The sequence below is a fragment of the Carassius auratus genome, unplaced genomic scaffold (genome assembly GCF_003368295.1).
Source record: "Carassius auratus strain Wakin unplaced genomic scaffold, ASM336829v1 scaf_tig00017722, whole genome shotgun sequence".
Taxonomy (NCBI): domain Eukaryota; kingdom Metazoa; phylum Chordata; class Actinopteri; order Cypriniformes; family Cyprinidae; genus Carassius; species Carassius auratus.
This window is the reverse complement of record NW_020524809.1, coordinates 1-64,059: the sequence shown is the minus strand read 5'-3', so window position 1 is coordinate 64,059 and position 64,059 is coordinate 1. Positions and strand designations below refer to the sequence as shown.

The 64,059-nt window shown below is 34.3% G+C and overlaps 5 protein-coding genes, 1 long non-coding RNA gene and 2 pseudogenes across 8 annotated transcripts; 3 read left to right on the top strand and 5 right to left on the bottom strand.

The window, feature by feature from the left end:
* Positions 1–174: 174 nt before the first annotated feature.
* On the bottom strand, positions 175–5,135 carry LOC113075842 (vacuolar protein sorting-associated protein 4B-like; annotated as a pseudogene).
* Positions 5,136–5,687: 552 nt separating this feature from the next.
* On the bottom strand, positions 5,688–13,723 carry LOC113075841 (ankyrin repeat domain-containing protein 29). Its single transcript, XM_026248501.1, has 10 exons — positions 13,399–13,723; positions 12,212–12,322; positions 12,031–12,129; positions 10,666–10,764; positions 10,494–10,592; positions 9,553–9,651; positions 9,348–9,446; positions 9,055–9,150; positions 8,876–8,974; positions 5,688–6,422 (listed from the first exon to the last, which is right to left on the bottom strand). The coding sequence occupies exons 1-10, from the start codon at positions 13,408–13,410 to the stop codon at positions 6,339–6,341; spliced, it is 897 nt and encodes a 298-aa protein (XP_026104286.1). The 5' UTR covers positions 13,411–13,723; the 3' UTR covers positions 5,688–6,338.
* Positions 13,724–14,998: 1,275 nt separating this feature from the next.
* On the top strand, positions 14,999–18,395 carry LOC113075839 (cathepsin L1-like). Its single transcript, XM_026248500.1, has 8 exons — positions 14,999–15,079; positions 15,679–15,836; positions 16,739–16,861; positions 17,016–17,180; positions 17,306–17,527; positions 17,614–17,782; positions 17,911–18,016; positions 18,264–18,395. The coding sequence occupies exons 1-8, from the start codon at positions 15,073–15,075 to the stop codon at positions 18,361–18,363; spliced, it is 1,050 nt and encodes a 349-aa protein (XP_026104285.1). The 5' UTR covers positions 14,999–15,072; the 3' UTR covers positions 18,364–18,395.
* On the bottom strand, positions 15,027–20,592 carry LOC113075840 (uncharacterized). The gene is made up of 3 exons (XR_003281043.1): positions 20,447–20,592; positions 20,306–20,358; positions 15,027–15,114 (listed from the first exon to the last, which is right to left on the bottom strand). It is a non-coding gene; the product is annotated as an uncharacterized LOC113075840 (long non-coding RNA).
* A 738-nt stretch (positions 20,593–21,330) lies between these two features.
* On the top strand, positions 21,331–34,532 carry LOC113075837 (tetratricopeptide repeat protein 39C-like). Its single transcript, XM_026248499.1, has 15 exons — positions 21,331–21,691; positions 21,788–21,970; positions 24,272–24,320; positions 26,721–26,849; positions 26,945–27,059; positions 27,987–28,353; positions 29,648–29,816; positions 30,660–30,753; positions 30,916–31,023; positions 31,106–31,215; positions 31,867–31,990; positions 32,070–32,167; positions 32,379–32,483; positions 33,640–33,678; positions 33,760–34,532. The coding sequence occupies exons 2-15, from the start codon at positions 21,831–21,833 to the stop codon at positions 33,847–33,849; spliced, it is 1,737 nt and encodes a 578-aa protein (XP_026104284.1). The 5' UTR covers positions 21,331–21,691; positions 21,788–21,830; the 3' UTR covers positions 33,850–34,532.
* A 1,470-nt stretch (positions 34,533–36,002) lies between these two features.
* LOC113075836 (oxysterol-binding protein-related protein 1-like) lies at positions 36,003–57,416 on the bottom strand. Of its 3 annotated transcripts, XM_026248497.1 has the most exons (29): positions 57,126–57,416; positions 55,521–55,646; positions 55,350–55,435; positions 55,159–55,233; positions 53,851–53,962; positions 53,670–53,755; positions 53,435–53,579; positions 53,102–53,169; positions 52,911–52,955; positions 52,759–52,832; positions 52,071–52,134; positions 51,879–51,980; positions 51,687–51,809; positions 49,807–49,888; positions 49,591–49,697; positions 49,242–49,404; positions 47,674–47,866; positions 46,109–46,184; positions 45,858–45,992; positions 45,547–45,644; positions 44,898–45,080; positions 44,707–44,814; positions 44,531–44,620; positions 44,311–44,437; positions 44,107–44,214; positions 43,379–43,502; positions 43,165–43,255; positions 37,674–37,694; positions 36,003–36,977 (listed from the first exon to the last, which is right to left on the bottom strand). In XM_026248497.1, exons 2-29 carry the CDS (start codon positions 55,642–55,644, stop codon positions 36,875–36,877), a joined length of 2,913 nt encoding a protein of 970 aa, XP_026104282.1. In that variant the 5' UTR covers positions 55,645–55,646; positions 57,126–57,416; the 3' UTR covers positions 36,003–36,874. The 3 variants fall into 3 exon arrangements, 2 of the variants coding, with proteins under 2 accessions (XP_026104282.1, XP_026104283.1); XM_026248498.1 differs by lacking the exon at positions 37,674–37,694 and having other exon boundaries at positions 57,126–57,415; XR_003281042.1 differs by lacking the exon at positions 37,674–37,694 and having other exon boundaries at positions 36,920–36,977; positions 44,048–44,214.
* A 160-nt stretch (positions 57,417–57,576) lies between these two features.
* LOC113075838 (tRNA:m(4)X modification enzyme TRM13 homolog) lies at positions 57,577–60,719 on the top strand (annotated as a pseudogene).
* A 17-nt stretch (positions 60,720–60,736) lies between these two features.
* LOC113075835 (leucine-rich repeat-containing protein 39-like) lies at positions 60,737–64,053 on the bottom strand. The gene is made up of 9 exons (XM_026248494.1): positions 63,908–64,053; positions 63,309–63,406; positions 63,222–63,229; positions 62,061–62,217; positions 61,839–61,975; positions 61,593–61,738; positions 61,339–61,491; positions 61,016–61,158; positions 60,737–60,863 (listed from the first exon to the last, which is right to left on the bottom strand). Exons 1-9 carry the CDS (start codon positions 64,033–64,035, stop codon positions 60,793–60,795), a joined length of 1,041 nt encoding a protein of 346 aa, XP_026104279.1. The 5' UTR covers positions 64,036–64,053; the 3' UTR covers positions 60,737–60,792.
* Positions 64,054–64,059: the final 6 nt, after the last annotated feature.

The window sequence follows — 64,059 nt, the reverse complement described above, 5'->3', positions numbered from 1 at the left end:
AACACTGCAAATTACATAAATAAAACGTAGTGTTTTAATACACCAGTGGACACAGTTTTGGTAAGTGTAAACTGAAAACGTTGCATTAGTGTTTGTTTGTCCGTTTGCGTTTTCTATCTAGAACCTTATGTGTACAATACAAGACATGAAGCAACAAAAAGGAGAATCACGCAATTTAGAGGTAGTTTATATATTTAATTTACAGGAGAGAAACAGAGTAGAACAAAATAAACACTTTAGAGATGACAAAGAAAGCTCTTTATACCCAAAACAAGTATTCACATATTTCATATATTTCACAGCTCACTGGTTGTCTTTGATTTCGAGAGTTAAGGTTAATGCTAGTGATTTTAAGTCTTATTTGGCACTAAGTAACCAGCCATTAAGGCACAAGTGACCAACATAAATACAAATACTAAAAAAAAAAAAAAAAAGTCCAAGTAAAAATATCATGACCCATTTGCAATAAACCTTTTAAAAATAAGAGGATTTTTTGTTATAATATTTTTCAAATGGCTGTTAGTGCTGATTGGTTGTGTTCAGGATAATATGAAGGCTCACAAAAATGTGACACCCCCCAAAAAAATCTCAGGATTAAAGACTGACCAAAAATATGTAGACGGAGCTTTGTAAACTTGATGAAAAAATATAAATAAATGCCACATGAATCCGGCAAAAATTCATCCCTCTTGACCAAAATCCTCAGTGAACTTCTGAAGCTTCACCAGATCCTCCTCGTTCACGGTGGGCTTGGTTTTCTCGAGTGACTTCAACATGTCCTCCTGAGACACAGACAGAAGGTCAAAACAAGCTCTGGCGACTTCAGCTTTTGTTTCCCGCACTAGCTGCAACTTACCAAGCTGACTATCGGCTCCAGGAGTTTAATCGCTCGCTACATCCACCCAGGTCATCTGGATCGCGCTTGTGTCGTTTGGAGAGCAGGGCGTTAACAGGTCATCAACCACAACATCCTGGTTGTTCCATGCATTTCCCCTGACCTGAAAAACAGACATGAGAGCACGATTTAAACGCTTCTCTAGGTGTACAAACCTATGGAAGCTTGTTTCCACCATGCAATAAAAAAAGAAATGTAATTCTGTACCTTTTTGAAGTGGGTCGCGGACTGAACTTTGCGAATGGGCTGCATGAGGGCGTCACGAACGACGATGCTGATGTCGGCACCTGAGTAGCCGTCGGTCTTCTTCCCGAGAGTTATGAAGTCAGCTTCATCGAGGCTATTGGGAGTGGAGCCGAGATGCAGCTTGAACATGGAGCAGCGAGCGTGCTGCTCAGGAAGAGGGATGTAGATGCGCTTTTCAAACCTATAACCATGAGACAATAATAAACCGATGCATTTAAAGACATTTAAAGCCATGAGAATTTTTCTGGATTTGCATGACGCACCTTCTCCTGATGGCAGAATCCAGTGTCCAGGGGATGTTTGTCGCTCCAAGGACCAGAATTCCTTCATTATCGCTTCCTACGCCTGCGAGAATGAGAAAATTACGTTCAGAATCAATAATATTATAAATATTTAAAACAGTGAAGAAAACTAATGGTAAATAGAATATTAAATAAAAATAAAGGACTTCAATATAATATTATTTATAACATTATTAAATTATTATAATATTACATAAATCTATGTAGAAAGTAGTGTCAAAAGTAATATAAATATTATCTGGAAATTATTATAAATTTATGAATAGCATATAGATTGGGAAAATTAAGGTATAATCAATATTTTAATTCATGAACATAAAAATGCTATGAACAATTTTTTTTTTTTACAAAATGTAGTGTATATATATATATATATATATATATATATATATATTTAAATATGTTCAAAATATGTTTAAATAAATATGTGATAATATGAATATTATCAAAATTCAACAAATATTTTAAATGTGATTTTTTTTTTTTGACTGCCAAAAAATCGAAATAAGTCAAAATAAATTATTAAAATATTCTGTAAAATCTGTAAAAGAATATTATTCATTTTTCATTCACAGTAATTGTACAACATGAATAACAATAAATGTTGGTCTTAAAAAAAAGCAATGAAAAAACGTCAATAAAAAACAAATTACGTATATTATAATATATATATATATATATATATATATATGTGACGGAATTTTATTTATTGACATTATATAGGCTTCAGCAACACAATAGAGGATAAGTGGTTTGGAGAAAGGATAGACGGATGGATCATATTATTATAATATTATATATCAAATAAATTAATAATTTATAAACAATATAAACAAAATATCTAACATTTCTGAACAATTAAAACTAAATGGAAAATTGAACCTACGTAAGAATCTTTTTTTTCAAAACTATTAAAACCCTGCCAAATGAGACCCAGACTAAACAAGAAATTTGCTGTTGCGATAAAGCTATCGCCAGCTTTGCGTTTACCTTGCATCTGAACCAGAAACTCTGTCTTGATCCTGCGGGCCGCTTCGCTCTCGTTCTCGCTTCTCGAGCCGCACATGGAGTCGATCTCGTCAATGAAGATGATTGAAGGCTTGTGCTCTCGAGCCAGACTGAACAGATTCTTCACTAACCTAACAGACAATAACAGAATTAGTTCCAACAAAACATGCTGAGAACAATGAAACATCTGAAACTTCTAAATGTATTTCCCTCTTTACATTTGAAGAGCACTTACTTCTCGCTCTCTCCCAGCCACTTGGACACCAGGTCTGAAGAAGAGATGGAGAAGAACGTGGAGTTGTTGGCCTCGGTAGCCACTGCTTTAGCCAGGTAGGACTTTCCTGTTCCTGGAGGACCAAAGAGCAGAATCCCTCTCCACGGAGTGCGTTTCCCTGTCGATAACAATGAGCTTCAGCACACTTCAGAAAAACATTTTCAGGCATTTGAATTCATGAAACCCATCATACCGGTGAAAAGATGAGGGAATTTAATTGGCAGGATGACCGCTTCCTTAAGGGCCTCTTTGGCTCCTTCCAAACCAGCAACATCGTCCCACTTTATATTGGGTTTTTCCATAACAATAGCACCTGGAAAGCATGCAAATCCATGTTTTTTTCTTTTGTAGATACTTAAAAAAAAAGTGTGTTTTTAACCCAAAATGTTGTACCTTGGAGTTGATTTTGGAATTTCTTCTTCTCCGCATCGCCATCATCACTATCAGTCCTGTACAAGATGAAATGTAACATTTTATTTACTCTGTGTAACAGGAAGTGGATTAGCCGATCGAGTAGGAAGTAGATCCTCTCACCCTTTTTCATCAGACTGGGGAACTTTGACAGGTTTGGAGGGCGGCGCGCTCTCTTTCTTCTTCAGGTACTGCTTGAGCTGTTCCGCTCGGTCCAGATAGTCGACACACTTCAGTCTGATGCTCTGCTTGGCCTTTTCCCCCTGAGCTTCATCTGCACCATTAAGCATCAGAATAATAATCAACACATGCCATCATTAGGTCATGGATGTTTTTGCTCAAATAATTGCGTTTTTTAAATAAGCACTAAATAAATGTAAGACATGAAAGACAGTAGTATACAAATATAAATAAAAATGTAAACCTATTAAATAATCTACCTAATAAAAATAATTTAAATATTATTTTACACTTAAATAGTATTATAAATAAACTCTAATTATCTGCAGCATAAAAATATCTAAACATTAAATTGTGCTTTTATTTGTTCATGGATTATTTTTCCCATAAAAATAAATTATAATCATCTGCACCACAAAACATTAAAAAGTGCCACTATTAGTTTATATATATATATATATATATATATATATATATATATATATATATATATATATAGGCAGGATTTTTTAAAAACATATTCAATATTCAATACATAAAAACATAATAACAATCCATCTGTTTATCCATGTTAAAAAAATTGAATAAAGCACAATCCTTTATATTAAATATATACATATATCAAAATAATACAATGAATTAATTAATACAATTATATATATATATATATATATATATATATATATATATATATATATATATATATATATATATATATATAAAATATGTTGTAATATTAAAACAAGATATGTTTTATGAAATTCTATTAATAATATTTTATATTGATGTACTAATAATTTATAATTATAGATAATAAACATAAAAATAAAATATAAATATATTTAAAAGTGCCGTAAAATGTAAGTGAGGTTTATAAACAGTGGCTTTTGGCTTCTTACACTTCACCACATGAAGGAAATACTGGATTGCATGCTGATAGAGGCGCAGGGCTTCCTCGTAGTTTTTGGCCTTGTCCTCTTCAGAGGCTCTGCTTGCCAAATCAATGGCTTTCTATTGAGCACAGGTAAAGAAGAGACATTTAAAAAGGGAAAAGAAACAGCATTTTTTTTTCTTGCTAAGTCTAATTTAATATTGTACAATATTTCACATTTTGGGAATAACATAAATAAAAATAATTGGAAATAAAATGATTCTGCACACAAAAATGAAACAATCAAATGTAATACTGTCTGTCCATATAGATCACTTGATCAGGTTAAAATGTTTCAAACCTGAAATCCAAATTAAATCTGTGTAGGACTGTCTGTTTTGTAGAAGATTATGTTATAGTGTGGTGTAATGTACGGATAACTGGTTAGACCAGTTTAAGGACAGGCTGATGAATACATACAGGGGTTAAAAAAAAAACTTTACAATGTACCAAATAAGTTAAGAAGCACTTTCTTACATTTATGTATGTATCAAAAAAATGTAACAAGCCTCGTAAATATTACGAACATTTGAATGTTTACCGGTTATACGATTCATATATTAAAAACCACAACAATATAAGTACATTTTAAACTGTATGTTGTCAAAGCATACGTTTAAATACAGCAGAAAAGGTACAGCAAAACATAAATAATACGCATTTTACATTTAATACATAAAAAGGTAATTTTTATGGCAGTCATACCCTCGTAAAGTCTCTTACCTGTAAGTTGACATTCGTCATTGTTGACCAGTGTTTTGAAGGTGAACTTATAATGTGTTACTGCTGGAACAATTCAAATGTATACATTTTTTTTTAAATGAATGCGTAGCAGAATCTCGATGTGTGTCGGTAAATCTGTGTATCTCCTGCACTTCCGCGTTTAGTGTTTACAGTGACGTCACGAGTGACGATCGATGAGCCACACCTTTACCACGCGTAGGACACGCCCACTGCAATTTTAACTGAAGCAATTCGAGTTTACTGAAACAAATAATGTAAAATATGGTGACAGTAATGTATGAAATAAAAGAAAAATAAAAGTGGAATATTTGTAAGTGATAATAATGAAATACAGAATACAATAAAATATGAATTCACGTTTTAATAAATATATTTAAAAATATTTAACTCCCTCATAAAAAGCTGCATTTTCGACTACATTTATTATTTGGAAAAATAAACCGTTTAACACACTTCATACACAGACAAAATGCTAGATAAAATGTTATAAATTAAATATAAAGTCCAAAATGCATGTCAGTTAGAAACAAATATGGCAAGAAAAAAACACATCAAAAAGCAAAGAGGTACTGTTTATAAATAAATAAATTTTAGTATAATAAAATTTTGTTCAAGCAATAAATTCAAATCAAATTTTAAAAAATCATCTAATGATTTTCATAATCATTAATTAAATGAAAGACATTTAAAAAGCAGCATTTTTGTGCACATTTATTGTTTTATATACACAGTTTAACACTCTTCATTCACAAACAAAATGCTAATATTGAAACTTTTCTAAAGAAAATAAAGTGTACATTACATTTAAGACGAAAATAAATATGGCAAGAAAAACTACTAGAGCCAAGAGTAGTGTTTTATCGAATTAGTATTGAGTTTTTTTTTTTTTTTTGGTTGTGAAGTTTTCCTTTCTTTGTTGTTGTAGTCGTATGGCATAAACACTGATTCATCATCTCTTTTGATGAAAACATGCTATAAAATTAAAATATATTTGCAGGCTACAAGACACTACTAAAATAATATAAATAAAATAAAAATAATTTATTAATTTTATAAACTCATTTTTAAGCATTTAATTTGTTTAAACAAAATGCATAATCTGCTTCTTACAAAACATACAAATTTAATAAATGCTTATGCTAATGACATTACATCATGTTACAACATTATGCAATTCTGCTTTTCAGTGCATTTGTGTTGTTGCAAGCAAGCACCATTATAACATCGGCTGTATGAGACAGGAAAGCTGTTACAGGATTTCTCCTCTCTCAGGAGGATGTAGTGCATTTGTTTTTCAACAACTTAAAAACTAAGACAGCAGAGAGCTAAGAGCGAACCCAATAGATATCAACTCTCTCCGTTCAGCGCGGCCAGACGCAGGACTCGCAGGATGCGCTCGTTCTTCGTCAGATCCTCCGGCAGTTCATTGTTCTGCAAAAGTGTCAGATGAAACCATATTCTCATGTGCTTTTATGATTTGATTCGATTAGATAGAGCATTTATCATATTTTGAGCTATTTGTCTGCAATACATTCAGTATACAGAAACGCTCACATGACCAGTAGATGGCAGAGCTAGATATGAACAATAAAACACTGAGAGGGACATCAAGCAACTATTTTTTGGTCAACATGTAAACTACAAATTTTAGACAAAACATTTAAATTGTATATACCTATAATAAAAGGATCTTTCCTATGGTAATTGCATGGACAAATTCCACAAATATTGTGTGTTTAATATATATTTATACACGCACACATAAAATAATTTAAATAAAAATTTAATAAATAAATATTTTTGCAAGTTGTCCATGTAAATTAATATTAGTGCAAATATATATATATATATATATATATATATATATATATATATATATATTAGTGCTGTCAAAATTAGCGCGTTAACGCATTCGATTAATTTGAAATATTTAACGCGTTAAAAAAAAATAACGCAATTAACGCGGTTGCAGTTTTTTTTTATTTCCAGTTGTGGCCTTGTGTGTTCAACGTGCAAAGAAATATGGATAAGACCAAGGAAGGACTTTTAGACGGAAAGTTTCAGTATAAACTCTGCCGGATTACTCTTCAGTCTGCCACAAGAAACATTACTCTTCATTCAGTCTGCCACAAGAAACAGCAACATTAAAATCATGAACTCAAATGTCATTGTTTAAAAAAAAAAAAAAAAAACAATGACTGTAACAGTGCGTAAATCAGATCTTTCTGAAACGCTAACGTTAATAAGCTTAAACGAAATAACGAAATAATTGTGTAGCGGAGTATTTTTTGTGCACAGTGCCGCGAACTGTCAATCACTCCTGTACGCGTGCATCACTGTCCTCCTCGCAGCTGCAGCAACTTGCGCTCTCTCTCTTCATCAAGCTTTAAAACAAAAAGGGGACAAAAGATCATATTGTCTTTGTGCATAGGCTATGGATTAATTAGATAAATGAATATCTAAATTTGTGCCTTGCAGTCTACGGTATTTTTTTAGAACAAAAAAGATGCTGCAGCCAATGAACAGCCAGCGGGGGCTGCAGGACGACTCAACCTCCGCAGACAGTTTTTAATGTTTATCAGACAATAAATACTCAAGATTTTGCTTTAGTATAACTCACAACGAGTTTCACACACCTTCTCCGGCCACGTTGAGTTGTTGACACTTAACAGTGGGAAAAGCGACACATGCGCTATTCACTTGTATAACTTAAGGGTGAATGGGTAATGTAGTTTCTGCTCTGGGTGGGATGAATTAGGAAGCTTGCATTGTGAAGGGCGCTCTGAAAATCGGCAGTGCAGGTAAAAGATTAAAACCTCTATTAAAACAGATGTCCAAATGAGCGTACCGGTACGCTACAAGCACGTTCTGGGCGCACGGAGAGGTGGCGGTACGCTCAAGAGCTATATTTGAAAGTGGCGGTACTGAGTACCGGTGCATACCTGCCCACTTAAAGCACTGGCAATGACTATACTTTGGAATTTTTTTTGCAGTCCACTTAGAATTCAACATGGAAATCATTTTTGTTTTTTATTGGCATTGATTGTTTTGAAATTCAAATGGTACTTACATGCCTGTGTTTTTATTTCTGTAATAAATATGGCTTTCAAGCCAACAGTTAATTTGGAGGATATTGATGGTTTATTGCAGGTATGTTGTTTACATGAGAAAATCTGTGTTACAAGTTAAACAAAAATTCCAATAAACAATCATATTTTGAATTTAAATAGTTTCTTTGTCTTGAGTTTACATTAATTATTTACATTTTACATTTACATATCCAAAAAGTTTCAGTCTTTTAATTGCGATTAATCGCGATTAATCGCGATTAATTTAAAAAAATTGTGCGATTAATTAGTTAATTTTTTTTAATCGATTGACAGCACTAATATATATATATATATATATATATATATATATATATATATATATATACACACACACACACACATACAATTTATATTAATGTATATTGAATAATATTTAAACAATTTAATACTACTAATACTAGTAATGCTACTAATAATGCAAAAATAAAACAATTAATTAAATATAAAACATAATAATAAATTATAATAATTTATATATCATTATTTCATATGGAGAAAATATTGTGGATAATAAAATAAATTACACAAATAAGAAAAAAATAAATAATAATAATAATAATTAAAAAAAAAAAAAAAATATATATATATATATATATATATATATATATATATATATATATATATAAATAAATAAATGAAATAATAATTTAATAATTGTGTATATTATTATATTATAGTGTATATTATTATATATTATTAAAAAATACAATTAAATAAAAGATCTATATTTGAGTGGTGTGGATTGGTATGTTATAATCCATGTCTCAAATTTACCTTGTTGGCTAGAGCTGGATCAGCATTCGCCTTCAGCAAAAGCTCAACTGTTTTTGGATCCCCACCCATGACAGCGGCATGAAGAGCTGTGGAACCATTCTAGATTGCATGGCAAAACACACACCATCACAATCAAACCACTTGTTGGACTGTTTGGACATCAGACGATGCTGTCATACCTTGAGAAGGCAGAGTGAAGGGGAGAACTTCAGGAGCTCCTCGATGACGTTACAGTGGCCTTTATGTGCCGCCTTGAACAGAGCCGTGGAGCCGTCCTTCAGCCAGAAACATGAGAGACTCACGCACCCAGATCACACAATAAATGAGGCACTGGCAAACACTTCATGCATTTCTAATAAGCTTCTTTTCTACCTGGCTGAAGTGATAATAAAATGAAATAAAGTAAAATAAAATATCTTGGCAGAAATAGGAACCTTTTAGAAAAAAAACAACTTAAATTTCTTAAGCGTACTTTTCTATCTGCATCACGGTCTGCTCCTCGTAGCAGCAGAACTTTCACCACCTCACTATGTCCCATCTGGGCCGCCATCCAGAGCGGAGCTGTGCCATCCTTACCCCACCCAAAAACAGAAAACACAATCAACATGAAGAACAAATATACATGCTAGCAAACCAAAACCAAACCACAAGGCATAAGCCACGATTATAGAGCAGACCTCTCGGGGTTGGTTGACTTTAGCCCCGGATGACAAAAGCTGCCGGATTACGGTCACATGACCCTCTTGGGATGCCAAAAATAAGGCTGTTGCACCGTCCTGAAAAAGAGGAGATGATCAAAGGACAGATGAAAATGCTATTTAGAGAATAAAAGAATGTGAGCTTTCATACATAAAATACAATTATATCAAATTTTTCAATTTGATTAAATTAAAATAAATGTAAAATTTATGTAATTTATAATTCTAAACAATTGATAAATATAATAAAAACCGAATTAAATAAAATACAAATCAGACAAAATAAAATACAAACAAAAAAAATAAATATTACTTTACACTGAAATAATATTACATTATATAAAAAATAAAATAAATGAATAAATGTAAAAAAAATTAATTAAAAAAATAAATACACTTAAAAATAACATGAGATTAAATTAACATTACATTAAAAAAATATATTAATAAATATAATTAATAGAAGAAAATCGAATAAAAAATAAAATGAATGGAAAAATGATACATTTAAATAAATATTAGATTAGATTTAAAGATTATAAGCAAAATTAAACATTACGTTAAAAATAACAGTGAAAATAATAAAACATTAATAAACACACAAATAAATATTAGATTAGATTACAGTAACATAATATTCAATCAAAATTAAATTCAAAATAAATAAATGTAACATTAGACTAAAATAACATTAAATAAAAAATAAATTCAATGACATTATTGGCAAATTCTTCAAATAATATTTCCATCAGATTCTTTGAAAATGTTTGGTGTCTCCCAAGGATATGTTTTATTTTAAACTGTGTCTCAGAGTCTAAACACTGAATCAGCAGAAACCTTAGAGGATCTGGCACAAGCATGCATCAGGCTTTCAGAGAGAGAGAGAGAGAGCAGCGGCCTGGCCTCAGGTGTTGACTAACATTGAGCTGGTCGTGGACACTGGCGCCGTTCTTCAGGAGGGTCTCCACCACTTTGGAGTGACCATACTGACAGGCCGCGGAGAGCGCCGTGCCCCCGTCCTGGAGAACACAGACCAGTCAGTTCTCAATCATCACAGTTATTCACAGCATTCTTCAATAAAACATGCCGCACCTTTGTCCGAAACTCTGTGGATGCTCCAAATTCAAACAGGAGCTTGACTATTTCATTATGGCCCTGCTGCGAAGCGAAGAAGAGCGCGGTGGAACCAGTCTGGAGGAAGAGTGACATCATCATCAGCACATTTATGAACACAAACACACTTCAGCTCTTACACAGCCATATGAGGAGTAATATTAGCACCTACTACTGCACTATTAACAACCTGTCACTCTAGCTATATATTTAGCTCAGACAGAAATAGCTTTCACTGCTGCTTATTGCCTGGCTGATTTCAGCAGAAATGCTAGTGAGATAAAATAATATACAAAACAAACAGACAGATAGATATAGATATAACATCAGATTAAAATAATGCATTAAATTAAAAATAATAATAAATCAAATAATACAGTAAAATAAATAATAGAACAAAATAAACTAACAAATAAATAAATGTCGAATGAATTTACATTTGATTAAAATAACGTTACCTTAAATGAAAATAAATAAATAAATATATATATATAATTAAATTATACAATAATAAATAAAATAAAATCATTTAATTAGATTAAAGACATTTTACATTAAATAAAACAAATAAATGAAAACTTATTCAAAATAAATGCATAAATGTAGTATGAATGCTTAAATATAAATAACCAAATTAAATATAATAAATAATATATTTTATAATCATTTCAAAATAATACATAAATGTATAAATACAACATTTAAAATAAATATATTTTATTATAAATATCATACAAATCTAATTGAATTAAAGAAAGATTATAAAATGAAGGAATCAATAAATAAAAAAGTTAATAAAATAAATAAATATATAGATTAAATAACATACATTAAAAAAAATAATAATAAAAAAAAGAACCATCTAATTAGATTATACAATAAAATAAAATAAAATAATTAATTAGATTAGATTAAAAACATTTTACATTAAATATAAACAAATAAATGAAAAAAAATATATATTTAAAATAAATGCATAAATATAATATGAATGCTTGAATAAAAATATCCAAATTAAATATAATAAATAATATATTTTATAATCATTTACATAATACATATATATAAATGTATAAATACGAAATTTAATAATTATATTTTATTATAAATTTCATAAAAATCTAATTGAATTAAACAAAAAAGAATGAATTAATAAATAATAAAGTTAATAAAATAAAGAAATATATTAGATTAAAATGACATTACATAAAAATAAAATTCAATAATAATAACAAAATCTAATTAAACACAATCAAAACAAATGTAATAAATTCAACTGCAATTAAAAAACGATCTCATCAAACTAGCAATATAAGCATGATCCAGACACAAGAGCATGTGTACCTCTCTTTGCAGATTAATATCTGCACCTTGCATGATGAGCTCCCGGACACTGTCATAATGACCGCTGTATGAAGCCACCATCAATGCTGTAGTGCCATACTGAGGAAACACACAGAATGCATTGTTACATGCCATACAATCACTCGAACAGTGAAGCATGCAGGAAAGAAGCAGCTCATACTCCATCTTTACAGTCGACATCCACTCGGCCGCTGTTCAACAACAGCTGAAGCAAGGCCAAGTTTCCTTTCCTCGCTGCCCAAAACACAGCGTTGGCAAGCGGTGTCTCCTTCTGTCAGACACATAAACAAAACACACGAGCACAGACCATCATCATTTCTATCACACTACTACCTCGCGGACATTAATTAACATGCAGTTCATATTACCATATTTCCACAAGACTGCTGAATCGATATCAGCGTAAATATTATTCATCAACAGGGTCACAATTAATAAATTATCATTGGGGTTCATTATAAATTAATTCTACAACACCCATTTTAAATGTAAAAAAAAATAAAAACTACATTAAAAATAAAATATACCAATGTATTAAAATATATTAACATAAATGTAAATTTTATTAATAATTTTTTTATCTATAAAAATGCCTAAAATTATGTTTTGTATTAAAGATTTTGAAAATTATTACAACAGGGTCTGACTATTAAACAATGACAGTTGTACATACATATATATATTTTTTCTTAATTCCTTATGAATTACCTTTCCTATATATATTTTTTTTGGACTGTAGTATAAAAGTGTAATATATATAAAATAACATTAATTTAAAAATACATTTTAATAATAATGTACATTAAAGTGTAAGATGTGTAATGTCAAAGACTATAGAATACCTTAATAATAAAAATTTTAAAGGGACTTTGGTAATGTTAAACAAAATAACAGTAAAAAAATAAGAAAATAAATTAATATTAAATTAAATTAAATTAATAAATTATATATATATATATATATATATAGACAAATCATAAGGCAATTCACCATAGAAAAACAGTCTACAGACAAGAAAATAGGCTATTATATTGATATAATAAAATAAAATAGGCCTATATAAAACAGCATTCATTTCAAATTAAATATAAAACAGTCAAAAAGAAACATACACACACACAAATGTAATATGATTATTATAGGATATTTTAGCGTAAACTCCGGTTACCATGGTGATTTTTGGAAGGGTGGGGTGGGCAGTCACTCGTCATCAGGCCAAACAGACGCCCGTGACTGAGAGAAAAACTCTCATAAACCGTTAGTCGGTTAAACGCTTATTCGTGTTCGTCTTAAGGCATATTTAAACTGTACAATTAACGTTTTACCAAAACCAGTGATCATCTTTACCTTGAAAGACATGCTAAGAATCTCATTCGTGCTTCATCTCGCTGGTAACGTTACGCGCTGTGCTCTTTATAACGTCCGTCCGTCCGCGGCGCGCATTCATCCCGCTGAAGAGCTGACTGGACGGATATACGGCGCTATTTACCGCAGTGTTTCACGGAACCGAGCCAGCAACAACACGAGCGAGCAGCTTCTGCATCAGCTGCAAATTCCCTTGAATCCTCCTCCTCTCTCTCTCTCTCTATCTCTCTCTCTCTCTCACACACACACACACACGGTAGGTGTGTTCGGTTCGTGAACGAACGGTTCTTATGAATCGAATCTATCCAATGAATCAGTTAAACAGTTCACAAAACCGATCTGACTGATTAGTTAACGAAAATTTAAACTGGATTGGCCTATATAACATTTTAAAATGCTCATTATCAGATTAGTTAATTTTTAAAAAGGATTACAGAATCACATATTAATTATAAATTGGCAGTAAATTATTCATAATTTATTGATTCTTTCTAATTCTTCCGTTTTCTCTTTTAAAGTTGTGTATTATGTATGTAAAGGGTATGTATACCCTTTAGTTTTTGATAGATTCATAATATAGAATATACATGTGCAAATGTGCTAATTTTTCTAAATTTGGGGGAAGCACCTCTCAAACAATTAGACATATGTAACAAAAATTAATAAGTTTATAAACAGTGGTGATGTATTAGCTGTGAAACACACACAAGAAAAAAATAGAATAGAATTAAAAAAAAAAGTCTATAGTGTAAATATATATATATATATATAAAAAATAGGCTGTAGTAAAGAAAATGTTTTAATATTTATAATTTTTTATTTCATATCACCGAGTAATTTTGTAAGGAAAACCAAGAGGCCATTCACTATAGTTTACAAATATAGGCTATGGTATAAAATAAAATAAAATATAAATATAAACATAAACATAAACTGGAGGCTAAAGTGTGAAATGCATAATATAAAAACAATCTATATAAAACTAAAGTCTGTAGTACAAAAAAAGCTAAAGTAATTTTATAAGGCAAATTGCAATGCTGTTTACCTGTACCAGACTGTGCATAATCGAAATCCTCAAAATATGAGCTGCAGACACAATCATGGGATGAAGCGTAATAACCGGGGTAAATTATGACAGCATTATGACAGCACCGAAGAACACACTGTTGACTGAGAAAGACAGATGACTCAGCAGTCACCCCCCTCGTAATAAAGGCCCTCGCTGCTGTTGGACTATACTTTGTGGATATAATGTCAGTAGTAGTACATTCATTATATTCCAAACAAGAATCAAGTCAGACAAAACACGTCAGGCATTCAAAACACTGCTGACTCAGTCCTCATTTAAATATTCAATAACAAACCAAAAGATGTCATATGAACCATCACATTTGATTTCTTAAGACAGCATTTCGGAAAGCTTCGTGTGCAGGTGCATCAGTGTTTTTGATGAAGTTATTGGTTAAGGGTAAATGTTTTAAGTCTTGTTAATAAGTGGTTTCCTCTTGCAGGATGACATAGTACGTATAGCAAGTCCTAACAGTATGGACACACCTTCAGAATGATGGTATATAACGCAGAAGACATGCTTCAGTTTCATCCGCACGGCGCTCCAAACGCTCAGACACACACTTCCTGCAGAGTCTGTGCAGCATCATGTCGGGTAAGTCTGGAAGGAACCACACACTTGTTTTGGACCTGGTGTAAATAAATAGCGTTAACAAGTTAATTTGTTTTAATATTTATTAGAAATATTTTGTTAAAATATTTGCTTCAGTTAAATCGCTGAAACGAAAATAACCTAAATTCATTGGTTTGTTTGTAAAAACAAATCAGTGATGAAATGAAAAACTAAAACAAAACTTTCAGGTCATCAAAACATTTATTTAAACTGAATTGCTCAACCAAAACACTATATTTATTTATTTAGTGCTCAGTATTTGTATTTATTCATTTGTTTACTTATTTATTTTTGTTAAAGTGAATCAGTCTCAGAATAAGAACTAAAAAAAAAAAAGCATAGCAAATAAAACATTATATAAACATAGCAAATAACCATTTTTTTGTTTTGCACTTTCTTTAAATATTATAAGCAAATTCATTTATTTATATCATAGGTCTTCAACCCTGCTCATGGGGAACCAACTGTGCTGCAAAATTTCCAGCCGGCTTCAGCACACCTAACAGTGTTGAAGACCTGTAATTTAAATATTTAGTAAACTAAATTGTGCTCGCTTTCTTTATTTACTGTGTTTTGTATAGGGACGTATCAAGCACACTGGGTGGCGATGTTAGGCAGAGCGGCGGTGTTTGCTCTCCTGATGTGGGGACCTCTGCAGGTGGCAGCAGATTCAGAAGAGGAAGCTGCTTCAGAGTGGGGCATGTGGAAAAATCTCCATCAAATATCCTACAATGATGAGGTCGATTTCAATCTGGGTGTGTCTTAAAGGGACAGTACACCCCAAAATGAAAAATTGTTCATTATTTAAGTGGAACGCAACAGGAAACATTACGAAGACACATAAAAAAAAAAAAAACTCAAATTATCTTTTATAAGTTTTATAAGTTTTATTTAGCATGAAAGAAAACACTTTTTATGCCCTGATCAGATATAACGTGTTTTTTGTTTGTTTGTTTGTTTTTTGGTGAAAGGTGCCTTTTTTAAATTGTTTTCTTTCGGTAGTGAGCGTTTTGTGCGCTGTTTATGCACCACGGGAACCTCACGTTTTAGCTACAGTACCTGCTGCGTCTTTTGTTTTTGCAGGAGTGCTCTGAGCGCAAAAAAGAGTCCGACATTATTCGCCTTTATTCCATTGTGCAAGAGACATTGTGGAGACAGAAAATTACAGTTGCATGAATGTCCGGAGACTGCAATGATGGAGGAGAAACTCTTGGTGGCTGTCGCGGGTTACCTAGAGCTGCTAATATGACAGTTTACTTTAAAGCAAACCGAAGATTTTATTATCTATTCTTGATTAGACTAACAGGACAGCTGATTCTGTGGTGTCCTAGTAACATAAAAAAAAAGCAATGCACTGCTATTTTCTAAATTAAAAAAAAGTCAAAACACATTCTGTCTGATCAGGGCCTTACAGTACATTAGGTAAAAAAGAGAGTAAAATAACCAGAATAAAAATTTTGGGGTGAACTGTTCCTTTAAAAACTCATATAAATGAAAGGTTTGAACCACTGTTGTGCTCTTGAGACAATTTAGTAGTTTTAATCAGTTTGTGGTTGTTAAGATGATATTGTTAAACTGTCGGTATGTTATGTCTTGTATTGTTGTTAGTATTTCTCATAAAGTTTGACTTTATATCTGCAGACTGACGAACTTCAGAGACAAATCATCTGGGAGACCAACATGCGAATGATTGAGAAAAACAACGACGATTTCCGCTCCGGATTGTCGACATTTAGCATGGCAATGAACAAATATGGTGATCTTGTAAGGAAAGTTATAAAAAAATTACTGTTGAAATTATAAACAATGAGAAACTTTTGTATTAGCTTTGTTAATGGTTAATTGGTCCCACAAAAAAAACAAACTGAAACCATTTCTGGTCTAAGATTATGTTTTTTCTAATGTCTGTCATCTTCAGACCAAGATGGAGTATAAACGCTTGCTGGGCGCCAAAATTTCTGGCCCGATAAACAGGGGAGGAAAGACTGTCTCCGCACAAACGCTCCGTGTCAATGCTAACAGTCTGGGATTGACCAATGTGGACTATCGAGCACGAGGATATGTGACTGAAGTCAAAGATCAGGTGGGTTTCTCTATTGTTTTTAAATTGATATGCTTATTCTTATTCCCAAGTGTCATACATGTTCTGCTGAAATGATTATACTGCATGTTAGATTCTAAAATAACTGATTCGTCATGTCTTCTCAGGGATACTGTGGGTCTTGCTGGGCCTTTAGCACTACAGGAGCCATCGAAGGACAAGTGTTCAAGAAGACAGGACGGTTGGTGTCCCTCAGCGAGCAGCAGCTGGTGGACTGTTCCAGGTCTTACGGCACATATGGCTGCAGTGGTGCCTGGATGGCCAATGCCTATGATTATGTGATCCATAAAGGGTTGGAGAGCTCTGACACTTACCCTTACACGTCAGTGGTGAGTGGTCTTGGTTTTTTGACTTTTTCTTCTTCTCGTGACTCGGCCAATCTGCATGTGCTTTTTTCGGTTCTGTGTTTTTTCAGGATTCTCAGCCCTGTTACTATGACAGAAGTTTAGTTGCCGCCAGAATCAGTGATTACAGGTTCATCCCGGCTGGAGATGAACAGGCTCTGGCTGATGCTGTGGCAACCATCGGTCCTATCACTGTCGCCATAGATGCAGATCACATAAGTTTCCTCTTCTACAGTTCAGGTAAGATTTCACTACTATTGATTATATATATATATATAAGTAAATATTTTCATATTATGAATAATATTACATTATGATTGATATATGTGTGTGTATACACACAAACATTAATCGGCAATATATTTTAGGAATCTACAAGGAATCTAGATGCAACCCTAACAACCTCAACCATGCTGTGCTTGTGGTTGGTTTTGGCTCAGAGAATGGCAAAGATTACTGGATAATCAAAAACAGGTAAGAGAACGCCCATCATTTTGGTTTATGAGTACATTAACACCCCACAAATACTGAATACAACACAATGAACTACAATGCTCCCGTTTTAATGTGCACTTTTCATTACCCTTAAAAAAATGATTGCATCGTTGGGGTACCATTACGGGATCAGATGGTGAAGCTGATCCCCCCACAAAAAAAAAGAAAGAAAGAATGGTAGTTGCAATCTAGGTGTCTGATCTTGTCTTTTCCTTTCTTTTCTCAGTTGGGGAACAGGATGGGGGGAAGGAGGCTACATGCGAATGATCCGCAATGGTAAAAACACTTGCGGGATCGCCAGCTATGGTCTTTATCCCATTGTGTGAGAAGAACCAGGCATTTCCAAATAAAGACTTATGAAGTCTGAACTTTGTGTCAGAATCAGTTCATTTAGTCCGTGGGTTTGTAAAATAGGGGACTAGAACAACAATTACACTATGGAGCTGTACTTCAGTCCTGCAATAGAAAATTAGAGTTTGACGTTTTTGCAGTCTATTTTAACTTATCCCATTGTGCAAACTTGCATGCGGTTTTACACTGCATACAAAGGTATTTTTGAGCTTACAAGACTTTTGTTCTCACAATAGGCTACTAATGGAGACAAGATCATGTGCATAAATGTTGTGTCTAGTTGAGTGTGTCGATTAACCTGTGCTGTCAGCTACAGGTTCGGTGCTATTGTTGGGCAGTGTTTTGGAAACCATATTTAATAAAATGCATTTCATACAAGATAAATGTGCTAAAAATTGTTCTGGCCCCACCAAGCCTTTCAGTGGGATTAAACGGTTGTTGGTTGTCAACAGTTCAGAAGACGTGAAATAAAGTGCGTGCATCCACAATAAAATGTCCCTCACAGGGCTCCAGTGGGTGTTCCTTTACTGGTAAGACAAGTAAGACTTTACTGGTATTGGAGTCACTTACATTTCGACCATGCAATAAGCAAAATAATAAAGAAAAATGAATTGCGACTTTTTATTTCACAGTTCAGTTTTTTTATTTTTTTTCTCAAAATGCTTAGTTACAATTTTCAGTTTAGATCTCGCAATTTGTATTCTGCCACAAAAAAAAAAAAAAAAAAAAGTAAACAGGCTACCATAGACAAACTTTTTTTTTTTAAACTCCTATTAAAGTCTAAAAATTGACATTTCTAATCTGAATTTTTATAGCATAAACTGTGAAAGTATTATGTTAATATACAATCCAGAATCCAGCTGAAAGTTCATGAAAGTAAACAAATGGTTCATTCAAAAAATAGGTTTGCTTACAAAAATGAGGATACCATGTTACTTTACCACATGAATATTTAAAGTTATTTTAAAAACTGAAAACACTTTTTCTAGAGCAATTTTTTTGTCATTTTAGTGATTTTCCAGAACTATAAACAAACATTTATATGTTTTTGTTGTTATTGTATTTGTATATTGTATCTTTAATCTTTTACCTAAATTCAACCCAATTCTGTTAATCAGAATGATGGTCATGAGGCTTCCGATAAGTATAATAATTACATATTCCCCGCATTCACATGTATAACACGAGACAGAATGCAAGAGACAGTTCCTGACTGAAAGAAATGAGGAAGAAAGCTTTCTGCATGGCCTGAATGAGGAAGTATGTTACTCATACATGAATGTACGTTATGAATAAATGATGAAAGTGCAGGCAGATATCTCAGTCTTAATGCCCTGGACTTCCTTCTGTGGAGTATCGAACACCACAGGCATACCAGCAGTGTAAATACATCTATGAGCCACAAGGAGAAGCCATTTAGATGGCTAGAATGACAACTTTTAACGCGAAGGTCAATGCGGTGCCATATCGCTTTTAACACCACCTAATAAAGCAAATCCACACAGATGCCATACTGTAGTATGTGATATTGAACTTTATAATAAAATGAATGCCCAGAAACAAGCCTGAAAGAAACTTGGACGCAAGTATATATTAACGCAAACGCATTCTTGAATTCCAATCTAAGTGTTGCCACAAGGGGCGCTAGTGGGTATTCTAATAACTGTGTGAATTATTGCATTTATATTATATTTATATCCTGTTAATGTACGAGAAGAATAAAGTGAAAAGGCACAAAAGCATGTTTAGTGTGTACAACACGATTGCATGCTTGCTAAGCATTAGCATTTTGCATACCTGCGTAGTTTTTTTCCCTATACTTTTCAAATCCTGTTTTTTTTTTTATAATATAGCCAAAATAAAGTTTTCAATCTCAAAGAATGCATTAAAATATGCTTAAACCATATTTTCATTCACCTTTCCCTGAGGTCTTGAACACATCCAATTATACTCTTCTGATGCTTTTCTTTCTGAGAAAAGAAAGCGATGCATCTTTTACTGAACAGAACAACTTGTGGTTAATCTACATGCTGAAATGGGGAAGTTACACGACCATACTTGTGTTTTGTGAAGCATCTGAAGTCTTCCATGTCCACACATAGACAGGAGAACTGCAGATCATCTGTAAATCCTTTCAATGGATGTCCATCGGGTGTTTGAACGCCATCCACAACTTGATGAAAGTTGTGTTGCTTCATGCTGGACTTAATCTGAACACACAACATTAATCAAAACTGCTGATTTTACAGTTACCAGTTGCGGAAACAAAACATTTAAAAAGCAAAAATGTTGTGAAAAGCATCTTTACAAGTTAACTGAGATATTTTATTTTACACTGCGTCACTTCTGTAGGTTGTTATGTAGTGCACTTTCCAGTTTTATATTCGTTTGTGGATGTTAATTTCTCCGAACTGTCACTCATTTCGACATAACAGTCATTCAAAGAAAGCAAAAACTCAATATTCCGAAAACCAAAGGAAAACGACAATAAACATCTTCTTTTTTTCTGTATATAATACATAAAATAAGATAAATAAATAAATAATATATAAAATTACAATACATTTTCAAATTAGAAGCATCAAAAAACATATAGGCAACTCGGAACTCGTTTGCTCTTGATCAACAAACCATTCCACTAATCAGATTAATTTTTTTTAAATCCGAGTAAAACCACTGTTTCCGAATATGTATCTTAAACAGTAGGCGACAGAGAGAGATAACTCCCAAATTCAAAAGTAGCCTCTATGGGACCCTGGAAACAACCAACCAGAATGCACTTACGTCGTCGTCAACTAATCCATCATAGAGTACCTTGTTCAAGCGGTACTCGCTTCGCCACTGACTGCCATAGCGAACCAATCAATGAACGAATCTATTTGAGAATCGATTCATAAGATTCGACTCATGATGAATTCAAATCCCTACTGCTGAGACCAGAGAAGCTTCAAGGGTTAATGTGAAAGTCGCTTCCTGGTTGGAGGCACAGGGCGTGTTACAGTCAAGAGGAAGCTGTCAAGCTTCAGTTTGAAAGCAGAATCGGCTCTGTCACCTATAACACCTCACTAGAGTGAATGAGAAGCGGATAAGGGACGATAACGCCACTGCTCCGTTTCTGTCTTTAATATTGCGTAACGCGCGATGCTGCTGATATATGAGCAGCCAGCTGATATTTCACAGCTCACGGCAGCCTGATGGAGGGGACGATTGCGGATCTGAAAACATCTTAGCACCGCAGATCGGACACGGAAGGGATCGAAACTCTCCAGACAGTTTTCACCAGTGATCTGCAGCTGGCCATCGGTAAGGGAAAGATCATTTGACTTTGCACGGCGCCGCGCCGACGGTTGTGTATTCAGCGCTGAACAACCCGACTGTTTCTCTGCGGTTTATTTACAGAAGAACGAGTTTTTTTGGCCTTTTAAAAGAGTAAACCGAGAGGATGGCAGGCCCGGATTCATCACAGCAGCAGGTTGAAGAGAAAGCCGAGCAGATAGATGACGCCGAGCTGGCGTTTCAGGGCATCAATATGCTGCTCAACAATGGCTTCAGAGAAAGCGACGAGCTCTTCCGGAGATACCGGTAACATTCACGCGCATCTAGGATTTTAAAATTTTGTAGCTATAATATAAAATTGGCTTCTTTTTTTTTCTTTCTTTTTTTCGCATAAACGGAAGCCATATATATATATATATATATATGGCATGTAATATATAATTGTATATTAATGGTAAATATATATATAAGTGTCAGAATAAGTAACTGATTGATCTAGCTATTTCGGGACAAAATGTTAGTTTGCAGAGTGACTAGCAGTAGCATATAATAACTATTATGTTTTTGATAATATACTCTGACCTTAAATAAGGTAACAGGGTTGAATGTAACGTGACTGTTAAAAGCTGGTTGAATTCAAGGATTAGTTCACTTCCAAAATAAGAATTTCCTGATCATTTTCTCACCCCCATGTCATCCAAGATGTTCATGTCTTTATTTCTCCATATACTGGACTTCACTGGGGGCCGATGGGCTGAAGGTCCCTTCAAAGGGCTCTACACGATCCCAGCCGAGGAATAATGGTCTTATCAAGCTAAATTGTGTGATAATTTATATAATGTATATACTTTTTAACCACAAATGCTTATCTGGCACTAGATCGACTTCATGAATTAAGTAGTCACGTTGCAAAGGTCATGCATGGAAATACAGACCAAGCGTTTACAAAGCGAACGTGGAAATTCAAATGCCCTTTTCTAAAAAAGCTAAAACAACAATGTTGGAAAATTTTGAAGTTAGAGGAGAAAATAAGTTTTCCCCCTACCCTACCTTTATGAACCGAAGAACACAGATGAAGAGCTGACTGTGGGTACACAACCTTTCCAATGTGATTCCACTTTTTTTTTTTTTTTTAAATGACAAAGCACTTTGCTAGATAAGACCCTTATTCCCCACTGGGATCATGTCGAGCCCTTTGAAGCTGCACTAAAACTGCTTTTTGAACCTTCAATCCGTTGAGCACCACTGAAGTCCACTATATGGAGAAAAATCCTGGAATGTTTTCCTCAAGACGGAAAGTCGTGAACATCTTAAATGACATGGGGGTGAGTAAATCATAAGGAAGTTTTAATTCTGGAAGTGAACTAATCCTTTAATCAGTAAATCAAAGTAAAAACCAATAAAAAACGCTACTTAAACATTAACTCGAATAAAATAAAAGAAAACTTAAGTTTCAGTTTCAATATTTACAAAAAAAAGAAGCTAAAACTGAATTAAAAATTAACAAAAATGATATAAATATATATTTTTAAACGCAAAAAAATTACTAAAACTAGCGAAAATAAAAATGGGAAAATATAAAGATGCACACAAAATATGAATAAAACTGCAATTACTCAATGATTGTGAAATAACGCTGGTAAATATTTAAAACCGCTTATTTCAATGAGGTGATTACTGTATATTGTGGAACATGCCAAAATGGTGATTTTAGGTTGGATACTGAGTTTCGATACGTTTAAACATCATGTTACGTTAATTGTATGATGTAAAATAGTTCATCCAACATATTTGATTGGTCTCGCAGCAGAAATAATGGGAATTGTTCCTAATTCTTCTGACCTTGAATAACCTTCTCGTGAGACCATAGACAACAGATGAGTATAATGACAGGTAAACAGATGAATGGCTGTTTGCCTGGTCCATGGTGCCTTAGGCAAGGGTGCAAACTGTGCACAATAATCATTATAGAAACACACAGAGATTATATTGTGCATTATACGAGATTAGAGAGAGAGAAATAAAAGAGTCACCTGGAAGATCCAGTGGAAAGGACAGATGAATAACAGTAATTAAAATTATATATTTTTTCCTTTAAAACAAATGTATTGCACTAAACTGAAGAGACAAAGAGTTACAAATTCATACGTGAAACCTGAGGATTTATATACCTGAGGAAATTGCTACTTAAAGGGATACTCCAGCCCAAAATAATTCTTTTTGCCATTAATCACTTAGTGCTTTGTCTTTATTTGTCAGTAATTAATTGTTTAATGCAAAATATAATCTCATGAGCAGGTGTGAAGTTGAACAGAGTTACATAACTTACACAAAGATGTATTCAATTTTTAGATTCATTTTCATTTTAAATATTTTATGTATATATTAAATATCTAACGATGTATTATAACACTAAATTATAATATATAATTATTAATTTGATAATATTTATTTATATATTCATTAAATATTAAGGTAATTTTTTTTTGCCTTCAGCTAACAGCTTAAAAAAAATATTTACATCTCTGAATTTTTCTTTTTTTTTTCTGGAATATAAGTTAGTTTTTTCCTAAACTTGTATCCCATGATTCCCTGTTCTGTCTGCAGGACCCACAGTCCGCTGATGAGCTTCGGTGCCAGTTTCGTCAGCTTCTTGGTATGTAAACTCTGTTAAATGATAGCTAGTACTTCCAGTACATTTGACACAAGAACAGCTTTCTAGAGAACTGAAAGTGCCTCAGCAGTTCATGAAACTCTATTTAAGGTTTGAATCTATACCCATAGTTGCCCACAACTTCAGCCACCAAGCTACTTTTACCATTAGCCCTTAGAACTCTATTTACTGGGGCAAGTGACCTTTTGGTTAACAGTGACATGCTGGGAAGAACAGCACCAATAGCTGAAGTGGGAACATCAGCGGGGCAGCCCAAGGTCGTTTTCTTGTGTAATTAGTTTGACATCAGCCCATCGTTACTAGTCCATCTCTGTTATATCTGTTCTGTTACACAGTCAGCAAATGCTCTCATTCGTAGTCCAGCTGCTGTCCTGTTTCCTGCAGCACTGCTCTCCTTTCATCCTAGCCTTTAAATAGAAGTGAGAGGACAGGAAGTGAAATATTGACCAGAAAAAGACGAAACAGAGATGTTCATAATGGCAAATCATTTTTATAAGATATTTATTTGTTTACTTTAGAGGAGAAAAGCAAGAGTTTATTTTTTAATAGACATTTTTATAGGATATTTTTTCCATGAAGTTAAATTTTACTTTATGCATAGCCATTTTTTAAAAAGGTATTCCACATATTTATAGGATATTGTTTTTCCAGAAGTTACATTTATACATTTGTTTATTTATTTATTTATTGTTGCTTCATTTGATAGGAGAATTGCAAGTGTTTTTTTTAAATTATATTCTATTTTATTATATTTAATCAAATATTGATTTCCCTGAAGTGAATTTTGTTTTAATGGGTATTTATTTTATTTTGTTGCTTTATATGAGAAAATAAAGTATTTTCTTTATAAATAAATAAACAAACAAACAAATATAAAGAAAATCAATCAAATAAATAGCAATAAAATACAATTGAACTTATGGAAAAATATTCTATAAAAATTGAAAACAAACTTTTTACAAATGGCTATTCTCCTATGAAATAAAATTAAGAATAAAATAAAAATTCACTTCAGGAAAAAAACTCCTTTTAAAAATGTATAATAATTAAAAAAAAAAAAAAAAAAAAAATATATATATATATATATATATATATATATATATATATATATATATATATATATATATATATATATATATATATATATATATATATATATATATATTTTTTTTTTTATTTATTTATGTTTTTAAGTTTATTTTTAAAGGATATTTTTTCTCTGAATTGAAATTGTGTATTTTATGGGAGAATAGCAAATCATTTTTACAATTAATCTTTTTTCATTTTTTTTATTTTAGTGCCTTTAATGTAATAATAGTAATGTGTGCATAGCACACTATTTCTGCAGTATATAGTATGTTTTCAGTGCTTATGCATGTAAAACCCAAAAGGAGAATGTTTATTGTTTTTTATAAGCACTGTTTACATTCTATATTAAGAAATAGTTGGAGGTGTTTAGTTAAAACTGTGCAGTATGCAGTATACTGTCCGAATGCACCCTTGGTTTCTCATCACAAGTTGAGGAACGGACCCCGTCACAACTTCTTATGTCAAGGTCGGTGCCCCAGGATGAGAGTCGTGATGTCAGCATGATGTCGTTTGGCATGACCGATGCTAGTCAGCGCTAATGTGAGGGGTTACTTTCCCAAAAGCCCTTCAGAGGCGTCTGGCTTATTGTTTAGCACTAGTGTAGTTGCCATGGTTTAGCTTTAGCTAATAATAGACACATTGTACTAATGGCATAATATAGAAGATATAATTACATTGTGCAGAAATAATAGCCATTGAGTATTGATGGCTCGTTGTGTCTTCTCTGCTAGGAACGTTTGTTTCCCATCTGTTCTGTATTTTGCATCTGAATTCCATGAATGTTGTTACCATTTTTTGTCATGTTTTATGAAAGCATTGTTATAGAAAGGAATCCAGTGCTACAGTTGTAAGCTGGCACTTTTCATGTTTTTTTATTTTTTATTCAATATTTGAATTAAGATTTCACAGTACAAGTATACATCAATATTTATTTTACATTTTAATAATAATCACAATAAAATAGTCCCCCCCCCCCCCCTATTAAATTGATCATAAACAATTGAAAAAAAAAAAAAAACTTTCCAAAATTGTCCAGCCCTAAAAGGATGGTTCAGACTTCCAAAAAATCCTTGGAGTAAAAGAACATTTTTCTTATTATTTTTATTTTCCATGCAGATGCATTTCGCAACAAAATCACCCACTCATTCTGAAATGATTAATTATTTCCTAATATAGATATTGAATTCATCTGGTAAAAAAATCTTGTGTTTTTCATATTGCAATATATACTGTATATTGCTTACAAAGTCAGTTTTCCAATATCATGCAGCCCTAATATTTGTCTGATCATAGAACGCCATGATGACATTCGAGGAGGAGAAGATGCAGGTGGCCAGCGATGATCTGAAAACTACTGAAAAGCTTTGCGAGAGCGACAACGCCGGCGTCATCGAGACCATCCGCAACAAGATCAAGAAGAGCGTGAGTGTGTTTGCATGAGTGTGAGGCGACAGGACGTACGGAGTCTGTTTGCCAGATTCCTCACATTAACTTCTTGGTTTTTAAATTGGCTGCAGATGGACTCGCAGAGAGCAGGAGTGGAGATTGTGGATCGTCTTCAGAGACAGATCATCGTGGCTGACTGTCAGGTTTATCTCGCCGTGCTGTCGTTCGTCAAACAGGAACTCTCAGGTGGATTCTGCATGTTTACATTTTACCTTAGAACACAATTTGCGTCATTTGAATGTAATTTTGTTGTTGTGGGGGGGGGGTGTAAACTAACTTGAAATATTTGTATTTTTTTATATTTTATATGTTTATTTTATTATTGTTATTAGATTTTTTTTTTGTATTATTGAATTTCTTTCATTTTAAATTGTTAAATATTAATCAAAATGCTATAAATATTAATAATAATGAATGTTATGAAAAATGTGATTATTTTTATTTACTTTATTAATATAGGAATACACAAATTATTGGATTATTAAAAACTATTCCTCTTCTTATCATGCAATAATCTGTAATTTGATGTTTTCATTTGAAAAAAAATTGTTATATATTTATTTAATGCAAACACAAATTTGGGTTATTATAATGATTCAGCTTGTCACCAAAACTTTTGAAAGACTCAATCATGCATTTACTTAACTTTTTTGTTTTTATTTTTATTGTATATTTAAATTTCTTAAATGTGTATATTTTTATTTGAAAATGAATATTAAGCAAATTTAGATTTTAATTCATTTAAAATTATCTTTAATGACTTTAAGTATGCACAAATGTGGATTATTAAAAACAACTCAGCTGGTCAACAAAAATTTTAAAATGCTTAATCATGCGATTTATTTTTGTGTTTTTTTAATTGTATATTATAGAATTTCTTTAATTTAATAATTGTATTTGAAAATATTATTTTAATTTAGTGTATATATTTAATATATTTTTACTTAAATTAAAAAAAAATTATATTTTAAGTATACACAAATTTAGATTATCTAAAACGATTCAGCATGTCATTAAAAATATGAAATGGCTCAATCATGCTATAGAACATTACGTTCTAAAGTTCTAACATTCTTTCATTTAATGTTATTATTATGACCTATCACCCCTCAGCATACATCAAAGGAGGCTGGATCCTCCGCAAGGCCTGGAAAATGTACAACAAATGCTACAGCGACATCAGCCAGCTGCAGGAAGCCTGCCGCCGACGCTCCTCCGACCAGCAGGGGGCGCTGGCCTCCGATCAGGCCAATCACAACACCTCAGGCGAGAGCGGCGGCCGGGTAACAGAAGAGGTTCTGGACCGTCTGAAGGGTTCGGTCAGCTTCGGCTATGGGCTCTTTCACTTGTGTATTTCGATGGTGCCTCCACACCTGCTCAAGATCATCAACCTGCTGGGCTTCCCTGGAGACCGTCAGCAAGGTCTCGACTCCTTAGCATGTGCCAGCGAGAGCAAAGATATGAAGGCGCCACTCGCAACGTAAGTTTTTTTTTTTTTTGCACCTTAGCATTGTTAATCCAGCCTTTGATATGATTCTCTCATTTGTGTATACTTAATTATGAGCATTTGCAGAAATGTTTAGCGCTCATACACTAGAAGAAAATCCCTCACTTCTGATGTACTGTGCAGTGACGTGAATTTGTGTGCGAGCACATGCTGTTGGTTTCACACTGGGGTTACATAATTGATGGCATCTAAAAGGTCACAATTAGAGATAAAAGGCATTAGATGGAAAGGTCATGTGAGTATGTGCAAGCAAATGCTACCACAGACTCATCTATAACTATTAAACATGTCTCATAAAGAAGTGAAAAATTAGAATTTTGTTCAGCTAGCTCAATCAGTAGAGCTACAGACTTTAAATCACAAGGTTGTAGGTTCGCACCTCGTGGTGAGCGGGAATTTTTCATATGCAAAACTGTCCAGCTGTCAAGTGGGTTTAGACTAACTCCTGATTGTCAGTAGAGCTACATACTTTAAATCACAAGGTTGTAGGTTCGAATCCCGTGGTGAGCGGGAATTTTTCATGTGCAAAACTGTCCAGCTGTCAAGTGGGTTTAGACTAACCCCTGATTGTCAGTAGAGCTACAGACTTTAAATCACAAGGTTGTAGGTTCGAATCCCATGGTGAGCGGGAATTTTTCATATGCAAATCTGTCCAGCTGTCAAGTGGGTTTAGACTAACCCGTGATTGTCAGTAGAGCTACATACTTTAAATCACAAGGTTGTAGGTTCGAATCCCGTGGTGAGCGGGAATTTTTCATATGCAAAACTGTCCAGCTGTCAAGTGGGTTTAGACTAACCCCTGATTGTTAGACTTTTAAAATGGCCCCAAAAAAGGTATACTCATGTTAAAGATGGAATTTGCGCTATATTTGGTGACATCTATCTTAGAGCAACCATCCAGAACACTATAGCATTACATCAAATTCAGTACAGTCAAACATCATTCATATTTCCTTCATAAAATGTAAATATATAGTTAATTGTGAATTGTTTATTTTTTTAAGTGTAATTTTAATTGCGTCGTTCGTAAGCGCTCTTTCAGCTTACTTTAGACACATTGTTCTCAGTAGTTGATTTCCAGAGGCTGACAGATTGCACAGCAGCTCTAATAATAGAGATGAATTTAAGCATACTTAATCCAGCCCGGGGCAAAACCCTCCCAAATTTGTTCTTCTGTTGGATAGCACTTTGTACACAAGCAATCTGTAAACAAACACAACTAATAAAGGTGTTATTTAATGGATCTTTGCATTCTTTTCTCTCTCAGTTTGGCTCTTTTGTGGTATCACACCGTGGTGCAGCCCTTCTTTGCTCTGGACGGCTCTGACTCGCAAGCCGGGCTCCTGGAAGCCAAAGCCATTCTGCAGAAGAAGGCGATTGTTTACCCAAACTCCTCTCTCTTCATCTTCTTTAGGGGACGGGTGCAGAGATTAGAGGTGGGTTTGTAGGGATTTCACATTAGTGGCATGAAACCAGAGCAGAAGCTTGGTGCTTGATAATCGTTTGGCATAATTCAGTCATTGAAATAATAATGCGGTTTATGCTTCACTGATATTTAATTACTTCGCCAACCACCACAATGACTTTCTTCATGTAGTGGGTGTGTTAGATGCAATGGAAGGCATCCAGAGCCAACCATTAATATCAGTCATCTCCAATACAAATTATACAGTGGCTAATGTACGGTAATTTACATTACACTAGAGAAAAACAAATGATTCATGCGTACCGACTTAAATTGGCGCACAGGAACATAAAATTATTATATTATTAAAATGATTACTTAAAAAATATATATATTAACACTGTTACTCAAAATGTATTATAAATATATTCTAAACAATATTCATTTGTTTGTTTTATGTGTTTATATACATACTCATACGCATTAACATTGTTGTTCTAGTGTTATAAGGAAATATTACAGTAATATTAACAGTAGTTGTTGCAATATATCTAATATTTATTATATTGTGTTTAATATGTGTACAATTTTTATTATAATGTTTATGTACATAAACTAAAATGTGAGCTTATAATGATTATTAGAAAACACTAATATAAACATGTAAAATGTATCATAAAAAGTAATCAACTATTAGACAACATGTAATAAACGATATTTTACATAAGCATAAATAAGAATTCATATAAATTATTGATATATTATAAATAAAAAAATTAAAATGTATAAATAGTTTAGATTTTTATATATATATATATATATATCTATTTAGTCATGTATATCCATACATAATTAATCTATTTTTTTTTTTCAGTGCCAAATCAACAGTGCGCTGACGTCATTTCAGGATGCTCTGGAATTTGCCTCAGACCAAAGAGAAATCCAACACGTGTGCCTCTATGAAATCGGTACAAATCTGAAGTCGTCTTATTGTTTTACTCTTATTTAATAAATATTTAGTCCAGTTTGTTTGAATTAGAGAAACGTATGCAGTTATCTATATGCACAACGTCCCAGCCGATTTCTAATGCAGTGTGTGATTTGTTGTTGCATGTGCTGTGGATTCTCAGGCTGGTGCAGCATGATCGAGATGAACTTTGAAGACGCCTTCAGGTCGTTTGAGCGGCTGAAGAACGAATCCCGCTGGTCTCAGTGTTACTACGCTTACCTCACTGGAGGTCCGCTTCTGTTCTCCGTCAAACTCTCTGTCAAATGTAAAATATCTGTTTTAATCAAACCTTTTCACATCTCAACCCAAAGTATGTCAGGGGGCTTCTGGTGATCTAGAGGGAGCCAAAGCTGTTTTCCAAGATGTCCAGAGGCTTTTCAAACGCAAGAACAATCAGATCGAGCAGTTTGCACTGAAAAGAGTGAGTTACCTAATAATTCAGTTCTTTGCAATTATGGTTTTAAATTAAACTCATGATTTCTATAATATACAAACATCAATTTGAAGTTGTAATATACAAATTATGCTTATGGAAATTTGGAATTTCTATACCATTTTTATTTCGTTTTCTATTATATTCATATTAAGAAATAAGTAAAATTTATTTGTTATTTTTTTTGACACTTGAAGTATTGCGTTCAAGTTTGTTTTCTCTATGATTTTAACTCCTAACTCTAGTTATTGTAATGTAATAAATGTATAAACTATTTTTATCTGTATTTTAATGTATAATTCTTTATATATAAATGTGTTTTTTTTATAATACAAAATAGTAATTTTTCTATTAATAATAAATTACGCATAATGAATATATAAAATATAAATCTAAAAATATATCCATCTATCCATCTATATATATATATATATATATCTCATGCATACATTTATGGTGATTAGAATTCATAATACAAAAATATTTAATGATTAAAAAGTCTTATTTTATATGTACATAACTACGAATTACAGAGAAATAATATTAATAATGTAACTATATTACATTTCTAAACCTGATTATTTATTATTTTTAAATAAATGTATCATGCATTTTCCTCTGCTCTGTTTGTGTCGCTAGGCAGAGATGCTGAGGAAAGTCTCCCTTACGCGAGAGCTGTGCATTCTGGGTGTTGTGGAGGTGCTGTACTTATGGAAAGCTCTTCTAAACTGCTCTTCCTCCAAACTCCAGCTTATGAATCAAGGTAAAGAGCGGCGTCCCGTCTGTCCGCTCTGAGCGCCTCTGTTCCCTGGTGTTAACCCTGATCTTGATGCTGTGTTCAGTGCTACAGGGGCTGGACGAGCAGTCAAGCCTGGGCCTAAAACACCTGCTGCTTGGGGCCATTCATAAATGTCTTGGGAATATTAAAGACGCTGTTCAGGTTTGTTCAGTCTCATAAAGCAAACTAAAGTCACTTACTTATACTTCTCTTAAAGGTACCGTAACAGTGCAAAATGTCGCATAATAGTACATTTTAAAAAAACATATTTCAGAGCATAAATGCTACAAAATGCAGAATATAGCACATTAATAATGTTTTAGTTCTATCCTCTGTATCCTGTGTTTGATACTGATTCTGTGTGATTGTTCAGTCGTTCCAGCTGGCGGTGCAGGATGAATACGGCCGTCAGACAAACAGCTATGTGCAGCCCTATTGCTGCTATGAGATGGGCTGTGTGTTACTGGCTAAACCAGAGGTGAAGCGCTTTCACAATCCCTTTATTCTCAAATTAAAGGCACTGGGTTTAAATATTGATTCGTCAGCTTCCAGTGGACTTTGTTTAAAATTCCCCAACTCTTTACGTTCAGTACAAACAGTTTTTTAGAAAACATTTGCATTGAAGTGTATTATACATTTTATTCTGAAAATACCATTGCAAGGATTAACATATAGAAAGACATTACTTTGCTCTAGAAATGATGTAACATTTCTTTTGGAGCCATTTAGTATGAATAATAATGACAATAATCACACCAACACCATATACATCTCAAAAAGTGTGGTGCTTACATATTATCAATTAAACATGTAGAATTTTATTAAAATATAGTGAAAATTTATTCCATTAAATGGAGGTCATGTTGTTACAAATTGTGTTTGTATTATATATTATTTTATTTCTTAGTATATTTAATAGTGTATTGTAATTTTTAATAGACAAATGAATTAAATGTATAGTATTATTTAAATAATTATGTGAAAGTTTTAGCATTTTCTAATAGTTTATTTTTTTTTATGTTAATTGTTTTATCATATATATGAGTTTTTAAATGTAAATATTATATTATATATAAATATAAACTACAATTATAAATATATCTGCATAAGTATATACAGACAACAGACAACACACAATACACAATTATTTTAAAATTGAAGTTCTGAGTTTGCATTTTAGTTTATATAAACAAAACCATAATAACTATAATTGATTAATATTATATATATATCTGTTTATATACATACATATAATACACAATTCATTTTTAAATTAATTATGAGTTTGTTTTAGCTTAATTATAAACATATACAATTCTATAATTAACATATATCATTTAAGTATATGTAAATATTGCTAATTTATAAACAATTATTTATTTATACAGTATTTTTAATAATTAATTTGTGATCTTTTTTAATAAATATTATTTTCAGTTATAGATATTAGGGGTTCAGGATATAAAATTTAAACTATTTTAATAAAATATTGTGGAATTATATTAAAATAGAGTTGTGGGGCATTGTATTTATTAAATCTATTTATTTAATTTTGTTTTACTATTTCTTAACATATACTTTATTTATTTATTTATTTATCTTTTCAATAATTTTTTTTTTTTTTCCTTTCTAAGACCCTGAGTAGAGGAAGATCATTGCTGCTTCAGGCCAAGGTAAGACTGTAAGACATCAGCGATTGTTATCTTGAACATGTCAGTAAATTGAGTTCAGGTGGTAACTAGCTTCGCTTGCAGGAGAACTACGCCGGGTACGACTTCGAGAACAGGCTGCACGTCCGCATCCATTCTGCCCTCGCCTCCATAAAGGAAGTGGTCCCTCGCTGACCCGTCCGACCTCAGAAGAGCACCGTACTTTTGACTGCTCCTTTCCAGCACTTTTTGAAATGAAAGCCATTTGAAGTAATCCAGCTCTTCTGGAGGGAGAAACTGAAAGTCAGCGGATTTCAGGTGATCGAGGACGAGTTGGCCGATATTTTTCAGCCTAGAATTGAAAAGGTTCACTCTTCATGTAGCTGTTGGTCCCAGTGATGTAATCTAATTTTCACGTTCACATTTACACCCACGTTATAGTGCAGATCCACAGATTTTGTGTGTTCAGGATTGATCTAGAGAAGTGCAGGAAAACATAACCCTTACAAACAAACACGAGAGTTAGATCCTTTCCCAGAGCTTGTTATATCATACAAAACACATTAGCATGGGATAGAACTCTACATTAGATAACATTAATACCAAAAAATTAAAAATATATTGTGTAACCCTTTATCTCAAAGAAATAATAGTATCCAAACTTAACAATAACTACCTGTGTCAAATCAAGTTTGTATGCGTCTGGTGTAATGGCGGACCGATATGAGACCGATATGGCCATGCTATGATTTCACTTAAATAAATTTTTAACTATATAATTAGTCCAATTTGCATCAAATCTGTGTTCAGTTAACGATATTGAAATGTATTCTTACTTAATTAACTATAGTAATTATTTTTATGATCCAGTAAAACTTAATTTTAAAGTGTTCTTGTCCATTTCTATACTAATTAGAGTAAATTCTGAAAGTTATAAATTATGTACTTTTTTGGAGCAAGTTGTGTTAATATAATTAAGCAAATTACATATAATAATAATGAATTAATTAATAGGATTATAACATAATTTATGGAGCAAAGTTCTGTAATTATGTATAAAATTCAGATTACCTGAATGTGGAGCCAGTAGTATTAGTAATATATTTTTAAATAATATAAAGAAATGTTAATATTTCTAAAGAAAATTATTAATTATCAATTTTATATTATGTATACTAATTATTATTAATTATACATTTTTATCATTATTATGATTATTATATCATTTTCATAAAATATTACACTTTGTGTGTATATCGATAGATAGAAAATCCCTTACAGGATTACTGAACTTTGCTCCATAAATTAAAAATAAAACAATTCTATAAAATCTAATATTTGGATGTCTGTCTTTCTTTCTATTAAAAAGTACCGCCTTTTCATGTAGCTAAAATGGTCAAATATTGGTTGTTGAATCAGTCCGATATATTGGTCTCTCATTATTCTACTTGAAGACGCTTTTGCAGGTTAAAACGCATTCCATTCAAGGTGGGCAGTTTTCATTGTATGTATTGCAAGGTTTCATTTTAACACTAAACCATGTGTTCCCTTAGTAACCCTTCCGAATAATTTTACGGATATAAAACATATTTCATTAAATCTGCTATCTGTGTATTAAGTTCAAGAACGGCAGCTTAGTTTTGCCATAAGTTTCATTCTCATATCCTCTGATGGTCAGCAGATTTTTTCTGAAGTGAAAACCATGCACAACTACCTACTGGTCTTCCTCTGGGCCAGAGGAGGTAATTTAATTTCAGAACTAGTTTTTGATGAGCCGTAAGTTGTATTTGTTTTTTTGTGCCAGATGTTCTGTAATATTGTTGGCCTAGGCTTATTGTCTATAGATTTTAACACCACATTAGTATCTCTTTTTGATGATATCTGAATAACTTGAATTGATTTTAGTGGGTGTATATACTGTAAAATTGTTGTGAAACTTTCACCACCTTATTTTCTCGGCCTGTAGCTGTAACGTCTTTCCCACCGTTGAGCTTTAATTCACTACTGTACGTGATTTCCTCTGGTCTCTCTGTCAGTAACCCGAGGCTCAAAACATGTCTTCACTGTGAAACGTGTCAATATTGGATGTTCAGGGTATTTATACCTTGTGAGGACAATAGAATTAGGACATTCCAATAATAAAATAACGAAACTTGCCATTAAACACTGTACGTGAGTTCAATGTGTTCACTGAATTATGATAGTCAAGGTAGTTGTTGGTTACATTTTTGTAAGAGCATATATTGTATAAAATGCTCATAACACTTTTTTTTTTTTTTTAGGTTTTTATTTTTTAGATGTGGATCTAAATACGGTATTGCCTTTTATGCACAGAATTATTCTGTTCATCATCTGTAGACATTTTTATTTTGATAAGAAAATATACACACGTGTACACACAGAAAATAAACTGGTAATGGGTTAAAAGTAGATCCACATCAAGTGGTCATTACAGCTTCATGTTTCTGACCAACTTTATACTTTAAAATTGTAAAAATAGATGAATAACTAACTCATGATAAATACATAATTAAAATAAGATTGTTATATTATGATATAACAAAGCATATTAGTCAATATATTAGGATATATAATATATTCAATATTATATTATATCACCGTGGTGTTAACCACAGAGGCATCTCTCTAAATTAAAATCAACATCACAACAGAAAGAGCAGCAGAAATAGACACACTGTCCTAATACTGTATTGTGTGTGGAGAATAGAAACTCTAAATTGTAAAAAGTATAACACCCAGCAGTTTTTTTAACCACATTCCACACTCAACGCTGTGGGAATTTTCCAACTCAAGAAATGCCAAGTTAATTTTAAGCCAATGAACTGAAAACAAAACGGACTCAGAATTGAGCCTTGGGGGACACCCAAAATCTACCATAGTTAACAAATCTAAAAAAAAAAAAAAAATCATAAGACATTTTTCTTAAGACTAAAACAGAACCATTATTGCTATAACAGTACACTGATATTACTATATCAAGCCCAAATTGTGATTATCATCTCCATGATATGTCACAACCTTTAGTTTCTAAAACCTTTGATTATTACATATGCATATTAGTGAGTTTAAATAAAGTTCTTTCTTGAAACGGTGTATTATTTATGATATCTGAAATGTTTACCTAGCCAACCAGCACAGGGTGCAGTTTTATAGTGACATTATAAGTAGTCTTGACTATACAATTTACAATTCCTGTAGGTCAGTAGATGTCTGGTAATTGGGAATAATCACGGTCCCAGTAACCATTGGAGAACAGCCAGTCCTGAGAGCCGTTGTGTGGATTTGGACCTTGATGAAACCACCTGTTTCAGGCAACGAGAAAAGGCTCAGTTTAGCAGACATGTAATAACACTGATTATAATGGGATTTTTCTAGTTTTGTCACATTGAGTCGCTTGTGGTCAACAGCCAAACATGTGTGAAATTTTTTTTTTTAATTGACCCCCATTAGAATCGTCTCGTTCTTTGTTCAATAGATTCAGTGGAGCATTTGGCTGTAACACTTGAACCAGGTGTAAAGTTTCACCCTGCTCTTGCAGTAGAAGGCCAGAGAGCTCTGTTTACACCATCTTATTCCACATTAAAAATAGATTGTCTAAGGGGGACATAAAAAACAACAACTCATTCCTTTGGTGTGAAGTTTCATTTGCATACGACAAAAAGACTGTCGATAACACTATTACACCATATACTATGTATACATTTAGTGAAATACTAGTATTAAAAGTTCTCTAGTTGTTTTTCATAATAAATTATCACTAATTTTGAATTTAAATAGTCTTTGAAAGCTCACAATGGTGAACCCTTATACACGAAGCAAATGTTTTACTATCATTGTGTATGGGACTATTGTTATGCATGCTGTTCTACCACAAACATCCTGTCTTGTGCTATAATTACAGACTGTGGATAGATCCCAGTCGCTTAAGGCAATTCAATTACGATTATGGAGTGAAACAGTTGAATGCAGAAGACAGAGCAACAAAGCAAGCATCAAACCTGGGGCCAGAGCTGATGTTTCTGCTCACCGCAGCAAAGTCAGAGGACAGATGATAATGGCAGAAGAAATGAAGGGGAAAATGGGGTTAAATGCAAAGGACAGTGTCTAGTGAACCAGGACTAAGAGTGCTGTTAAACATCAATGTGTTACTTAAGTAAATACCATTAAGCTATGAATGAAAGTGGTCTAATAAATTCAGTTAGTCACAAGCAAACCCTAACATCACAAAAAAGTGTTACATGCATAATTTTTTACTGATATTTTATAACATGTTCATCAAAAAACAAAATTAATGATTTTGAAAAGCACTGTTTGAAGGAGATCCCATTTTGATTTATTATGAACAATAACTATAGTAGGGATGGGCGATATCTTACCATTTGCGATATACCGATATTAATTCTCCCCACAATAATAATTAGTCTTTGCACGATAATGATGATAAAACCTAGACCATTTCCCAAATCGCAACCTAAACCCTCACTTTAGTGACATAATGCCGCTTTGAGGGTTGGGTAGAAGTCTGCCGCGGACACAGCAGAAGTGCGTATCAAGGGCGCATAGTAGTTGCAAACGGGGGCGCTCGCGAGCACCCTTCTGAAAGCTAAAATGACAAATGGGACACCCTATGATCTTATGTACAGTGCCCGTAAGGTGACTTGTTCAGTTTACTTAGTTTTGTCGTGGCCACAACATAATAACTCGTGGGAACGTGATAATATATCGTGGCCACGAAATATTAATTTGTGGGAACGTCATATTAACTCGTGGGAACGTCATATGTCGTGGCCACGAGATCATTTTGTCGAGGTAACAATGTTGTGGCCTTCGAGATGGTATGTATTAATTCAAGATAATTAATATTAATTATTAATATTACGCCTTTCGCGTGAGAAGAAGGAACTAAAGTACAAAGGCAACCGCGTCCACATCTTCCCTGATTTCAGTGCCGGCATTGCTCAAAAACGTCGTCAATTTGATGCTATCAAGAAGAAATTCCGAGAACTGAAGATGGAATATTCTCTCCAATATCCTGCCACACTGAGGATTACTGCAGCGGGCAAAGTAATCCTGTTTAAAAGTCCTGGAGATGCCGAGTCCTTTCTTCGGGATTTCGAGGCTCAATCTCAGAATGACTGATTGTTTCGTTTAACCCAGGTAAAATATTATTTGAGTTGACTCTGTTGCTGTTGTCATTTGTGGCATGATAGGCTCACATTTATTGAAGTGAGTCATCTATCTCTCAGGCCGATTAGTTCAATTTTGTTATATTTTGTTATCATATCTTATTTTATTCTTTATGAGATCGGTCAATGTATTCATACATAGCCTACCATCAATGTCTGGAAGTCAGTTTGACTCAGATGATTGTTTGTGAAGGAAAAAGTTATCTAATATTATTTTTTTTTTTTTTTTTTTTTTTCCTCACCTCATGTAATTCAAGTAAAAAACTTAGCAGACTGCATCTGTATTCTGTTATGTTTTGGCCTATTTGGTCTATGATTGTACTCGCGTGCGCTAGAGCGCGTGCGTGTGTGTGTGAGTGTGTGTGTGTATGTTATGCGTGGTTATGTGTATGTTGCTCTTCCAACCCCACCCCAGTCAACCTGTTCTTTCATGCTCTGAATAGTTAACATGGGTAAAGGCTTATTTGTTATCCACCTGAACATAAGAAGTCTGTCACATAAAATTGATCTTTTAAGGGCCTGGCTTGTCTATAATAAACCTAATGTTATCACACTGTCTGAGACCTGGTTGAATAATAATATATTAGATGAGGAAATTAAACTGGATGGTTATGTTCTGTATAGAGCTGATAGGAGCACTCGTGGAGGAGGCGTAGCCACTTATGTCTCTTCAACTTTATTATCTGAGTTAATATCCCCTAAGGAAAATCCTGTATACTTTGAATGTCTTTTCGTTAAAATTAGTTTTCATGTAAACAAACAGTTGATTATAGGGAATATCTACAGACCCCCAAACTCCCCTTCAGAGTCAATACAGTGCATAGGTAATACTATTAAATCTGTGGGTAGCTCAAACGAGATGATTATTCTAGGCGATTTCAATATTAACTGGTTAGAACGGTCATCTATAAATGATAGGAATTATATTGAAAGTTTAAATCTGACCCAACTAATTAGTGAACCAACTCGGGTTGACCATAGATCCAAATCTTTGTTGGATTGGATTTTGGTCACCCACTCTAATAGAATTACTGATTCTGGTGTTCTTTCAGATTGCTTCAGTGATCATTCAATGGTTTTCTGTGTGTGGAAAATTAAATTACTTCGTTTACCACCCAAAGTGATCAGGGTAAGACAGAGCAAATATTTTAACACAGATGTTTTTATCCAAGATTTATTAGATATAAATTGGAATAGGTTTAATCTTATTCCATTTGTTGAGGATGCTTGGAATTTTCTTTATACGGAAGTTCTTAAAGTAATTGATAAACATGCTCCTTGGATATCAATAAAGGTTAAGGGCCGACACTTACCATGGATTGATGCAGACTTATTAAATCTTTTTAAACAAAGAGATAAGGCATGGGACAAGTACCGCCGGTCAAAGGACCCAGTAGATGGGGCAGTATATAAACAATTAAGAAATGCGTGTACGACAAAAACTAGAAATGCTAAATCAAATTACTACAAAAACTCCTTGTCTAATAGTTTAAATAATCCTAAGAAGTTCTGGAAAAGTCTTAATGCATTATTAAACAAGTCCACTAAAACCACTCCTACCAAAATTATAGTTAATGATGAGGTTATCAGTGATCCTTCCGCGGTTACCAATGCCTTCAACCAACATTTCTCCTCTATTTGTAGCTCACAATTTTCTTATTCTTCCTTCTCTAGTTTGGTAGATGAGCCTAACAGTTCCTTTTCATTTGCTACTATAAATCCTACTGACGTTCAACAGGCAATCTCCGAACTAAAGTTAGGTAATGGTACTGATCCTGACGGTCTGGAGATCAAGTTTATCAAGCTTGCGTCTCATGTATTGGCATTTCCCCTATCAGATTTATTTAATTTATCCTTATCCACTTCTGTGGTTCCATTAATGTGGAAATCTGCCAGAGTTACACCAATACATAAGGGTGGTGATGCACTTGATCTCAATAACTATAGACCTATCTCTATCATCAGTAGTATAGCAAAAGTGTTTGAAAAACTAGTATTCAAACAATTATTTAAATATATTAATGAATTCTCTATTTTGTCACCAAATCAATCTGGTTTCAGACCAAACTTTTCTACAACTACTGCTCTTCTAAAATTTACCAACGATGTTTCATCTTCTCTAGATAATAATATGTCAACCGGTGCAATATTCATAGATCTAACTAAGGCTTTTGATATGGTCGATCACTATTTGCTTCTTGACAAATTATATGCAATAGGCCTGTCTAGACACTCTCTTCTTTGGTTTAATTCTTATCTCCATTGTAGAAGTCAGCGTGTTTATGTTAATGGATGTGTATCGCAGTCCTTAATAATGGAGAAAGGTGTTCCCCAAGGCTCCTCATTAGGGCCTCTCTTATTTTCTTTGTTTATTAATGACCTTCCTCTAACTTGCTCAGACTGTTGTATTCATCTATATGCAGATGACACAGTGATTTATACGTCCAATAAGTCTGTTTCTAAGATTCAATCCTCACTGCAAACTAACTTTAATACTATTCAACTTTGGTTCCAATTTAACCATCTCTTATTGAATAAAAAAAAGTCATATAGTATACTCTTCCCCACCAGATCAGCTACACAGAATCAAGCTAACAATTTGTCACTCAGATTTTTAGACGATACTCAACTATTACAAGTTGATGAACTTAAATATTTGGGCATATGGCTTGACTCACAACTCTCTTTTAGATGTCATATCAATTCTGTTGTAAAAAAGATTAATTGTAACTTGCGAATATTGTTTCGCTCTATTAACTGTTTTACTCAAAGGATTAGGTTACGAATTGTGTCGCAGTTAATATTTCCCATACTAGACTATGCGGATGTTGTTTATCAAAACACCTCAGAAACAAACTTGAAAGTATTGAATGTTATTTTCAATAATATATGTAGATTTGTGCTAAGATGCCCATTTACCACTCATCACTGTGAAATGTATGACTCACTGAAATTATTGTCACTAAAGGCCAGAAGACAGTATCATTGGTATCAGGTCATTTTTAAATGTGTGCATTATGATTATCCTTCTTACCTAAAGGAATACTTAATTCCCTATAGACCCAGCTATAGATTAAGACACACTGAATATTTCTTCTTTACTGTGCCCAATATTCTCAAGGAGAGTGGTAGACGTGCATTTAAATTTAAAGCCCCTTCAGAATGGAATAGTCTGCCAGGGTCTCTAAGATCAATTACTTCCCTGTGTTCCTTCAAAACATCTCTTTTTGTTTACCTGCAAGCAAATTGTTGCTGTAAATGTTTTCCTCATTTTTGACGTTTTTTTTTTTTTTTTTTTTCTCTTTTTTTATTATTTCTTTAAATGTGATTATGGGTTTAGGTGTGCGAATGTATACATATTTAAGATACATATGTCCTATCCTTGTACTGTCATTCCATATTTATATGTATGAGGGGCGGATGAGGTGGGATGAGGGAGAGCTTTTGTGTGTATGAATGTATATGTGCTGTATTATTTCTATGTTGTCTCGAGGACCCCCTTGAAAACGAGATGCTTCATCTCAAGGGGTTATCCTCAACAATAAAATTTCAAAATAAAATATTAATGAATCCATCTCTGATAATCCCGGGTAGCTATGGTCACGCAGGTTTGTTTACGCATTAAAATTGTTCCCTCAACATAGCATCTCGAGGCCACGACATATCACGTTCCCGTGAGTTTTGTCGTGGCCATGACAAAACTAAGTAAACCGAACAAGTCACCTTACAGGCACCATACTTATGGATCCTAGTTATTGACATATTTCTGTGGTTGACTGTGCGGAGTGACATGGCGAAAGGCAGGCGTGAAATCGAGGAGAAAAATATGCATATATAAATATGCTTTATTCTTATAAAAATACCCATGATGGATTGAAGAATACAAATAAACCGTTGTGTTTTTATTGTCCTTATGTTTGATCAGTTTAACTATTTCCGTCTTTCAGTTTTTCTCATCTATGCTGATGGCTGGAAGCCTTTGTCCATATTAGGGATTTCCAGGAACACCATCAGTTCAATTACGTTACTATTTTAGTTTATGAGCGAGGGCACCCTTTGGCTTCAAGTATGAATGAAACCGACATTACATTTACATGTACAGTAAAGAGACCACCTATCTAAAGAAACAGGAGTTTTTTATCTCTCATTGGAGGCATATGAATAATCATCAATATCATTATCCCAATAAATACCAGAAAATATTGTGATTTAGTTTTAAGTCCATATCGCCCATCCCTAAACTGTAGTAACTTTTTGAAAACGCAAACCCAGCAAAATGTGAAAATATGCAATATTTATGCACCTCATCTTCCAATCATCATCCGACTTAGAGCGGTTCTTACGTGCCGCCCTCTGTTTCTCCTCCAATCTCTTCTTCTCCTCGCTGGCCAGGTCTAAGAAGTTCAAAACAGAAAGTTATTCAACCTCTAAATATTTAAATGCAGCTCATTTGTGGTAGGTTCAAAGGATATAAAGTATGACTAAGAAATATCATCATTATGGAAACAAACACACACCAATATCTCCGTTCTCCATGGCTCGAATGTCAGGCCTCAGTCTGCTGTCAGTTTTTGGGATGACCGCTTCAATCTCTTTGTCCAGCTCATTGAGCTGCATTGCAAATGTAGTGAAGTTGTACATCTGTTTTATGCAAATAAAACCAAATTACAGATAAGTGGAAAATTCAGTTAGATTTCAAAGGATTCAAAAATTGATAGAACTTTTTTACCACAAAAAAAAAAAAAAAACTCATCCCTCGTTTTCTTTCTTGGAGGTCACGGTGACACACTTACAATGAGGCAATTTTTGCAGCATACAATTTATAAAATTAACCATACATTTTTTATTTTACACACAAAAGGTATATAATTTTTTTTTTAATCCTGTAAACACCTATTCTGCTAATGTGTTGTGGCATGTGTACTGAAATGGTGATTATTTTAACGTTTACAAATTCTACCCTTAAAACTTCTGTATTATTTGAGCTGTATTAAATTTTCTTAACTTAACATTAGTCATTTTAGGGTTCACGGTGATGTCATGATGCCAAAGTTGAAAAATGAACACAAAAATTTTACTTTTTTTTTTTTAAATCATGCAAACTCTCACATTGTTAAGCTCTTGTTGCTATAAAATTTAAACTGATTATTTTGAAGTGCCATTCACTTCCATTGCAAGTGCCTCACCGTAACCCAGATTTTTCTGGGACAAGGTTTCCCAGAGCTTCAACTAAACTGGAACGGACCTGGGCAGAGTTTTCTGGTCTAGGTGCTATTCTCCAGAGCAACTGACTTCCTGGGATAACCTCTAGTGAATCTCCACCTAGCTGAGGTGTTTCTTCTGCGTCTGATGTCTGAGAAACACCAAGCAAACCGTTATAAACCATACAGTATATCACTCTCATTTAAACCTATCTCGACTTATGTTGGATGAAAACTTTCAGAATAACCTGTTTACTGCTTTTCTTGTCTTCTGATGCTTTCTTATCATTCTTCCTGTGAGTTTCAAATGAAGCTGGGTCAACTATGTACATGCATTCCGTCCATTTCCCATAAAGATTGTACACTTTCTTTTTGCTGCATGGAAATACACAAATAATCAATGTAAAATAGCAATGTGGCGATGGCGGGAATATTTAACATGGATAAGTTAAACTCCAAACAGCTTACCTCTTGTCCAGGATGTAGCCTTCAACCTTATGTAATTCCTTCCCAAACAGCCCACACGGTTTGAAACTCAGACAGCATTTTTCACCAGTTCTGTTGGCAAATATCAGTCAAAAGAGCCACATAAGTAAAGTTTAAGTTAAACCAGAACTAATACATTTACAGATGCTTGTTGACACCTGTGGTTGATAACCTCCACACTGCCGTACTGTTCGATCCACAGCTGTCCAACGATGATGTTGTGGACACAGCACGTGGGGTTGGTCCATGTGTATGCCTCATTATGCCTGCAACGAGTTTATTATTTGACAATGGGTTTCAAACAAATGGATATTAGTAAAGTGCCATCGCACAGAGAGCAGACGCTTACTTGGGAAGTTCTAGAGTGATGATGCCCTTAGGTTCGGCCTCCACGCTTTTGCCCCAGAACTTGAGTTTGGGGTAGATAGAGCCATGAAACACAAAGTCCTTCTGCAAACCCTCTGCGTGGAAGGCGCTGACGGGAGGATGGTGGCTCACTTGTTCTGATATCAGCCGGAAACCAAGATCATCCCTGAAGGTTGAGGAAAAAACATGGTAACTAAGCCCAAGAGCACAACACATTGATGTATTGATATTCACGCGATGAGTGTGATTTTATGCTAATGCTATCAAACTAACAAAATTCACACTTGCAATGTTAACGATAATGCTAATCCAAATGCTAACAAATGAAAATTAAAACATTAAATTTACATTAAAGGTGTGTTCACATTAGCAAAATTTCACCCGTCCATTGTCAATAGTGTAGCACTGTATGAAGCACAACTTACACAGAAGTCACTTTGAAAAGCAAGCATCTGTTGTCAATATGCATGACTGAATCTGTTATGAAATCTGTGTGGGGAAATCTTTCACCTTCGGCTGAATTACTACTGAAATGACTGGATTTCACCCGCAAACAATAACCAAACGTCAAAAATTGGGACTGCACCTGAATGCTAACAAATTTGCATTCAGACAGGGTTGGGATTTCTCACCTGACTAACTCGTACGTTTCTCCTAGCAGGGGGTTGAAGGGTTTACCCGTCCTTTCCCACTGAGATGCCACAGCTGATACGGCAAACGCGGCCACACACTTGATAGAAGACACCTTTTTTATTAGACTGAATATCTAATATAAAATCATTCATTTAATTAACTAAATTCAACTACTATTTCAGGTCAGAAAATGTGAAAACTGGCCATATTGAGAGTTAGCAGATTAATTGGCCATATTTCATTGTTATTTGGCATGTGAGGGGTTTCGCTGGTGTGTTCAGATACTTCAGGTAAATTGTTTTTTTTTTACCTTCATTCTCTCAATAGAGTCGTCTGAAGCATTAGCCTGATGGATGAGGTACGTGTGCTCCATATATTCTGTTAATCTTTGTAGAAAGCTCAGCGGCTCATTAAAAATAACAGGCATGGTGATCTTAGACAGCTCCTAAAAGAGAGATGAAATCAATCATATGGATATGGCGCTTAAGTGTTTTGATTGAAAAAGACACTGTCTTAAAGTAAAAGAGCAAGTGAAAGGTTACACAATGGTAAAAAGCTCACCATCCCAATGCACTTCCTCAGTATGCTCCAGATGCTGAAGTCATTTCTGGAGAACATGGGCGCTGGTAAACTTGTCCTGTGGAATAATTAAAGGTAAGTAACTTGAGTTGTGCCTTGTCAGCTTCTGAAAAATGTCTGTTTAGATTAAGAAACCACTAATATATTTTTATATATAAAAGCTGTTTCCATGTTAACCGTTTCTGCTGTTGTCATGCAGACGGAACACGTCTAGACTAGTGTTATCTGACAGGTAACAGAGGCTTTATATCTTATTCAGTAAAACAGGGCCAGTGTCCCGATCAGTTTCAAAGTGCTCAAGATACACAGAAACCTGCTCTTTTTATACTGTACCTGCTGAATATAAACATAAGATGTGGTGTAGTTAATTGTTGCTTTTTCTGCTCGTTATAAAGTATTAATATACAAACAATAAAAGGATATATATATATATATATATATAAATTTAAATGTATGCATTTAGTAGACACTTTTATCCAAAGCGACTTACAGTGCATTCAGGCTATCAATTTTTACCTATCATGTGTTCCCGGGGAATCAAACTCCCAACCTTGCGCTTGAAACGCAATGCTCTACCACTTGAGCTACAGGAACACTAAATATATACTTTTTTATATATATATATATATATATATATATATATATATAAAATTATTTATATATTCAGCTTGCTGATATAAAAAATGTAATGCAAAATAATATTATATTTTAAGTAATTTTTTTCATATTTATGAAATGTATATAACAATAAAATACTGTACGCTAAATTATTTTATTATATATTTCAAGAAAATAAAAAATATATTTTAAACAATTATAAAATACAACATTATGTTCATGTATTATATACATGTTGTATTTTCTAAATATAATTTGATAAAATAGTTACCCAGATGTGCAATAAAAATAAGTCTCTTTGATCAGATCATATATACATAAAAAATTATGTAAATAAATTATAAAAAAAAAAAAAAATTGTGTGTGTATATACAAAAACCCATTTTTTATTATATTTTATTGCATGAACCTGCATTTTCTAAATACAATATTATAATACAGAGTTATCCAGTAAATAAAGTTAACTCCGTGATCTGCTGCGAAGTCAGTCAACTACAAGTCAATGGGCTGTCAATCAACATGCCGAGCCTTAAAAGTTCAAATTACAGCATTAAACTCGGCTGCCTCATCAATCTTTTACCATTTCATTATGAGTGCGCCTCTTCTGGCCTCGGCTCGCTAAATTATTTACCATGAGATACAAACCAAAACAAAACACAGAGAAGTTGCGTGTAAGAAACTAGACAAATAACAACAAAGTGACACTGAAAAACAAACTGGGTTGAATGTTACGTCTGAGACAAAAATGATTTATACACTTGTATGTTTAATTGTACAAGTTTGTTTTTTATTTAAAACCCACTGGGAATTTCCAGATGCTTTGCGTTTTTAACTTTCTTATTTAAAAAAACTAAATATTTAGTTAATGTTGTTATGCAAGAAATATCCAGTACAAAATAGTTCGTAGTTTGCGTTTTAGGCGTTCCCACCTGTATTTCTTCACTCCGTTAACACTGGCCACCTCATCGTCGTCCTCTTCCTCTCCACGACGGTCTTCCCGGGACATCCTGCCGCTGAGATGACTCGAGATGCTGCAGAAGAGCTCGGAATTGAAGTCCTCTCCGTCTTCGTACGAATGGGTAGCTGTTTCACAACTGCTCAGCACAGGCTCACAGTCTGAATCTGCGGCGACCGAGCACAAACAGACATGGCTTAGACGGACAATGAGCGACTGACGGCGACGGGCTCTCGCAGGAAACCTGAGCAGGGGATCGGGTGGCGATTAATGGAATCACACAGACGGAAGTGACAGGACACGTCCCTGAGAAAGGTGCCACATACTTATGAAGTTTAATCTGAAGATTTCCTTGTAAACTGTAACAGTATTTACACTGCAGGCTCTGATATGGCTGACAAGTTGCACATGGACTCATGGTGACCGTGTAATTATATCGGACAACATGGATATCACATTAAAAAATTCAATCTATGCATTTATCAACTTGGCCTGAAAACTCAAAAAACTTTATTTTACAAAAGTGAGATTGTTGAGCCTTGGTGCTTATGAGGTTTTAATTCAGTAGTTTTCTGATCACATTCTCTGTAAATTTTCTGTCACTCTACTGTTTATTCAGTAGGGAAATGGTCCAAAAATTTTGCATATTTTATGATGCCAATGCAATTTTTACAAATAAAAAATGTTCTCAACTTATATCGGATTACATTTAAATTATATCCCTTCACTCTCTAAAACTATATCTGCACAATTAAAAAGGCAAAAGGCCACATGTAAATAATGTAATTATTCAAAAAGTGTGGGGCATCTCTCTAATGCTCATTTATCTGGTCAAAAATAGTTAAAAACAATAAAACTGTAAAATATAATTACAATTCAAAATAACTATTTTCTATATGAAAATATGGTCACACTTTATTTTAGGGTCCAATTCTCACTATTAACTAACCATTAACTATTACTTTTGCCTCCATTAACTCCTTATGTGCTGCTTATTAATAGTTTATAAGGTATTTGTTAAGTTTAGGGTATTGGGTAGGATTATGGATGTCATGCATTATATGTACTTTATAAGCACTAATAAACAGACAATATGTTAATAATAGACATGCTAATAAGCAAGTAGTTATTAGTGTGAATTGGACCCTATACTAAAGTGTTACCGAAAATATTTTTTAAAGTAGATTTTTTTCAGCATCATTACTGCAGTCTTCAGTGTCACATGATCCTTCAGAAATTATTCTAAAATGATGATCTGCTGCTCAATAAACATTTCTTATTACGAATGTTGAAAACAGTTGTCTTGCTTAATAATTGTGGAAAAAAACTTTTTCAGGATTGTTTGAGGAGTAGAAAGTTAAAAATGACAGAATTGAATTGAAATACAAATCCTTTTGTAACATTATAAACGTCTTTACTGTCACCTTTGATTGATTTAATACACCCTTGATAAATAAAAGTAGCAATGTCTTTCAAAAACCACCCCCAAATGTTTGAGCTGAAGTGTTTGCGGGGTTGGCTGTTACTCTCAAGCTTACGAACCCGACAGAGCGTCGTGGAACTCGTCTTCGCTGAGGACGCTGCGGGGCGACGAGCCTTTAACCACCGACTGCTCCAGCTCATGATGTTCAGTGGCCAGCGTCTGCAGAGCCTCCGACAGGATCTTATTCTTCTCCAGCTCCTGCTCCAGTTTCAAACTGCGTGCCTGGAAAAACACAGGCACACTTTAAAATTCATTATATAAAGACATGTTTTATACTTTCAGTGTATTTGGGACCATTAACAATGATTCTACCTGTTGTTTTGTCTTTTTTAAAAAGAGATTTTGGGGGCTTTATTTGACAAATATATCAACATTTTTGAATGGATGTGCAATGAAATAGGGACATACTCCTTCCTGTTTGGAAAAAAGCCCTAGACACTGGTGCAGTGAGGAGCAGGTTTCACTGGAGGCTTCACAGACCTCCTTCAGCTTCTGAACAACTGCTGCAGGGACTCCTGCAAGAATATTAAAATGCACTGCGGCTTTAAAAAACTAAACAAAAAAAAACAGGTCTGTATATGTGGTTTCGGCCAATCAGAGGCAGCGGTTGACTCAAAACCTTACGTTCTGCCAGGCCATCTTCTTTCACCATGGACAGGAGAGCCAACACCTCCGTCTCCAGTTTCTGATGGCAAGCCTCGGCCCGCTGTCACACGAAAGAGGAACAAGATGGATATTATGAAAGAGAAATGTTAAGACTGTAAGAAAGGGTCAGGGTTAGTCAACTTCACCACTTCCCGCGGTTAGAGCGAAAAGGGAAGTCAGAGCTCATTTTTCTTTGAACTGCAGAAAATATGAGCATGAGACACACGGTCTATTTATAGTTCATTTTTATGGCACAAAAGTTAATTAATTAATTATCATGTAATAATGTAGACAACAGCTCAATCATTTTCTGCTAATAATATTATTAATTAAATTATGCAGTGTATTTATGGTATATAGTCTTATAGTGCACTATATATATATATATATGTATATATATATAAATAAATAAATAAAAATACATATAGATATATATATATATATATATAAATAAATAAATATGAACAACTAAATAAAATGAATAATTGAAACGTATGTATTTATTTTTATTCATTTTAACTTTAGCATTAGATAACCTCATTCTATGTACTTAGAAAATGTTGGTTATATATATATATATATATATATATATATATATATATATATATATATATATATATATAAAAGTTGTATACACACAAATTAAATTTATCTTTGTAATTGTTTCGGTGAATCATACAACCTTTTTCTGCTGAAAGATCATTATGTCACATGATGAACAGCTATGGATCCTCATAGAAGAGGAAGGAAGAGCGGCCATGTGCATTAGAGTTGTGACGTTCGCGAACGAACCGATTCTTTTGAACGGCTCATAAACATGAACGATGGGAGCCGAGTCGCGACTGGAGAGGAGCCGTTCTTTCTATCGTTCTTTTTTCCTATGCGTGTTCATACAAATGAGCTCCGCCAGGAGACAGAACAGTTATAGGGGGAGGGGCGCACCCAGCGCAGGCCAACCCTTTATAGCGTGATGATATTAGTTATTAGTTGTGCATGCATTTACATTGCATTTTGTGTTCATTTTTAAACTTATTTTAAAATCATTAAAAATGTTCTTTTGTGATACTGTACTTGTATAGAAATGTTTCACTAAAAGCTGTTTTCCACAGACATTCATTGCAGCCCACTTTGTTATTGTTCATTGACTTGAAGGGGCTGATGTCCTATTTGCAAAGTTTACAGTAGTAATAGTATGTAGTATGTAGACATTTCCATTTTATTTATTCTAATTTTATCTACTTAAAAAAAAAATTAGTTTTCTATCAAAATGTTCTTGTGTGATAACAATGTTCTTGTGTGGAAGTGTTTGTAGTAAAAGCTGTTTTGCACAGAAATTCATTGCAGCCGGCTTTGTTTTTTATGTTTATTTGTGAGTAGGTATTGTATGAATAACATAAGTCAACGTAGTTTTACACACACACACACACTTTGTACTAAAGGTAAATCAAAATAATGATGTCACTGTCTAAGCAGAGGGATTTGTGCAACCCTATGGAATATAGTCGACACATGAGAAATGAGGTAATAATCAATATTTCAGAATAATTCAAACTCAGATATTGGTGTGTGATATCTGAGCTTTAATTATTTGACTACAAATCTCACCTCATAATACCTCCCAGTGATTATTTCCAGGATAAACTGAGATGCTCCCAAGCTGGCTTCTTAAAACTGACTAAATATTTAAAAAGAGCCAAAAGAGCCATTCTTTTGAACGGCTCTTTGAAAGGAACGGATCGCGAAGATCCGGATCCCCTCAAAGAGCCATAAATCCCATCACTAATGTGCATTCTGTCAGCTGATGTGACAGTCAAGAAACAGTTTCATTAATAAACTAAGATCCCGATGTGAATTCTCACCTGAAGGGAGTCAGAAAGCTCATGTACAGACACAACGTTGTCTTCCTCTTCCTCGCTCTCTGGGTCCTGTGAGCAGTAATGAGTGCTAAAGGCTGAATGTTCCTCTATGGCCTCAAGCCACCTCTGAAAAATAACACACACATTCATACACATTCCAGTCTAATCTAACCACAGAGCTGAAAGAAATCTCACTTCTCTGGTAGATTCGGGGTCGTTCGTCTGTGACACTTTGAAATGGTGAACAGTGTTGTCAAAGCACCGGACTGTGAAATAGCAGTTATCTTTCGCTTTAATCTGAAAGTTAGAAAGAAAAGCAGTTTGGGAAATCCTGTTAACTATCCCACAAAACATGAATCAGCATTTTGTTCATCAAATTAATCTTACCATGCTCTGCGCTTGTGTTAGCGGTTTGCAACCTTGCCGGTGAGTGTTTGAATCTGCATCTGACCTTGAGGAGTTAAAAAAAAAATAAAAAATATTTATTTTGAAACATTATTTTTGGGGGTAATTTTCCTTTCATTAAAAAGTTTTATATATTATGCCCTTGATGAGTTACAATACAATATTTTTTTTCTTTCATTTTAGCTATTTATTTATCATTACATTTTAATATCTATTGTATCCTTGATGGTTTAAAATTTTTTGAAACTTTACAATAAAAATCTCAGTTTCCAATATTTCTTTCTTCGAATTTTACTAAATTAGTCTTTAATTTCAGAAATTTTACGTTCATATTTTATTATATATTATGATACTATATACTGTATATATACACATTATGAGCTAAAAAGGATTTTAAAACAAATTCTGTAGCTTTTGCAAAAAAAGTCTTTAAGCAATTTTCTTAACATTGCATTTAAGTAAAAAATTTTGGAATATTTACAATTTTACCGTATTTATTTTCTTCAAATATGATTTTTTTTTGTTTTTGTTTTACAGCATTTATCTCTGTACATTTTACAAAATAAGTCTTTAATTGCAGTAATTTTACTATCATTACATTCTATTATTTATTATACATATATTTCAATTATTACAGCATCACATTTGGGGAATAGAGGCAGATACTCACTGTTTAGGGTACCATGACAAGACTCCATCCTGAAGAACTACCCAGTAGGAGCGCCAGCCAAAAAACCTCGAGCTCTGAAATAAAAATAGAAAAGTAAATTGAAAAATATTCCAAATCTGTCTACTATAGTTATAGATTTTGATAAAGCATACCTTCCAAAGAGGCCCCTCAAACATTTTAACATGTCGCGTCATGCCCTACAGGAGGAAAGTGTCATAACAATAAAACCAAATTCACAAAAAAAAACCTACACCATCGTAAATAAGTGTCAAAACATCAGCGTTATGATATGGTGATATTTTTTAATTACATGTATTTGAACTGTCGAATTAATTGAACCTACTTTCATAACATTTCCTGTAATGATCTGCTTCATTTCTGCATCGTTAGCCAAATCAAAAACAGTCTGATCTAAAAGCAAATGAGAAACAAAAATGCTAAAATTAATCAACATGTATCAGGCAACCACAAAAAGTCAGAGGTCAATCAACAAAAAAAAAATGCATTGTTATATATAAATTTGTAGATGTGCTAAAATAGTAAAAATACGACTAAGACCGTAACGAAACTACAACATCAATAACAACATCGAATTGCGAAAATACTGACTTGGCGACAAACACAGCAGTGTTGAATGCTTTGAAAAGCGACGCTACTATAAGGAGGAGCTCACTACCGATTTTGTTCTTGATGTTGGGGTTGGCCTTGTGCTGAAGGAGCTTGACGGCGCACTGTTTCTGGCCTCTGTAAGCGGCGCAGTGCAGCGGCGTGTTGCCCAACAAGTCTGTACAGCTTATGTTTGGGGGTTTCTTCATGTTTAGCTACACGAGGAACAAGAAGATCAGACCTCACAACTGCTCAAAGGGGTTTAGTGACAACAACAAGTTCTGCAAAGTAGTTAGCAAGGTTACCAGTCTTGTGAGGGTAGACAAGGCTCCTTCCCGCGCCGCCTCAAGCAGCTGCTCCTCTAGTTTCCTCTCTTCAGTCCGCTCAGCAGCTACAAGGTCAGAAATTGAATGCTAGTGATTTAGCAATCATTCTGCGGACTTTATCCAAAATAAATACGATTTCATGCACTTTCAGCACGCTTACCCTCCAACATGCTTTTAATCTCAGCACTCTGGGTAATGTCTTTAGGTATCTGGGCCATGCCGTTGATGACAGAAGCGCAAGCGTCATACTGAAGAAGCAACATTACAACCTCCTAAACCACAAAACTAGCATTCAGTATCCAATCAGTATTAACATTCAGGTGAGTAGTTACTATATCAGGGATTTAAAGGGATATAAAGGGAATTTTGTCATTAATCACTTTACCCCCATGTCGTTCCAAACCCGTAAAAGCTTTGTTCGTCTTCAGAACACAATTTAAGATATTTTGGATGATTATAATGTTATAACGTATGCAGATTGCGTTCAGCGGATGTTTTCCAAAACGGCGCAATGGTGATGTGGATTTGTTGTTGTTTTCCTCGCATACATAAAGTATTCTCGTCGCTTCATAACGTTACGGTTGAACCACTGATGGCAGATGGACTATTCGGACGACGTCTTTCAAACTTTTCTAGACCTTGACAGTGTCATTTATTTGTCGGTCTATGGGACAGTCACAAGCCTCCTGGTTTTCTTTCAAAATATATTAAATTGTGTTCTGAAGACGAACTAAGCTTTTACGGGTTTGGAACTAAATCGGGGTAAGTAATTGATGAATAAATTAAAATTTTAGTGTGGAATATCCCTTTAAGGCTATACACGCTCATATGGCTCAAAAGTATAGCACTTCATCGAGATTGCCCAAAAATGCCTTTTATGACTCTGCTAACCGCTAACCGATAGCCAATGTATTACTTGACATAAAATAAATTAAATAAAATAAATTATATATTAAATAAAATACATTATATTAAATAAAAACGTATATATCAAGTCAAGTCAGCTTTATTGTCAATTCTTCCACATGTAGAGTACAGTAGTAAAAATCTAAATCAAATATAAAATGTAAGATAAAACTATACAATAAGGGCATGTAAAAAAAAAAGACTTATAATACAAATAAAAATAAAGTTAAATAAAGCAGTGCAAGGCACATGGCAGATAGATTGCCAAAGCAACATTTCTAATTTTGATTTACTGTGTTTAGTTATCTGTTGATTTGTTTAAAATTATAAGTTGATTTGTGATTTCCGAGGTTGCAAATTTATTTTATATCTTTAATTTAAAACATTACTTACCTGTAAAAAACATTTACAATGATCAAATCCATTCAGGAAACAAATGTTCCTTAATATCATTGTTGGTTGCATTTCTTTCTTCTTTTTTTTATATTAGTCAAACTGATTATCAGTCTATCATCAAAAGCTTATATCTCAGTGCATGAACAAGTATGACAGTAAAACATACTTTTCTCCCGGTGAATGCTGCTTTATGGAGAGGTGTGTCTCCGACATTATTTGGCAAATTGGCATCTGCTCCATTCTGTAAGAAGCACAGATGAGCAACAACTAGACATTAAAAAAACAAGCGCTAATTCTACTTGGAAACATACCAGGGCACACATATATGAGAATATAAAAAGCGGAGATGTTCAATACCTTCAGTAATGTCTCAACAACATCTTTGTGCCCAAAGTAGCAGGCCAGATGAAGAGGAGTCCAGCCATGATTAGATTTGCTTTTGCCTGAAACAATGCAACGCTGTTAATAGTACTCCAATATGTCTGGAAACATTCGAGTTATCAATAGAAACCTAATGAGGTGTTCTACCCTTGCAGTTGATGTCGATTTTGGCCTCCTCCTTTATCTTGGACATCAAAAGCTTCCGGATTCCTTCTAGGTTCCCGTTCCTGGCATCCCTGAGGAACTGCTCCTCCGGGTCCAGCTCCTCCATGACTTCATGAACAATTAAAAACATAACATTCAAACAAAACCGTAAATCAGAGCCTCGAGTAACCGTGTAAGTGTATTAAAAAGCCATGTAATATTCCAGGAAACATATAAATGTAGACTGAAACAAATGCCATGTGACTTCCTTGTTTAGACTGGAAGAAAACATTTAAAAGCCGTAAACGGAGCAGAACCTATTAGTGACATCATCAGAAATGCCCTTATAATAAAGGTCTGGTGAAAAAGCACCAAAGAAAACCAGACAATAATTAATTCTAAGCAGGTTAACCCTATATAGCCTAGTGTATCATATTTGAAATTGATATTTGTAAGGCCTTTAAATTATCAACATAAAACTACATGCATTCTACTTCTACATACTTTTTTAAGCAAGTAAAAGGCATTTTATTAAAATGTCCATTCTATAAACTTATTTCAGCCCATGATACATTCTGTGAAATCTGGTTTGACATTCACGGCGTAAATGTAAGAGACACTTAGCGACATTTCAAGATCGAATTTGAACACTTGATGGACTGAAGCAACTTCGGTTTACTTAAATATCCATAAATCATGTTAAAAAGCGAGGATAAAAAATTATGCATCACATTTTTCGAAGAACATGTATTCATTCATCTCTCAATCATCTTTGCATTGCATTGCATTGCATTATGACTTTACAGGGTTAATATGTCGGCCACTGATGCAACCAGGCAGGAAAACAAATGTCTTTGTATGCAGATTAACCGTTTGGTAAAGCATAAAGCTTTTGTTTGTGCTGAATGTAGGTCCGTATGCTAAAAGAAAGATGTAATATATAGGTTTAAGAGCCAAACTTAGACTAACACACAACTTAAGTGAATAAAAATAGGTTAAAAATCATCGTGCACTTAAGTGTTTCCACTATCACCAAATACATTTGAGCGAACTGTCAATCATTTCCTGGAAAGAAATAGTTAAGTTACACCACAAAGTTATGAAAGCGCGGTGCTTTTCTACGGTTGTAAATGACTTGAAAGTTAATGGAAGATAAACTTCAGCAGTAAATAACAAAGTAAAGTCGACTGTCATTTAACTTTCTGACCTCTCAAGCCTTGATACAAACTTGTCTGAGCACAACATCACCACCAGGACTGTTCAACTTGATCAACCTGTCTGCATTTGATTGCTTTCTATCTGTCAGAGCATTGACTTCACAGGAACTGAGAGTTAAACCGATAAAACTAGCTGAAGAGCATCGAAGATAGTTTCTATTCATTTAATCTTTAAGTCCATTTACTTGCAAATATCGGAGGTCTCCATCAGGATGTGGGTTTATTGGTCATGAGCTGCAGTCAAAAATAAAATGCAAAATAAAACAAATAATAAAATCCAAATGATTTACAAAAATCACTGTGTGTGTGTGTAAACCGCTCTAAACATGTCAAACATAACTTATAAATATTTTTGCATAAGTTCTAACTTATAAAATATATAAAGACTTGCCTGTTTTTAAAAGTTAAAGCATGACTTGAGGTTCGAGACGCGCTGACATCCTTGCTGCAGATCACTCCGCAATAAAAAACATAAATTATTTCAACAAATGATTTCCATGAACTGCTTTATCATAGAGTTGACAGAGCATGCGATGCACTCTTCCCGTTTGAGAGACTCACACTCACACACGAGAGTCTTTGCTAATAGTGCAAAGTTCTTCACAAGCATCTTTAACAAACATCTTACAATTTGCTGTGCAACTCCACACAGACTGCGCGCTAACTAACATCACAAGGCGATATGGAAATAAACAGCTGACTGACAACACGCGTGATGACGATGCACATCCGGTTTGGATGACCGTAAACAGCCAACTTCTACTACTAGTACTACTACTAATAATAATAGGTTTTAGAATAGTTAGAGATTATACGGACAGACAGACAAACAAACAAACAAACATATTTTTCCCCCTCAACTCTGTTGTTCATGGCTCTTATTTTGAAATGTGTTGCGGAAGTGAGTCAGTTGCGTCCTCAACATGGAGGGGTTCGTGGCAGACGGCGTGTCAGCGCCTTTACCTGGACGATGTGCTTTTTATGTAGCAAAAAAGAAACGATACTGCAAGATGATTGTTGGAAGTGGGAAAACTTTCTGCGGGGAACATGCAAACGCTGTATGTGGATGGAAATACGTTATACTGGCAATGTTGTGCTACCCCTGAATGGATGCACTACTACTTAACTTAAGTTACTCCTATTAATAGATCAAATGAGTTATTGTTTTCTAAAAATTTGATGTCATTTCAATATAGGGTGAAGAAGAGAGTGAGAAAAAACGAATACCCTGTCCTCTGGACCCCAAACAGTAAGAAGTTCACTCTTCTAACAAGTCTGAGAAAGTTTCTGTAGTGTTTAAGTAGTTCAGTCCAAACTGAATCAATAATTATTCCAGAGTTTTAAATTCATGCATAAAGAAATGTTATATCTGGCTTGAATGTTTCTTAATAAATTAATTAATGTGAAACTTGACAAATCTAGAAGTGAATGCATTATGACTGGTGTCATTGCATCATTTTGCATTTGAAAGACTTTGATATACATACATGTAATATTTCACATTAAGGACATATTTAAAAACCTAAAAAATGTGTGTTTTAAAATTAACCTCTGTATCCTACTGTCATATAGTCAATATGAAATATTGAGGTTCAGTCTGAGGTGGTTTTAAGGGTCATTTAATGTCAACATTTGTAAATAAAGAGAAATAAAATGACATTTGTACATTTGTGTTAAGAACATTAGTCATCATTTATAACTATTTTTAAAGTTAAATTTGGATTATTCCTAAAACTTATAACAAGTAGAGTTTTGTCCCATATCTAAGTTGTAGAGTTTGAACCTTTATGTTTTTTATGTTAAAAAATCTTCTCTCCTGACACAAACAGCACTGTTTTTGAAGATAATTTGGCTAAACACCTGAAGAAATGCAACTCTAAGGAGAAACCAAAACCTGTATGTATAAATAATTCCACCTACAATTATTTCTGAAGAATACTTTGTAATAACATTAGAAAAATGAAATCCATGTGGCATAACACAATGCTTGGCTGCTATTAATGGCTGCTATGTTTGATTTGTTTATAGATTTATTATGTGAAGGATATCAATGCAGGGTCTGCAAATGAAGATGAACCTATAGAGGAGGTGATTGTATTGGTTATGAGAGCATGCGAATCGAGATTTCATGGCTTTAAGTAATAGATATGTGATTAATAATGTTGCATCAATGCAGATAACCATTGCTGAGCGATCCAAAGAGGAACTGGAAAAGTTGATTGTGAAACTCAAAACTGCACTGAAGGGTATCCAACGGTCACTTGAGTTTCATCACATGATTATTAAATCTGGTTAGGCCAATGTCATTTTTTTAAATGTAATTATAAGCCATTTGTACGTATTTCCTCAGGACTAAATACCAAACTCGTTGAAAAAATCCTCTCCCATGCTGCTTTACATGAGCCTCTAAGTGACCCAAAGAATGGAGATTCTGCCTTTAAACACCTCAAACAACAGGTAAAGCACTCCAGAACCGCTTAAGCACACATACTATATATAAATAATCTTTGTTTATCCTCATTTTCAAGATATGTTTCACAGGCTTCAATTCTTGGAAACATGGAGGTTTTAGAACTGCTCGGCCCGAACAGATGCTACATAGAGTTTGGAGCAGGGAAAGGAAAACTCTCCCACTGGATTCACATCGCTCTTAAAGCAGCTGAAAATGTGAATTTTTTACTTGTGGAAAGGTCCAGTACTCGCTTTAAGGTGAGGTTTATTCGCATAAAGCTATCCTTTCGTCAAATTCAGAAAAATATTGTTCTTTCGACTCAAAAGTGAGGCTGAATTTCAATTTGATGTGTTTAGGTGGATGGCAAGCACAAAAATACAGGCTCGACGTTTGATAGGCTTCAGGTTGATATTCAGCACCTTGATTTATGTGAGTAAACTAGTTGTAATTGTCTTAATATATTCTAAAATTAATTGTTTTATTATATTATTTTGATCTGCTAATAAACAACTTCTTTGTACCTTTCAGCAAAGGTCCCTCTCCTGAGAAATAAAGGACTTCCTATTATTGGTGTTGGGAAGCACCTCTGTGGTGCAGCAACAGGTTGAAGAGAATTACTTAAACATCATTATGGTATCAGTACTACTAGATTGAGTTTTTGTTGACTTGACTCCACAGATCTGGCCCTTCGGTGTTTATTTGAGCACAACTGCTCTGACAAAGATGATGAACCTCCAACAAAGCGCATAAAACTCCATCAGAATGAGGGTGCTGGTGATTTTATTAAGCCTGTTCCCTCAACCGAAGGCAGGGAGACTGGCGAAAGGCTCATAGTGTCAGGACTGGCCATTGCTCTTTGCTGCCACCACCGTTGCGACTGGAGACACTACGTGGGAAAAGACTTCTTCACGAAGAGAGGTCTTGGACCAGAAGAGTTTGCTGCTTTTCAGCGCATGTCAAGCTGGGCTACTTGTGGGATGAGAAAAATTGGGTCCAATACAACGGATAAACGAAGTGAACATAAAACAGGTGAAGAGGAAGAACATGAGATATGCGAGGACACTTTACCAGATCCCCTCAATGGGTGAGTTTTCTGCTGATCGACCAATACAAATTGCATCAAGATCATGATCTCATTTTTAACGTTTTTCCTTGCAGTTTGATGTCAGTTGAAGACCGGGAACAGATCGGATGGCTTTGTAAGCGTCTGATTGACCATGGCAGAGTGTATTACCTTCAGCAAAAAGGCTTTGAAACCAACCTGAAATACTACACAAGCAGAGACATTTCATTGGGAGAATGTGTTACTAACAGCCGTTCCCGCAGCCAATCAGAACAGAGATGAATCTCAACAGCCTTCTTAAACAAGACAAACTAGCACAAGTGCAGGACACATGTCCTTCATTTGATTTGATCAATGTTGATGCATTTTTATTTTTTTAGCTCATCCACAAACATTAGTTATGACATACTAGCAGAAAGCAGCAACTCCAACAAACAGCATAGACGAGATGTTTAAAAGGCGTGAAGTGCTCTTCACAAAACGTGGTGGGGAACAAACTTGACATGATGGACCGGCAGATCAAGACAGAAGCCAGCATGCAAGTCACAAAGAAGATGCGGTCTCTGACACGCCTTCCAATGTCACATTTATCACTGATGTGAAAGTTTGGGATCCTGCAAGAGACATTTAACACAAAAGTTGATCTTTAAAAGGCTCTCAAGGCTTTAATTTCATTGTTTGATTAACTTATGAAACAAGTTACAATAAAAAAAAAATAAGTTCAGCTACCAATTTTGCACACAATACATATTGAGTACGGCATAACCTCTTTTCCGGGCCTCTTGGATGTAGAAGTGCATGAACTCGCGACCAAACATCTCCCTGTCATTCTCTTCTTCATCTGCATCCTCTTTTAAGTCAGGAAGCGTCACATCATATGTCAAAGGATTGTCTCGGAAATTCACAAACCTGCAGAATGAGCATTTTAAACTTCGTAATCATTTGTAAAAATGCGCAAGGATGCAGACGTGAATGCTTCACCAGTGCTAAGCAACTCAGTCCAAGAAGCATTTGCATTTTGCATTTACAAGTTTTTTTTTATTGGTCCCCAATGACAGTCTACAAATTGAATAATAGTTTAGTGCTTACCTGAGGTTACTCATGCCCTCCATAAGTGGAGGAATGTCTCGTAGTTTATTTTTGCTCAGAACTAGCGTGTCCAGACTTTGCATGCGACAGATATTGTCTGGCAGGTACTCTAGTTCGTTTCTTGGGAGCCACAAGGTGTGAAGTTTCTCCATTCTAAATTGGGATGTAAAGTTTATAAAAATCTTGTTTCTATTAGTACTACGTTGACAGAAAATAATGAGCCGATGTTGCTTGTTTGTTATTTAGTATTTTACCTGTGAATATCTTCTGGCAAACTTTCCAACCTGTTGCTGCCCATGTCTAGCCACTCTAGAGAAGGAAGGTTGACCACACAATCTGGGATGGTGGTGAACTGGTTCATGGAGAGGTCCAAGTGATACAGCTTCTTTAGATTGCTAAGCTAAGGAAATAAGATCAAAGTAAGCACAGGCAGTAGGTTTATAGAGAGTTTTAAAGACCAAATATGTTGTGTATACATATGTGTTCAATGATATTGATACCTGAGTCGGCAACTCATCCAGATTTTCGTTCATTGAAAGTTCCAGTTTCTCCAGATTTTCACAGCAACCAAGTTCTTCTGGTACGCAGCTTACTTTATTATAGCTCAAAAACAGCTCTCTTAACCGAGTTAGTTTGCCTGTTAGTTATAAGAGCATATCTGAGAGTTACTTTGGCTAAAGAAAGTCAAAGTTTGTACAAATTACACCAGTTTTTGTACTGACCGATTTCTTTAGGTATTTCTGTGACTGAATTGCGAGACAGGTCCAAGACTATGAGACTCTCAAAGCTTGAGATGAACCGGGGGATTTTTTTAAGTCCTATTCGGTGTAACTGCCATTCTTGGATCTGGGAGAGTTGAACTAGAGCTGGAGGAAGAGTCTGCGAAAAGAGTGCAAAGAATGAAAACCAAACACTAGATAGGAGAAAAAAAATCATTAAAGCCAGTAGGACTGCTATATCTGCAATAAACAAGCATTGTTGTCTAGCTCTTTTTCTTTTAGAAGTCTGGAATGTCCAATCCTGTTTCTGGAGGGCCACCTTTCTGTGGAGTTCAGCTTCTACCTCCATTAAGCACACTTACCCTGCGTACAATTCGGGCTCATCCCTATGTCTTAATCCCTCCAAAGGGTTTACCCTCTGGAGTGAGAGCTTCTAAAGGTTTAGGGGACCAAACAACTGTTTCTTGAAGTGCCCTTCTGCGTCATCACACTGTGCCCACACGCAGGCGCTGTCATCATGCAAAGAATCTGCTCAAAGGATCATGGGAGCCCGAAGTTTCCAAGTGTTGTACCCTTCGAAATCCTTCATTCTGAAGGCCCTTTGAAGTAGCCAGTTTTGAGCCCTTCCATTAGAAATGACTCTTCAATATGGCGGCCATTTGTTTTCACTCCAAAGTGCCCTTCGGAAGGCGATATATCCCGTTTGGAACACACCATCAATCAAGGTTTTTAAAATGACTTTAAATACCTAGGCAGGTGTGTTTGAGCAGGTTGAAGCTAACCTTTGCAGGAACTCCAGAAGCAGGATTGGATGCCTTTGCTCTAAGTACTGCCACAAACCATATCATAGTCCAAAGGTGTCCAATCTTGTTCCTGGAGGCTCAGTGTCCTGAGTTTAGCTGTAACCCTAATTAAACCTGATCCAGCTTATAAACTGGTTCTGGAGCTAGAGGACCACATTCCTTCTAAGTATACTTTCAATCTTGATTAAACACCTGAAACAACTAGTCAGGGTCTTCAGAAGGTAAATTCTGTAGGAATGGAAACCTCCAGAGTGGAACTGGACAACTGTGCCAAGTGTAGGTGACTTGGGCGCAAGCCCATTCATCGCCCCTTTGGGATAAGACCTTTATTTATATATTTGTCAATGAGTCAATGGTACACCTTGCTCTCTAGATGACAGCACTGGATTTTTGATTCTAATTTGAATCTGACCACAAAATCCAAAGCACAGAATTCTTTACCTTCCACTCTCCTGTTCAATACGCAGGATGACGCGCCCTTCCTCTGTCACAACTTTTTCCTTTAGCTTGGCCAAAGTGATACGATCCTCCCAAGCACCTGTCAACCTAAGCCAAAGATTTTGAACTATTCAAAAACTCTCTTTATACTAAATCTGTTAACGGAGGTTTCAGGATAAATTAAGTGGTTCTCAACTGGTTCTTCAGGATCCAGATTTTACTTAGGACATCAAGGGGCAACCCAAAACAGTACTAAAGCCAAAATTAACATTTGGTGCAGTATGGTTTGTATCTTTTTTTTTTAACCTTGCATAGTTTAGTTCATGGTTTTAAAAGATGAAGCTCATGTCAAACAACTTCCCATGCTGATAAATATTTGGCGAGCTTTTACAAAGTAACAAATGAATCATAGAGTTTGAGTGGACTCTTGACCTTTAATGCTGAAAAGTATTTTCAACATAAATCCCAACTATACATGATTTTATGATTACTGTTCGCACTTAGTATCCTGAAATGCTTTTTAAGATCACGATCCACCAGTTGAGAACCTTTACTTAAAAAAAATTATAATTATGCTTCCCATGGGATATATGACAGTAATGGACTTACCTACCCACTGCTCTCCTGTCTCTCTGCTCTATCTCCTTCTTCAGTTCATCTTTGCTTTTCTTTATCCTGGTTTCCCACAGAGCCTTGATAGAGTTCACCGCCCCACAGCACACAGTGACCCCCGTCATGGTGATACAGAGCCCCAAATATCA

Excerpts from the sequence above, each read along its gene's own strand:
- LOC113075837 (XM_026248499.1), top strand. The coding sequence starts at position 21,831 with ATGGCAGGCCCGGATTCATCACAGCAGCAGGTTGAAGAGAAAGCCGAG. Across the intron at positions 27,060-27,986 it reads CGTCAAACAGGAACTCTCAG|CATACATCAAAGGAGGCTGG; the intron begins GTGGATTCTGCA and ends ATCACCCCTCAG. Across the intron at positions 32,484-33,639 it reads TGTTACTGGCTAAACCAGAG|ACCCTGAGTAGAGGAAGATC; the intron begins GTGAAGCGCTTT and ends TTCCTTTCTAAG.
- LOC113075839 (XM_026248500.1), top strand. Across the intron at positions 15,837-16,738 it reads AAATATCCTACAATGATGAG|ACTGACGAACTTCAGAGACA; the intron begins GTCGATTTCAAT and ends TTATATCTGCAG. Across the intron at positions 18,017-18,263 it reads TACTGGATAATCAAAAACAG|TTGGGGAACAGGATGGGGGG; the intron begins GTAAGAGAACGC and ends TTCTTTTCTCAG.
- LOC113075835 (XM_026248494.1), bottom strand. The coding sequence starts at position 64,035 with ATGACGGGGGTCACTGTGTGCTGTGGGGCGGTGAACTCTATCAAGGCT. Across the intron at positions 61,976-62,060 it reads AGAAATACCTAAAGAAATCG|GCAAACTAACTCGGTTAAGA; the intron begins GTCAGTACAAAA and ends TATAACTAACAG. Across the intron at positions 61,159-61,338 it reads GAGGGCATGAGTAACCTCAG|GTTTGTGAATTTCCGAGACA; the intron begins GTAAGCACTAAA and ends CTCATTCTGCAG.
- LOC113075836 (XM_026248497.1), bottom strand. The coding sequence starts at position 55,644 with ATGGAGGAGCTGGACCCGGAGGAGCAGTTCCTCAGGGATGCCAGGAAC. Across the intron at positions 53,170-53,434 it reads CAACATCAAGAACAAAATCG|ATCAGACTGTTTTTGATTTG; the intron begins GTAGTGAGCTCC and ends ATTTGCTTTTAG. Across the intron at positions 36,978-37,673 it reads AACATCAGCTCTGGCCCCAG|GTGGTTTCATCAAGGTCCAA; the intron begins GTTTGATGCTTG and ends TGCCTGAAACAG.
- LOC113075841 (XM_026248501.1), bottom strand. Across the intron at positions 9,652-10,493 it reads GTGTCCACGACCAGCTCAAT|GACGGTGCAACAGCCTTATT; the intron begins GTTAGTCAACAC and ends CCTCTTTTTCAG. Across the intron at positions 6,423-8,875 it reads ATCCAGCTCTAGCCAACAAG|AACAATGAACTGCCGGAGGA; the intron begins GTAAATTTGAGA and ends ACACTTTTGCAG.